At 39.5% G+C, this 58,310-nt stretch overlaps 2 protein-coding genes across 4 annotated transcripts; both read right to left on the bottom strand.

Annotated features, from left to right (window-relative positions):
• Positions 1-562: 562 nt before the first annotated feature.
• On the bottom strand, positions 563-48,845 carry camsap2b (calmodulin regulated spectrin-associated protein family, member 2b). Of its 3 annotated transcripts, XM_038269687.1 has the most exons (23): positions 48,584-48,845; positions 48,229-48,480; positions 37,472-37,731; positions 29,123-29,302; positions 27,705-27,791; positions 24,738-24,770; positions 23,566-23,704; positions 20,022-20,161; positions 18,839-18,929; positions 18,626-18,730; positions 17,698-17,767; positions 17,312-17,593; positions 15,668-16,391; positions 14,984-15,130; positions 14,675-14,894; positions 14,384-14,567; positions 13,619-14,300; positions 8,236-8,372; positions 7,914-8,128; positions 7,722-7,821; positions 4,982-5,097; positions 4,769-4,887; positions 563-2,367 (listed from the first exon to the last, which is right to left on the bottom strand). In XM_038269687.1, the coding sequence occupies exons 2-23, from the start codon at positions 48,365-48,367 to the stop codon at positions 2,071-2,073; spliced, it is 4,467 nt and encodes a 1,488-aa protein (XP_038125615.1). In that variant the 5' UTR covers positions 48,368-48,480; positions 48,584-48,845; the 3' UTR covers positions 563-2,070. The 3 variants fall into 3 exon arrangements, with proteins under 3 accessions (XP_038125615.1, XP_038125624.1, XP_038125630.1); XM_038269696.1 differs by lacking the exon at positions 24,738-24,770 and having other exon boundaries at positions 48,229-48,845; XM_038269702.1 differs by lacking the exons at positions 563-2,367; positions 4,769-4,887; positions 4,982-5,097 and adding an exon at positions 5,126-5,701 and having other exon boundaries at positions 48,229-48,845.
• A 4,804-nt stretch (positions 48,846-53,649) lies between these two features.
• Positions 53,650-56,342, bottom strand: ticam1 (toll-like receptor adaptor molecule 1). Its single transcript, XM_038269711.1, has 2 exons — positions 56,074-56,342; positions 53,650-55,906 (listed from the first exon to the last, which is right to left on the bottom strand). Exon 2 carries the CDS (start codon positions 55,760-55,762, stop codon positions 54,083-54,085), a length of 1,680 nt encoding a protein of 559 aa, XP_038125639.1. The 5' UTR covers positions 55,763-55,906; positions 56,074-56,342; the 3' UTR covers positions 53,650-54,082.
• Positions 56,343-58,310: the final 1,968 nt, after the last annotated feature.

Raw genomic sequence — 58,310 nt, 5'->3', positions numbered from 1 at the left:
TGGAAATTCATTCTCTGCATTTTGACCCATCCCCTTGGGGAGCGATGGGCTGCCATTGTGTGGCGCCCACGGAGCAATCAGGGGTTAAGGGTTTTGCTGAGGGACCCAGAGTTTAGGCTGCGGGGATCGAACCGGGTACTTGCAACCTTAGAGCACAAGCACACTGCTCCAACCACTAGGCCAACACTCTTCTTCTTCATCCAAAACGACAATTCTTCTTAATATAAGTACCGTATTATCCAATATCCAAAATTTGCAAGGAGTTGCAAAAGTAAACTTTGAAGCCTCACAGATTGTTTATCACATCAAGTAAAACAAGTTATTGTATTTTAGATCTGAGATTTCAAACTACTTATTTGAAATATTGGCACCCTCATTTATGGAAACCTAAGGACTGAGAATATTACTTCCAAAGCAGTAATATTAACAAAAAAAGCAGCCTATTTATACTGCAGCTACTTAGCTGCTATTAATTGAAATAAATGTACCACCAGTGATGGTTAGTATCACCATAAAACAAACTATGCATTTCAAAATTACAGTAAAGCTGAGACAGAGACTGTTAAAACTGTTAAGAGCTGGCTTTTTAATAAAACAGAAAAGAACAATTAAAAACAAAAATAAACAAACAGAACAGAAATGCATGAAATATTGATCATATTTTCCTGATTCAAAACAAAATGAATCCAGAACTTGAAAAAAAAAAGCAGAACTTTGCATTCAAACACATATCCTTCCATAACTGTACTGCTTCATTAGTGCACACTTCCGACTAGTAAATATCCTTACAAAAAATACTTCTTATATGTCAAAATATATCTGTACAGAGTCAACACATACTAAAAGGAATGCCTGACGTAAAAATGCAACAGTAAAGTGAAAAGGACCGGCAGTAACAATGCAGAAAGATCTTGGATGAAACATGACAGTAGTGGAGAGAGTCTGAAACAGCTAGTGTGGGTACAGTAAGTTCATCTTTGTATTTACAATTAATCTTAATCCAGACCACAGAGAACACACAACACCTCTATGTGACATTTTTAATCATTTGTTTACTCTGCAGCATGGTCAAAAGTTAGCATTTAAATCACTGCACATCTTGATGACACAGATTTATATCTCATGGTAGTTGTTTCAGTAATGCTGTTGAGAGATGGGACTCATCTGCAGCTGCAGCACAATAAAAGGTCCCAGAGAAACCAGCAAACATCAAAGTGATCAATTACAAAAGCTACTTAAATGCTACCAAGAGCTGACTTGCTTCATTATATACAAACACATGTAACTAATGTATGCGTTGGATTTCAGAGGATTCCAAATAAAGCGTAAGATATCTTCAGAAATATATCAAAATAAAATAAATTAAAAAGTATATTGCAGGTGTTTTCCAGAACCGTTTGATGGGACACATCCTTACGCACTCCTTCAACTAATGCATTCTCCACTTGACGCACTGTTTGGCACTTCACTGTATGTGCACACACTCACACACAAACATACTGAAATATAACCTGTTTATAGGGCTGTCAGTGACATGTAAAAAAGGAAAAAACAAAAAACAATTAAAAACATGCTTTTTTTAGCAGCAGAAGTTGCATCAAATATGCTGCTTCTGATCACAGAGAGTCCACCCTTCATTCGGGTAATCTGATCTCAGATCTGTGTGTACAGAGAACAAAATGACACAAACACCCACAGAGTATCCATGACAGAACAAGCATAAGGCTATATAAGATAAACGAAGGAAATCCAAAGTGCCTCTGAGAGGCGTGACATTCAGTGCTTCTATAGTTAAGCGTGGTAAGGCATCGGCTCACCTGGTATCTTTTCTTTTTTGGCACATGAGAACATTGACACACATGCTGACAAGAAAACACTTGTGCCCAATGGAAGTAGTGTCATAGCCAGCTTTGTATTATCTTTATGTGTTAACATGTATTTTGAAATTCCAGTTGTGACTTTTAGGGAATGGTAATTGGTGTTTGTCTAATAAAAAAAAAAAAAAGAATCGTCCTCTACAAGCTGTTTGATTTGACGGAGTAATTCCAGATGCTGCCCCATCACCTGGCACTACTTTGGATGTTTTTTGGGCGTCCCCTGCTTTTTAGTTTGCCACAGGTGGTTGGGGATGGTGATGGCATCCACACTGGCAGACATGGTCTTAGCTGGGATCTTGCTGAACTGCTTCCTGTCCGAGTTGTACTTGTAAAGAGTCTCGATCATCTTGGTGGTAATGGTTTTAGGGCCAATACCGGCCAGTTTGGTGATCTCTTCGGTTTCAGGGCAATACGTGTAGACAGACCTGAACTGACACCCAGAGTCACGGAATAACACCAGGAAGTTATTGGCTTCAGATTTCTCCATTTCCTGCAAGAGATGTGCAGAAGAAAAAGATTATATCAATGTGGAATATTAAATTTGTGTAGTAACACAAATTCATTTCTGGTTTGGAACAAAACGTTGATAAATTCTACTATAGATAAAGCCATGAGTACAATTTTTAAGATCCCGTTGAGACATTAGTCCTATTCTTTAGATGATAAAAGGCAGTCTTTATTATTGTCTTTATGTGCCTCTGAAGGTTCAGGTCTGAGATCATCACTACACCAGATTTGGAGCCTGATTGGTGGCTTCAAGTTCAAACCACCAAGTGATTAGCAGATACATATCATTAATGTCTTTGATATCATTTAGCTAGAAAAACAAAACAAAACTGCTAAATCTATTGCTGCTCATTTCCTTCCAGAGTAGTAAATCATTTGTATGGAGCCCTTAGTCTTTTCTAAGGGACATAAAAAGCTGTGCGTTACCATGGAAAGCATTTTTCAATGCTTTCTGTAAATAGAACAAAAAGGCAGAAGTGAAGTAAAACAGGAGAGGTGATTCATGTAGTACCCCATAGGAGGTGATTCCACATTTAAGAGAGGGTGTTTCTCAAGCCTGGGAAAGTTTATTCAGCAGTAGGAGGATCTGACTTGATTGTCAAACTTTGAATTTAGGACAGGCAATGTGGTTTTAATTCTCCCTGAAGACTGGATCAGATATTTAACCATGAAGGGTTGCTAAAGGAGCTTGGTTGTACTGTTAGTGCTTTTTGCCTTTCCAAAGACAGAAACCATGTCTGAATCCTACAGGTGCAGTTTCGATTCCACCAGAGCCGTCCCTCGTCCCTGATTCTGTTCATTTAGTTCATTGACAGGGATCTCAAGGTGTAGTTGTAGGGAGGACAGTGTCCAGTTTGAAAAAAAAAAAAAGGGTCTTATCTCAGGTTCTTTTGGGTAAGTCCTTCTGTTGATATCTTTAAGGCATGATCTTGATGTGCATTAGAAGCAGAGCGAGTTTGAAGAAAGTAGGATAAGTCAACACCCCCTAGAGTATGATGGGTGCCTTGCTAGAGTGTTGAGTTGAAAAAAGAGATAAGTGAACAAAGCAAAGCTACTGGATTAACCAGTTTGTGCACCTGCTGACCCTTACTTTTGGTCGTAAGATATGGATAATGACCAAAAGAACCAGTTCCCACACATAAGCTTCCATTTTCAGGCTGCTGGGCTTATAAAGCACCTAGATACTGGATGAGAATCTATGTCATCAAGCAAGTTTTTTTATAGGGATGTTTTTGCTGGGAAATGTAACAGGAAGAAGATTCTATAGAACCCGAATTTGGATGATGGAGTATACAACACTTCTGGTCTGGGAAAGCCTCAGATTCCCCAGAATGTCACCTTGGAGAACGATCTTTGGGGCTACACACATGTGGAGCCAAAGATGGTACCCCTAAATAAATATTTGAGCTTAAAAACTAAACAAAATTAGACCAAGGAACTGTAATAGGTGTCTTAATATGTATGCCATGCCAGAGAGGAGCTTGGCAAGGCTGCTGTCGAAGAAAAGAAAGAAGAGGAGCAGGTTAAAAATAATAAATCCTGAAGTGAGAAAAGAGGCATCTGTGTAGACTGACGGCAAGTTGGTACACACAAATAATGTCAGTTTCCTCTAAACTTGGTGTGGACGGGCCCTCGTATCCAATTAAGAAGACAGGTTTCTTTCCTAGACCTTGTACCTCTCTGAACAATTCTGAGAGAAGCATTAAAAAGGATGGATTACTTAGTGGCCTTGGGTCCAAAGACAAAAAGTATAGAAATAATGACAAATCTTTTTGTAACCAATTTTCCTGCTGTTCTTCAAAACAGGCAATCTGTCTAAAGTATTTCCCTGACTTTTAAGCATAATCAAAACCACTTGAAAGACACAGTGAACGATTTTTCTGAAAAAGCTTTTTGGATGGGAAGGGAAATGTCTTCAAATTTGGAAAACAAAATCAAGTGGCTTGCTTTTTTAACTTTTATGGAATGACTATGACCTGGATGACTGAGAATCTTCCCCAGCAAATTACTACACATGCAAAACACCATACCTGCTCTTCTGCCATAAAATGAAAGAATGCCCAAATTAGGTCTAGTCTATTTTTTTTCCTTTGGGTATTTCTTATTTAATGATCTATTATTTCATAGTATGCAGGAAGAGAAATAGCTGAAACCAAAGCTTACTGCACACATACACCAGTGTTTTCTAATGCACAGTGATGGAAAACTAGCACGTCACAAAGATTTGCATGTGGGACAACCAAAAGATAGGATGTCCCCCCTGGACCTCGAAGTCCAAAAAAGATCGTCCACTATACCTTTAGGTAAGAATAGTCAAAGAAAGTGAAACAAAGTTCATGTAACTTAACCTGTAACCATTATACAACCACAGATACAAAACATACATCAAGTATCTTGTTTTTCTGCCCTTCGTTGACTTTCCCAGCCAGGCAGCAGTGAGCTAGGGCATTTTGGATGATGTGCTTGTTGGATTTTGCACTAGGCTCCTTGTACAGTTTTGGTCCTGCGGAAAGAAGGGATGAGAGTGCAAAAATTAAACATCTGCCGGACAAACAGAGCAGAGAGAATACAAATCCCAAATTTCTCCCCCTTTCTACCTGTGTATTCTGTGTTGGAGGGTGTGGAGGAGGTGGTCGAGTCGTTCTCCCAGTCTTTTTCTCCATTACGACTGCCGGCCGAAGGACAAGACGAAAAGCCCTCTGCGGAGTCTGGCCTGATTGTGGCCACCAAACAGCAAACACAGACGGAAAAACAAATCACACCCAGACACATACAAGATAGTGCCAGACATTGCACACAGAGACATGCACAGAAACAAAGAGATGGGTCAAAGCAAGTTTAGACATTGGGACATAGTTTTCCAAAGTCTGCCTGTTGTGCTGCATCACATCAAAGTCTAACGCTCTGATGAAGCTGAGCTGTGTTCAACCAAGCAAAGCAAAGTGGTTGGCCTCATGGTTACAGAGAGTTATGAAAGGAACAGCAAGCAAACAGCTTAAGCATAAAGCAGAGATTAAATGCAATACAGAGAAAGAAATGGAAACAGCTCTGCAGCCAGCATCTGATGAACCATAATAAAAACACAAAAACTATAACGGTGCAAATACAGTTTCCTAATTAGGAAATTAACCTCCATTTTCTTTTTTATATAAATAACGCAATGAAGCAAAATATAAAATTAAATTGAAGCTCCAGCATATCTTCACAGAACAACACCTAAAGAGGTTTAACTTTATTTCAGTGTTACTAACCTTCCCTTTCTGTCTTTGGGGGAGCTTAAAAAAAACGGGATATGGGCAGAAGCTAGTTTGCTGCCTCTGAAGGATTCATGCACAGCAGACGTAGAAAAAGAGGAGAAGACAGGGAGAAAGCAGAATCAAACTGTAGACAATAGAGCCTTCTGGGTCTGGGTCAAGGAGTACATTAGTATTTTTTACACATTCAAAGAAAGTCAAATCAGGGTGTAACAAAGGGTTTGTTAGTTTTACTTGGTATGCACAAAAACACAAACCAAACCATAGTAGTTTCTAACTTAGTTTTAGCTGATTAGCTTACTATTGGATTAAGGATGTGGATGTGAAAGGAAAAAAAACTAATGTTTAACCTTTAGAAGTGCACAATACTCTTAATATCTTATACAACAGACAGGGGCACCGTATTGGGGGAAAAGTTAGGACGATTCTAAGAGCCCTTGACTGAGGGGGGCCCCAAAAGAAGAAAAGATTTGTCCCACTATATTTTTTAAATATAAAAATAACATAAAATCAGTAAAATAAATAATGTTATTGTTCTCCCAAATTTTTTAGCAGTAAACAGAGAAAAAAAAAGCATGAATTTATTCACAGCCCTCCTCCTGTGAAAATGCAATAAATGGTGTGGAGCTCAGTGCATTACATTAGGTCTCTCTGTCTGCGACCTGCAGTTCGCTCGCACCGGGGCTTAAATGCCATGCTCACGTCATTTGACGTAGTGATAAGGAAAGAAACAAATTTACAAGAAAATATGAAAATAAGCAGCAGTGTGGTAAAAACGTCAGCGGCTGAAAAATGCAGGGCCCCAACGTCTGGGTTGTAAAAAGGAACGGAAAGGAAGGAGAAACAGGAGAGAGGGAGAAGGCATCCATTACTGAGACCTCTTGTTTTTGCCAGAATGTTTTCTTAACTGAATAGCTCAAATTACCGACAGATTATTAAGCTGTTGAGTAAAATAAGATAGCTATCTGCTGGATACAACTACCTAGTCATTAATGGTGCCTGCTGTCTGAAACGGAACTTAATTATAACAGACTGTACTGATGCAAACTGGCATCGGTACAGTCTGTTGGAATTTGCCACTTTTTCCCATTATATATATATATATATATATATATATATATATATATATATATATATATATATATATATATATATATATATATATATATATATATATATATATATATATATATATATATATATATATATATATAAATTGAAAAACATTACTTTTTCTTAAATAATGATAACTATAAAAAGAAATGGCTTCCAGTTGTTTATACTGTATCCTGGACAACTGAGGTGAATTGAGTAGCCTCCTGCAGCCTGTATTAAAACCTGAGTCAATATTAAAACTGTTTAGTTAGATTTTTATATTCAGATAAAATTGGAGTCGAGGGCCCAATATCAATGTCTTTCATGGGGCCCCCAATTCCTGGCGGCCCCCCTGACAACAGATCATCACAAAGGGCTGAATAATAAAGTGTTGGTGGATAAAGTTGCGGGGAAGATAAAGTATAACACATATACAGATAAACAGAACAAGATGAAAGGAAAACCAATTGCCAATTTTTTTATTCTCTGACAAAATATTTTCTCTCTAAGGTTTTTCTTTAGTTTCTAATAACATTGTCAATTTATGTTATCACTGTGAAAACGTGTCACATTTTTTTATTTCAAAATTATTTTTCCCCTTTCAGAGCACTTTGTTCTTTAATTTAATAAAAATATAACTCCTTATTAAATCACCCAGATCCTAATATATGGAGGTGTTAAATGGCCTAGTCAAAGTCAATTACAATTCGTAAAAAAACATATTTTTTAGAAATTCTTTGTAACAAGAATGGACAAATCTGACAGACACTAATTGTTCACAGTTCTTATCTGTATACATTTTGAAAATGTTTCCACCTCACCATATTGAACCCTTTGGTGTCAGTCTATTCCATGAAATGCCATTAAAATACATTACATTTGGTGGTTAAGGTTGACGACATCTAAACTTCTGGCATGGCTCAGGGTCTTCATGTTAATGTTTGTGAGTGATAGATAATGAAATTAAAGCAGTCAGTTGGTTTCTAACCTGTTGTTTTTCCTGTTATCTGGCTGGTCTCTGTCGCTGTCAGCCAGATTGAGGGAAGCTAGCGAAACACTTGAGACAGAGAAGCCCCGAGGACGCACACCTGCAGGAGAGCAGCACACAGAAGCAGCAAAGATCAGCATGAGAAGTTGAGTAAAAGCACGTTTTTATGACAGCACCTTGCGACTCATTCACCTGTGGTTCTGACAGGAGGAGTAGATGACTCCATCACGTCCCTGTGGATGGATTTAGGCCGCTGTTTTTTCTTGAGACTTCCACTACGAGGCTTGATGACTTCATCCATGTCCTCCATCAGTTTGAGCTGCCTCCTCCTTAGATATTCATTCTTGATGTAGTCCCTCCTTGCCTTCTCGTCATCCTTCTTAACTTGCTCCTCCTCTGCTTTCACTCTGCACAAGAACAAGTAAGTACTGAAGGATTGAACACAAAAGTTGAAAAGAAGACCAATCTAGAGCGAGAATTTGTGCGGATGCTGCGGGATGCAGCAAAGACACACCGTTCAGCTTCTTTCTTCTGCTCCTGTTCCAGCTCCTGCTGTTGCTTTTTCTGCTGAGTCTCCTTCTCCCTCCGAAGCCTCTTCTCCAATAGAGCTGCTTTCTTTGCTGCCATGTCCTCTTCTCCTTTCACATCATCCTGGTGAATATTTACAACATAAATAAAACATTTCTGTATATTTTTAATGTTTCTAAAGATTTAACACCCAAAAAAATATATTGAGAACACTTTAGCTTTAGCTAAAAAAAAAAATCCCTTTTTAAGCATCATCAGGTTGTATAAACAACAATCCCAAATGTTAGGGATATTGCTACTCAACACTACGAGATTGCCAATTTCGATCACATTCTTCAAATGTCACCTGCTTATTAAATTTGTGAGAGAGAGCAAGACTTAACACAGGTAACAGGAAGGCTGAACATCTCTGCTCGCGTCAGGGAGGCTAAATAATATTTTCCACTGGCAACAACACTAAGATTCATGTCAATGCTTTAGTGTCTGCATGTTCTGCTCTGAAAGATTTTTTTTTTACATTTTCAAAAGCAAATTTTCCTTTAAAAAGTCCGGAATTCAAGGGTATAACGCAATCCTTTTAGAGGTAATATGGATCCATGTAATGTTAATCTGAACTAAATCCAATGAACTCTCCGAAAACAGCGGTCTGTGTTGCAGATTGTTTTGGTCATAGAATATGATAGAAATGATTGACACCAGCCCTGTTTATAAAAAATCCTTAGTAAACCATTTCAAAGCACAGAAGCACACCATGGTCACTAACCCATCACTGCATTTTCTAATCATCTAGTTGGATGGACTTCACTTTATATCTTCATCTATAAAGCTTTACTCGGCAAACTTCCACTAATTCCACTAATTTCCACCGAATTGGGAAAATCTGCTCCCTCTTGCTCAGCCCCTTGGGGGATGAATGACCCACAGAAAGAGCTGAAGTTAGGAAACCTCAAGTTCATTAATACAATTAAAACTAATGCAAAGAACATTGTGATGGAGACGTGCTACTGTTTTTCTTTAAAATCTCATTGTGTGTTTTTTCTAACATTTTGTACTTATTTTATCATGAAAATGCAAATGTTTATTACCTCCACCATGGTTATGTTTTTAGGTGTGTTTGTGTTATTGTTTGTCCATCTGTCTGTGTACAGGATAACCTGAAACGCTATGAATGGATTTTAATTACATTTTTTGGCAAAGGTGAATCTCAATCCAAAGAAACATAAAATTTTTGGTAAGATCTGGATCACCATCTGGATCCAGGAAGAGCACTCCCAGTGCTTTTCTATGTATGTATGAATCTGTTGTGATTTGGCTGCTACCTTGGTCAGATCTGTCTTGTAAAAGAGATTCTGAATCTCGTTGGACTTCCTGGTTAAATGAATAAAATAAAAAATGGAGCACTGATATCTCTGCTTGTCTGGGATGCCTTTGGATCCAACAAAATGAAGTAGAGAGGCAGATGAGACGATGGACAGATGAATGTTAAACTATCTGTTATTATACCCTAACTTCCACCTAGCTACATCATCATCAGAATGCATATGTTTGGTTTATCATGGCTATCTTGTTTTCCACTGGTTCCATTGTTCTTATTTAAGTCAGTATTCTTTATTATTTCGCTCTTTTATCTGTCCGAATCTCTCTTACAGCACTGAGCCATGTTTATCAAATGAAATTAGTTGTTTCAGCTTGTTAGATTAGGAAGGACTCGCGCGGTGTGTTGACATCCATACGTTGCGTTCAATGGTGTCACGTAATTTAACGGGTTCCAACAGCATGCTAATCAGAACTGAGGAGATTTTAACGCAGGTCGCTTGCCGAGTCATTTGACCCGGGTAGACATACATCACTGAGCTGTTCCCACTGCCACTAAAAGCGGATTGTACCCAGGTTTTAACAGGTTTTTCGGCCAGTTGGAAAGGGGTATTATAAATGTGAAAACTAGACAGGGAGTGGAAGTTGCAAAGCTGCAACGCCAAATTTACATTTCAGTCTTTCTAAAAAAGTGGTAGTTATTTGAAGTATGTGTTTCTTTAAATTTCAGTGGGTTTAACCTTGTAGCTAAAATCAGAAGATAAAACAGCTAAAGACATATGGTTCACAAACACACAAAATTTTGTAGTACAGTAATTAGCAGTGGCGGCCGGCCCATAGGGGGCGCTGGGGCACCGCCCTCCCTGATAAGAAGAGAGAAACGTAAAATATATTTTTAGAAATTTACTCATAAATGTCAGTTTTACTCTCTAGAGTGTTTACATATAAGCAAAACAAATTATATAAACTACATTTCCCTATCTACTGTCATTAATTTGTGGATTTCCACAGACAGACTCCTACCGTCTCTGTTCTGGGGGCGCTGATCAGACTGACCCACATTTGCAGAGAATCTGTCAATCATGTACTATTGCTAGGTGAATTTAATGGCCAATCAGCGTCTCAGAACTTTATGGTCTTGGGTCTCTGAAAATACTGCACTTTAACAGGCTTCTGAACCCAAGCGCAGGTGCAGAAAATTAAAGGGAAGATGGCGAATGTAACGAACGAGATGCAGCTTCCACCAAATTCGGTGAGATCCTTATTTATCTACCCATTTGCCAGAAGAACATCCCTGTTGTAGGATATGAAAATTTCATGTCATGGTTATTGTGACTGTGACGAATCCACATCCTCTAACTTTGCGCGCCACACACACATTCCTGTTATACTGTGTTTGTGAGGACCAATAAGCTCGCGCTGAGCCAAGTAGCTCCATTAACTTAAAACACACAAGCTGTTCCTGGTTACCTGCTGGCATATTGAGGGTGCACACTTAATATTTCAGTGGGGTTAGCCGTGTGTGTGTGTGTCTGTGTGTGTGTACGGGGACTTGTCATCTTCAGTCTGGCTGCGTCTTTGCTGGGTTCAAACCCAGTTTGGTGTAATTGAATAAGTCAATGAATCTGTGTAAAATAATTAAGTTGTAAAAATTATTTGTTTTTGTACATCAATTGTTTGTGGAGGTAATATATGGACAAAACTGATTTATGAGAAGAAATCAGAAATAAGAGAGCCTGAGGGGAGGGGCTTAAACTATTTAATGAGGGCTGTGGGAAGAAAAGCGGCAATTTTTGTTTTCTGTTTCTTTGTTACATTGCTGGTAACTGGAGGGAGGCTGAGGCCCAGAGTATCTTGTACATGTTTAGTTTCTTTTGCACCCTGTTTTGAGTTTTTGAGCACAATAAATCACCAACACCGGTAACCCGACTGAGCCTGGATTCTTGGAGGCCAAAGAACCCCGTCACAGTGACCAAAATCATCACTGTTACTGTTATTATATAGTAAATTAAATCATTACTGTTAAATTGTATGTATTGTCCAATTGTTTATTTGAATTCTTATTCCGGATTAGTTGGAGACATATACTAGGCTATATCAGCCCCACCAAAAATATTTTTCACCAGCCGCCACTGGTAATTAGCTGGAACTTTCTAAGCCGTGTTTCACTCCTTTCTCACATAGCTATCTAGAGAGTGTAGAGGAGCGGTTCTAAATCCTGATCTCTAATGCTCCATCTGTTATAGATGTCTCCTCACTGCCCCACACATGATCATGTGAAGGAACTAACAGGCTTTTGCAGCATCTGGTGGATATACAGGTGCTGGTCATAAAATTAGAATATCATGAAAAAGTAGATTGATTTCAGTAATTCCATTTAAAAAGTGAAACTTGTATATTATATTCATACATTACATACAAACTCATATATTTCAGATGTTTATTTTGTTTAATTTTGATGATTACAAATGACAACAAATGAAAATCTCAAATTCATCATATCAGAAAATTAGAATATTGTGAAAAGGTTCAAAATTGATGGCCCCTGGTGCCACACTCTAATCAGCTAATTAACTCAAACCACCTGCAAAAGCCTTTAAATGGTCTTTCAGTCTAGTTCTATAGGCTACACAATCATGGGGAAGACTGCTGACTTGACAGTTGTCCAAAAGACGACCATCGACACCTTGCACAAGGAGGGCAAGACACAAAAGGTCATCGCTAAAGAGGCTGGCTGTTCACAGAGCTCAGTGTCCAAGCACATTAATAGAGAGGCGAAGGGAAGGAAAAGATGTGGTCGAAAAAAGTGTACAAGCAAGAGAGATAACCGCACCCTGGAGAGGATTGTGAAACAAAACCCATTCAAAAATGTGGGGGAGATTCACAAAGAGTGGACTGCAGCTGGAGTGAGTGCTTCAAGAACCACCACACACAGACGTATGAAAGACATGGGTTTCTGCTGTCGCATTCCTTGTGTCAAGCCACTCTTGAACCACAGACAGCGTCAGAAGCGTCTTGCCTGGGCTAAAGAGAAACAGGACTGGACTGCTGGTGAGTGGTCCAAAGTCATGTTCTCTGATGAAAGTAAATTTTGCATTTCCTTTGGAAATCAAGGTCCCAGAGTCTGGAGGAAAAGAAGAGAGGCACTTCATCCACGTTGCTTGAAGTCCAGTGTAAAGTTTCCACAGTCAGTGATGGTTTGGGGTGCCATGTCATCTGCTGGTGTTGGTCCATTGTGTTTTCTGAGGTCCAGGGTCAACGCAGCCACATACCAGGAAGTTTTAGAGCACTTCATGCTTCCTGCAGCTGACCAACTTTTTGGAGATGCAGATTTCATTTTCCAACAGGACTTGGCACCTGCACACAGTGCCAAAGCTACCAGTACCTGGTTGAAGGACCATGGTATCCCTGTTCTTAATTGGCCAGCAAACTCTCCTGACCTTAACCCCATAGAAAATCTATGGGGTATTGTGAAGAAGAAGATGCAATACACCAGACCCAACAATTCAGAAGAGCTAAAAGCCACTATTAGAGCAACCTGGGCTATCATAACACCTGAGCAGTGCCACAGACTGATCGACTCCATGCCACGCCGCATTGCTGCAGTAATACAGGCCAAAGGAGGCCCAACTAAATACTGAGTGCTGTACATGCTCATACTTTTCATGTTCATACTTTTCAGTTGGCCAACATTTCTATAAATCCTTTGTTTTTATTGGTGTTCAGTAATATTCTAATTTTCTGATATGATGAATTTGAGATTTTCATTTGTTGTCATTTGTAATCATCAAAATTAAACAAAATAAACATCTGAAATATATGAGTTTGTATGTAATGTATGAATATAATATACAAGTTTCACTTTTTAAATGGAATTACTGAAATCAATCTACTTTTTCATGATATTCTAATTTTATGACCAGCACCTGTAATGAGGTTATGCAATCACTTTAATTGAGTGTGCTGCAACAGAGAGCCATCTATAACATACAGGGCAGCAGTATTGAGGAGGGGGTTTGAGAACCAGTGATTTAGAACCCTCAGGACCAGCTCACCTTAAAGAAGAACCCACAGCACATCTTTTGGTCATCTCCAAATATTTCTCCTCCTTGTTCTCCATCCTCTGTGCTCTCCTGACCCTGGATGCCGGCTGGCTTTAGCCGAGACAGCGGCACCTCCACCAGGTCCTTCCTTTCTTGGTGATAATCTTGAGTCTGGCTAACATCTTCAACTTTGATCTCTGAAACCGGCTGCCGCAAAACCTCAGATATCTTTGAGTCTTCCTTAAACTCTGTCCTTTCTTTTATTTGTTTGTTGATCTTTTCTTTGGCTTCTTCATCCTTCCTCTTCTCTACGGTCTCCTCTGTTTGTTTAGGGTCTTCTTTATTGTCTTTGGTGTCTGGGTCGTGTTTTTCCCTGGCCTCTTCATCCCGGCCAAGGTAGGCGAAAGAGCTCTGCTGGGTTTGGCTGGAGTTAAAGCGTCTCAGTCTGGGCAGACTGTCCACCGAGGTGGGAGTGTTGAGCATTCTGCTGATGGGGCTGACCTTCAGATCGTTTGGACGGGGAGTCCGAGGCGTTCTGGCATGAAATGAGGCAGGCCGTCGTTTGATGCCTGCAGGTGAACGGTTGGTTGGACGTGGAGACCCAGAAGAGGACAGAATCGGTGACAAGGATCCTACCGACCCTCGGCCCGATCCTCTGCCTGTCACACTGCTGCTGCGCAGCTCGCGGAGCTGCCTGTGTGAAAGACAAAGACAGATGAAAATAACCGAAGGTTTGAATTTCAGTCAACCCTTTAGTGTATTTGAAGTGAGGAATACCTGTGTGGAGAGGGGGCAGGAGGCGGGATCACCCAGGCCTGTTGCTGCTGGTCTCTCATGGCCATGATCTTCTCCTGCTGCTGGGCCAAACGCTGCATCTCTGTCTGCAGGAAGCCCAGCGACGTGTTCAGCCTTTCGATGGACCGTGTGTATTCTGCAAGGTCAACCTCTCCAGGGGTCAAGCCTTATCAGCACAAACACAAACAAGTAAGATACAGAAACCAGCATCCATCACCATTTACAAAACCAAATCAGCTGAGCAAGCATTAGAGGCATGCTAAGGTTACACACCGCCGCCGTCTTCACAGGGAGATTTCGGAGCTGCTCCGTCAGGCTTGCACCGTTCCACCTGCTCCACGTTACCCTCCTTTAAATTGATTGGCTCAGGTAAGGGTTTTTCTGCCCCTCCTGAGTTCGGGCTGAGCGGGGCTGTCACTCCTTTCCTTTTCACAACATTCAGAAAGGCTGTTCTGCCCATTTTCTGCCGGTGCCGGGTAAAAGCTGCTTCTACCTGGAAAGAATTGTAACAAAACGGCCATTAGATTTGAAAAGATTGAGATAGATTTGAAAAGATATCTCTTATGAAGCAAGGCTGCTGACCTTCTTCTTTTGGGCTTCAATAGCTCTCCTTTTCTCCTCCAGCTTCATTCTAAGCTGAATCATCTCTGAGGCTATGAAGTGGGAGGGGTCTCTGGGTGAAGGCGTAGCTGGCGAAGGTGAAGTGATTGGCAGGGGAGGTGTAGAGAACTAAGGAAAAACATGAGAAAATCTGAATGTCTACCCCATAGAAGCTTTTTTTTATTTGCCTCCTAGAGATTTATTCAACATTTAAATCATACAACTCATAACACTCATCAGACCAAAACAACCACATAAAAAAATAAATAAACTGTTTTCCAATTGTTTAATTAATCAAAAAAACAATAATAGAAATAACTGATTTTATAATATTTAGATGACTTTTGCAAACAATACCAGAGCAAAGTTGTTACCAGACATTTTTATTTAATGAAACTTAAATAAAACTCCTCCGACAACATAAAGTAGGCTGATATATCCCCAAAAGAAACTAATCACTACCCGATCTACGGAAATGAAAAAGAACACATCATTGATATTAAATTACCTTTCTATGTTAGTCACGTTATTTTATTGTGATAAAAGGTTTGATGGATTGAAATATTTAAATCTGACAAAAAACTAGATCCGAAGATATATGCCATTGGGAAAACCATTGTTTTCCGCACTGAAAGTTCTGAAAAATATTTGTGATGAGAGACAAACCTGAGAGGCCGTAGTTCCGGCTGAGCGAATGTAGGGCACATTGAGATCAGAGCTGTCTGGAGTGGTGGTTCCTCCGCTGCTCCTGCCTTCTAACTTCCTGAACTTCAGCTCTGCAAAGCTGGTCATTCGCACCAGACCCCCACCAGAACCACCGGATGAGGAGGCAGGACTGCAAGTATAAGACCTGGTGAGCATGGGTGCAGAACTGGGACATGGGCTGCCCCTGTCACCTCCATGTCCCCCTTCCCCTTCAGAGATGGCTTCCCTTCCTTTCTTGTGTCCTCCTTCCGTGTTCCTCTCATGCTTGCCAGGCAGTGGACACGACCTCGCCATAGCCTCACAGTCCGGGTCAATATCTGAATAGTCTCTCAGAGACGAGGAGTCCTCATCCAAACTCTGGATGTCTTCTGTTCGCACATGGATGCCCGTGTCAACTTCATCCGTCGATGCAGAGTTGGGGTCTCGGTCATTTGCCCGAGCCTTCGCTGAATCCAGGTCCTCCCCAGGAGCATGAGCCCCCGGAGGGTACGAAGGCTCGGCCCCATGCAGAAAGAAGCCATTGTCTCCATCTCCAACACCCAGGCTGGCGTGGGGCCTTTCTGTATCGTGGATGATCTTGAGGGCCTCTTCAATGCTTGGAGGAGTTGATGGGCTGATGTGGTCGGAGTGATTCCCTTGGCAGCTACTGGGGCTGCTGTTGTCTGGTAGGACTCCATTGGGGTACCTAAAGAAAGATCCAGGAAAAATAGAAAATTAAACACAGGAAGAATTAATCTGGAAAAACAGAATTATTAGCGTTAGTGTTTTCTGATGCCTTTAAATCACAAAAAGGATCCCTATTTGTGTCTGAAGAAGGCTCAAATGTTTATCATTGTGCCACAAGAGATTTTGTTAAATCAATAGCTTTAAATCTCATGATAAATCCATGTTTAAGGCTCCTCATAATCTGCGATTGAGGCCTGTATTTAGTTTAACTTATTTTGTCCTGAAAATTACAGGCAAACTTTTCATCTTCTTCACGCGCAACTCTACTGGGAAAACCTGCATCCTGAGATTCACATGCAGGTTATTTTAACACTTGACACCTCACAAAACAGTTTTTCTTTTTTTTTTTTTACCAAATAGCAAAGGACATTGTAAAAGCAAATGAATGACTCAACCTTGGTTTATTCTTTTCTTCAAATGTCCCAAAAAAAAAAAAAAAAAAAAAATAGTGCTTTGAATAACTTTTTAACCAATTAAAAACTAAAACATCAAATCTTTCTACAGAGTGAGAACACCGATGCTAAGTGGTTAAGAGCTACAAGTCAGAGAAGATGCAAAAAGCTGTTTTAAAGGAAACTACACTCTCTTCTGAAACATGTCCACCATCCAAATCTTTATAAATAATTAACGGTTGCTTAGAGTGGGAAGTTTTCAGAAAACATGTTTAAATGTTAATTGCAGCTGTAGACCTTTGAAGGGTCTAATCTGTAGAGGATTGGAAATCTATCATAGAACTTTAATAAGTCTACCTCTAATCATACGGTCACTGTTGTTACCATTCATGGTTTCTGTAGAAAGCACAGGATATTGAGAACATTGGGAGGTAATGCAAATACAGCCTATAAATGTCAGATCTAGAAACCCGTTCCTCATCTGCACCTGCTTTGGTTCTTGATAGAGAAAGTGTTTTTTCGTCCCAAGGGTTTGTGAGAAGCCAAGTCGTCCTCCTCCTCTGGGATCTGTCTGCCCTGTCCGTTAACGTCTGCCGGTGTCAGGGAGAGGTGGCGTTTCATGCCTCCTCGAGATGCATAATGAACTTTGAACCCCAGGCCGTCACTACTTGCTGAGCGGGTCATAGAGTGGGGAGAAGAAGCCTCATTTGGTGGCAATGTTGGTTCTCCATCCAGGGGGATCTCAAAGGAGATTCCCCGAGAGGAGGAGCTGAAGAATTAAGAGATAAGGTTTCAGTACAAGAGGAAGGAGAAAGTTACAAAATGTGGATTCCTGATGATGCGATTATGATAACACCTTCGTAGCATACTCACTGTTTTTCTTTGGGCCACGTCCCACCACAACCATCAACGTAGGACATGGAGGTAGATCTCTTTATTAGGCCTGTTAGACACAAAAGGACTTCCTCAGTTTTACTATTTCTGAGAAATTACAAGATTACATAATGGGCAATGAAAAGCATTTTTGAGAAACAGAACAGGGAATATTCGGAACAGGGAAAATTGCTGTTGGGCTTTAAGTGTACTTATGTTTCAGGCTGTAACTTTTAGAGCTTGATAACTATTTTTTTTCATGCAGGAAGCTGTAAACAACCACTAGAGGGCATCTAGAAATTGAGCATTGATTACCGGTAGGTGAACTTCTATACTCAGACGCTAATGTTTGGTTGCTCTACAAGGGGAAACAATTCTTTAATTTGGCATTACATTCAACAGCAGTTGTTGTGTTGTTCTCACAATAATATAAAAAACAACAAAATTCTTTGCACTTTTGCACATCAGGTCCCATATTATTCCTGCTCCTGTTCAGAGTTTGATAAGGTGCAAACCTCAGCAACACTAAAATTATCAGAAAGAAACTTTATCATTATATTAATTGATTCTCACTTTTAGTTTCACATTTATTCCTTCCTTTTCCTCATATCATTAGTTTGATGTATTAAATCAATAGTGTATCCCACAACCTAGTCATTTAAAAAGAAACTGCTGATTTCTAACTTTAGCAAAACATACATTTATATCAAACTGGCCAGTTTGGCTTAGATTTCTAACACCACTGATGTATTTGCAAAGCAACTTTTCCAATAATATAAGCTGATGTTTGGAGTTTCCTGCTACTTTTCAGACAAATAAGCATTGTGGTGTCTCTGTAAGCATCCTTTCACCTTTCTTTAGTTTAAGAATTAACAGAGAAGAAGAGAAATAAGACTTAACACATATGGCAGATCATAATCATTCCTACCTTCAGTGATGTGGTTCTCTGGACTTGAAGGTCTGTCTGCATAGTTCTGTTTGACAGGACTGGACACAGGAGCCATATCTCTGCAGAATGATACAGGCTCACAGGCTGCATGGCAAAACAGGACAAATCCCTCACATTATAAAACAAATAGCATTGAGGACAAAAAAAAAGAAGATACTTCTACTGTTTTCAAAATGCATGCATGGACATTACCGTTTGGGTCGAAGACTCTGGGCTGAACAAATGAAGGTTTCACAACCTCGAACCACCAGAAAAGCTCAGCCATGAACACCAGATAGTTACTCTGAAAGATCAGACATATCTTATCAGTTGCTCGTCCTCTCTTCTGCATAAAGTCTATAAAAATGAAACCATCTCCAAGCATTTTGAAAATTTTGCTGAAGTATCTTTGCCTAATGCACTGTGTGAGCTCTGTAATGTAAACCCCACATCTTTCATAAAATCTACAAAAACAATCAAACATTTTCATGTTACAGCCTTAAATAGCATTGCATTTTACTAGGATTGGATGTCATAAGACAAATTCTTTTAGGTGCTATCTCAATGTATTCCCATGCAAACATATAAGCAGTGACTAGGTAGCTAACATCAAATCAAACAGATGCATCAGTTCATTAAGCAGCTCTCTAATGTTATTCTGTCTGGGTTAAGTTTCATTATGGCACTGTGAACATAAATACTATCTTCTATTTCAGTGGGTAAAGCCATACAAAAGCACTAGTTAAGATTCTATGGACAGTGAGTTTGTGGTGAACAGGCAGAATGCCAGAGTCTTTAAAAGCCCCACATGACTCCCAGTTGTACCATACAAGCAGGATCCAGTCAATGCACAGACAGTGTAGTGAATGTGAAATGAGTACAGAAGAAGAAATGCAGAGCATTGCGTGTGTGAGGACGAAAAGCAGCTGCTGTGTTGCATCAAAGAAAGTTCCAGTCTGCTCAAACTGTGACTTGAATCTTGAATGTTTGTACTCATGCTGCCTGGCAGCATGGCACAGAGAGGCTCTTAGGAGTTTTCAGAAAATCTGAAAAAATGTGTAGAAGTGAGATCTCAAGATCTATGAACTTCAAATATTTTTTTTTTTTTTGCAGGAAGAAAAGCATTACCAAGAGAGTTGGGTCAGAGCTCTGAATCTGTCCTCTGTCTACACAGTGAGTAGGATGAGGTCAACCAGCCAGACATGCACATTCAGGACTAAACTTTTCCTTACATGACTCACTTATGCCTTTGTGTAATTACCCACCTCAAATTTCCTTCTACTCTCCCAACAAACACACATCTCCTTTCCTCAACTAACTCCTGCGTCATAAAAAGAGAGCTTTCCAGCCTCTTCCAGGCAGATTTATTTGAACATCAGGATTCTGGTTGTCATACCTTTATGGATGCATGGGTGTAGAGCATGTCCTCCAGGGTAAAGTGGCAGCAGTGATTGAGGTTGTTCCTGCAGAACTCCTGCACCAGCTGGAGGTTGTACAGACTGTCCGCCAGAGACATGGTCTCCTTAAGGCAAATGTCTGCTCAACCAGGGGAGGGGTCAGACACATAAACAAAGGGAGGGGGAGCAAATGGGAACAGGAAGACAAAAAGATAAGTTTCAGTTTATGGTAAAACATAAAATGAACAGAACAGAGGAAAACCGACATCCAGATCTAAAATGTCTCATCCCTTAAATATCAATCCTCCGGTGTGACATTATTTTGAACTCCCCTGTACTTATTTTATACACCATCTAGCTGAAGGCAAGAAACCTTAATAAAGCTGAGTTTGCTCTCACATCTGTTTCACACGTTTCCTGCCAAGCTAATCCTACCCAGGCAGTTTTCAGGGAATCAACACAGGAGCCGTTTATCTTTGAAACTGCCTCCTGATAAGAAGCCCTCCAACGGCTCTCTGTAACGTACAACTCATGACCAATCATGTCTCAGCCCGGGGCACTTTTAGAAAAGAGACAGGCTCAGAGGAAACGCCTCTTTGTTTCCTCACCCTCTCCCTTTTTAAAGTCCGTCCTAGGTCACATCTATAGCGCTGAGTCATTCTATAGTCATTATCCCCACTGTGCTCTTCTATTAATATACAATAACAGCAGAAAATAAACAACAAGCAGGTCAAAAACGTTTGTTGACATCTAGCAGAATGGAGAAAACCTCGGAAAAGTACAACGACAGATGATAAATACTCTCTTTGTTTCAAATAGTCAAATGAAATGTATTGTGGTTGTCATAGGAACAGGAAGAAAGTGTCCATTGTGTCCTCTACATATAGAGGCTCTCTAAGGAGTAAAAGCCCATGTTAAAATTGCAATTTAGTGACGCAAAAATCATTTCAAAATATATTTTGTACATGTATGTACAATGTCATATGTAGAAAAACAAGTTAAAGAAAAAAAAGGATTAATAGATAAAAAAATAGGGTGCAATAATCAGGTTGCATAAGTGTGTGGGCCCTTAAACTGCTTTGTTTAAAGAACTATTGTATCATTTATAACCAAAAAATACAATGTCATGAGAATATATATATAAACATGTATTAATTTTCCTGTCTTTTTTGACCCTAGATTGCACTGATTGAAGTTTAGATTGCTGCAGTCAAAACCTCATAAAGAACGAGCAACAATGAACACGCTTTTGCAGGATACCAATTAAAATAAGCAATGATGTTTTATTACTTAACAGAGAATAACTGCATTAATTAATATAAAAAATATATAAATATATTTTGCTGCTCCCATTAAACAACTGGTGTAAAAAAAAAAATAAAACTGGAAAAGGAACAATCCCAGTCATACATTTATTTTAACATAATGTCATATATCATATAAACATCATGTCAAGCTTTTTTTTTTCTTTACAGCTTATCAGATTTACTATAACTGGCAACAGTTTTGAGTTTTGGAATGTGAACAAAAGGTCCTCAAAGTATTTTTTTCCTTATATCCTGTCCTAAAATTTCAGGCATACTCTATCTAAACAGGTTCCCTACCTGTATCACAGCAGACTTGCTCTAGAAAAAGAACATTTTAAGACAAAATCCGAAATGCGATTGACAACATTGCTGTGATGACAATTGTTTGTGTGACTTCTGTTTATTTGGAGTAGTTGTGTATGGACCTGTAGGTGGGTGGATGTGTGGATATGATTAGGAGAGCATTTAAAAGTAAAATTAAGTGTATGTTTTTGGTGTGTTTATGTGTGCAAATTTGTGACCTAGCAGAAAATGCACCATCCCATACATCCACTGACGGAACTGAGATGGTCCAAAGGATGCAGGGCCCCATCCCTCCTAGTGAGCTCGGGATTCCCACCATATGTCGGCTCAGTCCACCTGGCCCACAGCTAGAACAACATCCCCTGGGAGCCACAGGTGTCCCTATGGGGAACCAAACTGAAGAACAAACAGGGGTGGGGACCACCCGAGTGCAACATAAAAGGCCAAATACACTGCCTGGCCAAAAAAAAAGGTCATTCACTCTAATACTTTGTTGGACCGCCTTTAGCTTTGACTACGGCACACTTTCGCTGTGGCATTGTTTCGATAAGCTTCTGCTATGTCAAAAGATTTATTTCCATCCAGTGTTGTATTAATTTTTCACCAAGATCTTGCATAGAGAGTCTGACCGCTGAGCAAAGCCCTCTCTAGCACATCCCAAAGATTCTCAATGGGGTTGAGGTCTGGACTCTGTGTGAAAATAATGTGTCATGCTCCCTGAACCAGTCTTTCACAATTTGAGCCCGATGAATCCTGGCATTGTCATCTTGGAATCAGCCTGTGCCATCAGGGAAGAAAAAGTCAATTGAAGGAATAACCTGGTCATTCGGTATATTCAGGTACTGTAGTCAGTTGACCTAATTCTTTGAGCACATACTGTTGCTGAAACTAGACCTGACCAACTGCAGCAACCCCAGATCATAACAGCGCCCCCACAGGCTTGTACAGTAGGCACCAGGCATGGTGGGTGCATCACTTCACCTGCCTCTCTTCTTACCCTGATTGGCCCATCACTCTGGAACAGGGTAAATCTGGACTCATCAGACCACATGACCTTCTTCCATTGCTCCACAGTCCAATCTTTATGCTCCCTAGCAAATTGAAGCCTTTTTTCCCAGCTAGCCTCACTGTTTAGAGGTTTTCTTACGGCTACACAGCTGTTCAGTCCCAATCCCTTGAGTTCCCTTCGAATTGTGCGTGTGGAAATGCTCTTACTTTCAGTATTAAACATAGCCCTGAGTTCTACTGTTGTTTTTCTTCGATTTGATCTCACCACACATTTAAGTGTTCACCTATCACGATCATTCAGGATTTTTTTCTGGCCACGTTTCTTCCTTGAAGATGATGGCTCCCCACTATCCTTCCAGTTTTTAATAATGCGTTGGACGGTTCTGAACCCAATTTTAGTAGTTTCTGCAATCTCTTTAGATGTTTTCTCTACTTGATGCATGCCAATGATTTGACCCTTCTCAAACAGACTAACATCTTTTCCACGACCACGGGTTGTGTCTTTCTACATGGTTGTTTAGGAAATGAGAAACAAGTCATTGCACCAGTTGGGGTTAAATAACTTGTTGCCAGCTGAAATATAATCGCCCATGCAGTAATTATCCAATAGGAGGCTTGTACCTATTTGCTTAGTTGAATCCAGCTGGCAACTTTTTTTTTGGCCAGGCAGTGTAGTTAAAGGTTACACACTGTGCAATAGCTATTTATTTTCAATATATTTTATTCCAATATTTATTTTTTATATCACTTGAGCTCAACTTGCTATGTTATATAAAATCTGGTAAAAGCTCTAAAAATATAAATTTTAATATCCTACCTTTTAAAAAACCTGTAAGTTCAATAGGGTAATAGTCACAGTACCACCCACTCTTTTCTGTCCTGACATCCTTTGCTTTGTTCAGTGCATGCGGGTCAGGACACCCACCTTCCAGACGGACGGCCTGTGGGCAGTAGAAGTGCAGCAGGGCGGCGAGGGCACAGCCGTCTGTGTTATCCTTTAACAAGTTCTCCACCAGGGGGAGAGACGGAACATTCTTCTGGGCATGCTCCCTTCTGTACCGGGCCTGAAACCATGGCAACGGCAAAGAAATATCAACTTCATGGAGAATCACGGCAGATATGTACATGTTCTCTTTGTATTTTGGTACAAACAACCGCAGACACGCCTACTACTGCATGCACAAATTGATTAAACACACAAATCAAGGTGTTAATCTGGGTATTTTAAAGCATTCAGCTGAAGTAATACAGATTACATTGAACATGCAAATAAAACATACACTTTAGGATTTCCTTTTGCTTCTAGAGCAGACCTCTAAGCAAAACTAGAGTGATTTTTTTCCCCCTATAATTATTTTTTGTTCCCCTGTCTGAAAATAGTTTTTGAAACCATTTTAGCTCCTCTCAACCATTCTCGACACTAAGGCTGTCTAAGATTTGTGCACTGATTCAGTAGCAGACAGTACATGTGATTTAGTTTAATCTCTGTGCAAGCTTATTCTGTGTGCCTTCAGGATCTGTTATATGTTACTTTGCACGTGTAAAAACCACAGGGAAAACAACCACTGCTTGTGCTTTCGCAGGAACCAGCACCCCAAGGAAGCCAATAGAGGGATCCTCTCTTAAGGCTGCATTTTGTAGCAAATCAGAAGTTTCAATCAGCAATACTCTCTGCCTAACAGCCAGCTACAGTATGACTCTGCACTGAGCTGCTGGAAACAAACTGTTGTGCTGCACCTTGTTCCATTGGGATCATATCTCTCTTAGTACTGCACATCCTTTTTTATATGACACAGTCTGAACTGTTTCAGGTTTTAAACACAGGTTGCAAAAAATGTTTTATTTGCTGTTTTAAATTTTATCTAAGGAAGCTCTCCCTTTAAGTTTTAATAACAATTTTTGTATCGTATTCAACTTAATGTGAAACAGGTTGCGAGGGCAGGAGAGAGGTTGTAAAATATTTGAGCAAACAATGATGGAGCTCAGGGCTGCATGCAGGGATAAACAACAGGAGGGAGAACTGTGTAGGTTGGGGTTAAGGAGGTTCAGGACTGATGCTCGGGTTTGGGAGATCTGTTCCAGAATGGATGAACTTACAGGTACTAATCTCCAGTACCATTTGCTAGAAGACTTGATGGTGGATCATGATTGGATAAGAGGAGAAAATGGGATATATATTAGGCCAACAACAGAGGGAAAAAAAAACAATAAAACAGCAGCGGCAGAAAGAGAGTCACCAGCATCATCTCTTTACAAACCCAGAATCGTCAAAATTGTGTTAAGTGTGCAGGAACCCAGCTCTATTCCTCTTTCTATCTTACAAGCTTTCTGGAACTCTGTCGAAGAAAAGAATTCCCACAGCATGATGCTGCCACAACCATGTCTCATCATGGAAACAGTGTTTTCTTGAAAGTTTAGGGAGGCCTCTTTGATCAATGCTCTCCTTTCTCTGCCTGTTAGTTTAGATGGATGCTCTTAGATGGGTTGGTACTTTGCAGGTTTCTCCTATTTCTTCTGTTTTAGATTGAATAACACTCTATCAGATGTTTTAAAGTTGTTAGTATTGTTTTATATATTAGCCTGACAAAAATAAACGTTTTTAATTTCTTAGAAAATGCTTTAGCTCACTTTACTCTTGTTGTGCATAATAAAAATTTAAGCTTGTTTTCTATATCATTAATGTTTTGACAAAAAATGACATGACGCCTAATGATTGTAATCTGGTTTAAGTTAGTAGAGTGTTTTATTAAAACAGATCATTAAGGATTCAAATATTCTGTAATTTTTTTGTTTAAAATGTCATTAATCCTCCAGGCAATGATATATTCTTTGAACAGCTTTATTTTTAATATAAAGATGCATTTAAAAGTCGGCCTAAAATTGGAAGCGGTGGGTTTTCAGCCTGGTCGGCTACAGCTGAAGGGTTCAGAGACTCTTTCACCCCCAGGATGCAAAGACAACAACAGCCTTTGGTGCTAAAGTTGTTCTTTGGGACACTTACTGAGAAAGGCTGCACTGTCGTTGTCTAAACTACAGAGCTGAGGTACTGATCTACATTTTCAGGGTAAAATAGATTATATTTAGTAACACTAACTAATGCTAACCAACAAACTTTCAGAAACAGTTAAAAAATTTGCTTTATTGATTTAAAATGCCCATTCTTTATAACAGCAATCTAATTAGCTATTGTGCACAACAAATTTAGCCTTTGTTGATGTGGACACTTACAGCAGAGCGAACACAGACCTCCTCCATATCCTCACAGAACTGAGGCAGTGCTTCATCATATGACCGTAGTTAAACAGGTTTCACACTTTCCCAGAATAGACGAGACTAACCGAGGAGCATCTTGTGCCGATCTGCTGGAGTGGGGATGTCGCTGATGCATTGATGTGTGTGCTTGTGAAATGATCTCCTCCCGCTGCGTTACAATGAGTGAATAGACTTCTGTTAAGCCTCACAGAACGAGCTGTGTGATGGAGCGTGCAGCATGAAAGCAGCTGACTGATGTCAAGAGTCTTTTTTTTTTTTTCCAGGACTATTTTCTTCTTTTACATCTTTGACAAAGTTAGCCAGGATGAAACAAATCACAAACACATGTACAGTTTAAGGTTTATTCCTCTACTGTAGCTAGACTATCATGTTACTCTGGGCGGAAGGGGGTTTGCCTCCCTTTAGAGGAAGGCATGACTCAGCTCCTTATAAGAGGCAGTCAGAGGGGCTCCTCAATGACAGAGACTCAGCGTTTTACATGTAAACAGTTAAAATGATCAGTTATTTTGAGTTGTGATGACTAGTTTCTGACTGCGTTAACATCATAACATGCCAATTCTGCATGTGTTTGGACGCTTGGACTGAAATAGGCTTCCCCTCTTCCCCCTCCACTGTCTCCAGCTGATCCAACTACACCGGCTCCATCAGATCATTTGTGCGGGCATCTTTTTATGCACGGTCTATTGTGGAAACCAGGATGACAGGTACGTAAAGGTAAAAGTCTGCTCTTCTCCAGTGACATCTGCGTTGGACGTCTGTGAGCGGAGTAGCAGAGATGCGTTTAAGGTCTGGAAATGCCTTGGAAAGTGTAGCTTGAAGCTTCTATGGACGCCATCCCGCTACTTGGCCATGCAAGTAGCTCCACCACTGAAAACCGACTTGATTTAGTAAACAGCGACATTAAACCCACACTACTAAGGAATGTAGTTAAACTAGTAACAACACTGCATTTAACGGCGCTTTGACCCAACACTGTAAAGAAGATGAGAAACACGGGGAAAAAACCCAAACAAATAATAATTACATCCTCTCCATAGAAAACTATCAGAACTAATAAACTGCCTGAATATTTATACTCTGACAGAGATGCTGGTAGAATGCTGAAGCAAACTGATTTCCACACTTCTTACAATCCATTCACCTTGTTGAATCTTTAATTGAAAGAAAGTACAAATCTTTATCCACCAAAGTGCTGTGATTCCCTTTTATTTAAGCCTTTGCTTTCCATTTTCAACCTTCACCGTATTGTTTCCCTGTCATGGCCTATGGTCTGACCGAGCTCTGTGCTGTAGCTTCATGATGAGTGAGCAGAGGAGGATGGCAGCTGACTGCAGCATGTATGTGCCAGCAGATCAACTTGTTGTGTCACAGTGACATTACATAACCCCAGAGCTTGCAGCAATGCGCCTGGCTGTCACTGAGGCCCTTTGGCTACAGCTGCCATGCCTCCTACTCTCCTTCCCCCCCTCTACTCAGATAACCCCTCCTCACTTCTCGTCTGACTGTCACCCTGTGTCTCCTCCACTGCCCTGTGCAATGCTTTGTCTCCTCCAACAGCAATGGAGCAACTCTTGCCAAAGATTTTCTGCAGCTGGTGACTGAGCTCATCTGTTCGTCTGATTTACAGAGCTCTTTACTCGCACTGAATGTGTCGAGGGGAGAGAGACACAGATGTGGCTCAGAATGAGAAACTAAAATCTACAAATATTAACTCACTACTAGAAGGTGATCAAGCTTGTTTCTGAAGATACATAGCGTCTTTGATATTTTAATTTGGAGTAAATCTCTCACCTTATGCGTTGTGGCGTTTGTCTCTTGAAGGGAAGCTTCTCTAAACTTCTGCTCCTCAATGAGGACGTCCCTCAGATGTTCATTCACCTTGAACAAGAGAAAGAAACAAACAGTAAGAGACATTCAGAGAGAGGAAGACACTCTTTCAGACAACCACTGTGGCAGAATCAGGCTGAATCAGGATTCTGTTACAACCAGCTAATAGAAAAACTGATAATGACTTTATAGCAAATACAACAATCAAATGCAAAGATATATAAACTGATGTTTATTAATAATATCTTTTAAATCACAAGGATTAGCCTTTTATGCCAGCATGAAGGCATACACACAGAAAAAAATACATTCCTAACAATGGTCTCCAAGGTTTACACACAGAAAAAAATCCTCATGACTTTAACATTTAATGCATGTGCTGCTTAAAAATAACACACACCCTGATATCAAGGATCACAACACGTTTATTCAATGCAGCCCAAACTTTGCATTACTAAATAGTGATGAAAAGCAAAACAGAACAGCTTTAAATCTCAGCAGGCCCTGACCATGTCAGTTTAAAATTATTTTCCACAATTAGGTGTTGCACCATAGTCTGCTGGGTTTAAAAAGAAACTGGAGAAATAACCAAAGATTTAAGAACTTATATGGGACTAAAACGGCATGTGATCTTGCAATGCATTGTGGGCTGCAGCCATCATTGCCTTGGGGCAACAGCTTTTGTGTACTGCACTGATTTGGATGCTGTGCTTCAGGATCTGGAGACACAGAGTGCTTTGAAAATGGACCATAAAGAGAAAGGCAATGAACTGTACCAAGACAAGCCAAGCCAGATTTAAAAGTTCACCATCTAGAAAAAAACTTATAAGGATCAGTGGAACTGATCCACTCAAGCATAGCTGGATAAAATCTTTTACAACACCAGAAATATACTTTATGTAGGTCGTAAGCAGAAATTACTACTGGGTAAAGTCTGTTTTCACAGGTAGGTTAACAGTCTGGAGACTGGCACCATGATGGAGTCACTGGTAATATAAAACTATTTAGGTAATCAAATTTAGATTTCAGATGTCATAGTATTTTTGGTGTCACCATTAGCAATAGAAAGCAGCTAAATAATCTGTTAAAGATTAATAACAGAGATCCCAAAGACTCAACTATTCCAGTTCTTTATTTGCTTTTTCATTGCATTTTTAGCAAACCAGAGTAGTTCCTAATCTTGGACTCTCTTATGAAACACTCCACATTCCAGCTCCCTGACTGGAAATCAAGACACTGCTGTCATATCAGCTGAACGCAGACAGAAACAAACATCAGTGCATCAAATAAAAGGCAATGCAATGCATGGAATGCATGCAGTCTTAGGAAGCCCCTACCCTAAAGGTTTATATTTGCACACACAAACAGGCTCCTGCTCATACCTTGTTGATCCAGGTTGTGATTGCATCCTCCGTATCGTACGGCAGCCCCTGGACCAGTCCATCGCCGTGAAACCGTTCGGCAGACGAGTACTTGTTGATGCAGGACATCACCCTCTCCACGCTCACCATCTCCACGGTGTAGGCCATCATTAAGGTATCAATGAGCGCCAGATGGGAGGTCTGGACAGAAACACGGAAGCAAAGGTTTGTTAGTGAAAAACATGATTAACACAGATTTTCCTAAATCTAAAATGCTAAAGCTGAAAATTAAAGTTTAAAGAGCCATAGAGTTCACATTCCTATAGAGTCACATATATTATGAGAGTTATTTGAGCATCAAAACTGAGACAAAGGTTGACATTTTACTGGCCTTTCTTATCCCATTCCAGACCGGTTAGAACGACAGACCTCCCCTTCCCTTTCCTGCCACACAACAGCCCTTCAAAGCATTTATCCTACATATGTCAACATGCATGAGTAAGCTGTAAGTGTGACACCTGCATACCGATCCATTAACAGTAAACCACCACAAGGCAGACAAATTAGGTCAAAATGATTCAGTTATTTCTAAAAAAAAATAAAATTAAAACACCAAATAACATCCCTACATTAGGAAAATCAGCTCAGAAAAATCATTTTGCAAAAAAAATGTCTCAACCTTTTCCTTAACATGCAAAACTTTGTTAAAAATCATTTAAGTTAATTAAACAACATCCATATTTGTTGCTTCAGCTTTAATGAACTAACTTTAGTTTCTAAATGCTAATCATAGATTAGACTTTAATGTGTGAATAATTATTTTTAAGAAACATATCTAAAGGGGTCTAGTATTTTTTTCACTTGCCTGTATATAGTTGGACTGCATGAAATACAAAAACAAAGAGTAGCATGATTTTTGGTATTAGCTAAAACTTATTACATAAACTGTTCTGTTTAGACTTCATGCAGTTTCAGGATATTATCAGATACTTCACATTGCATGCATTCTGCACTTGGCTGATGTCTGCTGTGCTGATGGATTGAAATTGCCTCATGGACAGAAAAGGAGAGACAAGCAAAGCAGCTTAGACGGGAACTGGAGATCTGGAAAATTGCAATTTCCTTAAGACCAAATCGAGCTTTCCCTGAAGAATAAAGCATTTCTTAACTCATTTGCATAAAATCCCCCAATCTTCCATACCGTTAAGAAGCTTGCATCGCACACAGGAGAACTGGAAGGAGAAATCCTGAGATTTTCAACGAAAATGACAAGCTATGTGAATGAATTCCTTCTGCTGCTTTAAATTATCTTTTTTTTATGTTTGATTTTTATATTTTTATGTTACATTTTTTTAAGTGAAGTTAATCTTAATTATTAGACATAAAATATTTAGAATCCAACCGACTTAAATTGTGACTGAGGTGATTTTTTTTTGTTTACAGGTTTTTTTTATATATTAAAAGGTGTACAAACTTTTATTGATAGAATATCTGTTCTATAATCAATTAACTTAGTAGTTCACAGTCATTAATGTTATTTTTACTTCATTTTATAAATATAAAATGAGGAATTAGACAATAAAATGTTATCTAAAAAAGATCATATATAGTTATTTGACTTTATATGTATAACTAAATATAGATCGAAGTAATTACATTTATTTTTAGGAAGGGGGGTCAAGCGGATTTATTGAGTTTTCTAATGATCCTGCCAAAAACACAGAACTGCAGCACCCTTCTGTCCGTTCTTGCAGCTTGCATATCATGTGATGTTTTTTTTGTTGTTTTTTTTTACTTTATGGGGTCAGAGTTGAGCTGGATGCTGGTGGCTTCTAAGTATCCACAAAATCCATCTTGAATATAAGGTCCCAATTAACATCAGCTGTACCTTAATCTCTGCCATAATCACTATATAGGACACTATATAATGGTTAGATGAGTGTCCGAAATTTCCCAAAATGCAACTTGAAAAGTAGTTATCATCCATGGTCACTAGACGAGCAGATATATCCCAGAATGCTTTGCGAGGAGAGCTTTGGAGAAACAGTGTTTGAACTATTGACCCAAAGTAAATTTAGGAAAATAGGCTAAAGGCTAATAGATGATGAACCTCTGAGGTGTCAGTCTGTCAACAAAAAATATTTTAGTCCTAAAGGGTAAAATAAAAAGCCTATTGTAAAGATGTTTTTCAGTAAAAACTCACCCATCTCTAAATAAAACACTTTGTGGAAGTGCTTTTCTATATTAAGCTTTCTAAATAGGTGACAGGCCAAAATAAGGGATAAGAAAAAGGACAGACAGACATTAGCTAGAAATATTAACATTCTCTTGCAAAACTGATGCTACATCTGTTGAACGTTTCCACATTTCCTGATTTTACAGCATAAATAAGAATGTTTCTCCCAAAACATTTCCAAAACAGGTCATTTTAGGTAGATAGGTCTGCAGTTGTGCAATCCCCTGTTCATGTTTGAATGACAGATTGTACTGTACTGTGTTAGATGTTAAAAGCTCAATATATTTGTTTTAAAACTTCATTCAGCTTTAAATGTCTCTACAGCAGGAAAAAAGACACCAGTGTTGACTCTAAGGCATAGATTTAAAAGCCATGTGCTGCCTATTATGCCTTGACAAAGACTTTTATGGTGTGTGTGGGGTGGGTGTCTGTCTGTTTGAGTGAAGCAGTGAGTCTAAAAGTCTCACAGTGACAGACACGCCTTTTAAGGCGATTGGAGATGGCAGACCATAGTAACAAAGAGTGGTAAGAAGCTGCTCATGCAAACCATCAGTATTCGTCCACCACCGTTGCATGGCTGCTAGGGTGTGCACATGTGTGTCCTTCATCAAAGGCGTCCATAGGACAGTTAAATACACCTGAACAAACATAATCAAACCAACCAATTGTCCACAAACATAGAAAAGTGTCCATTCAGAGTCACAAACAAGTGGTTTTACAGCACAGCTTCACATCTGTGCATCTGCTCCTTCCCTTCCCATTTTTTTTCCCTTCACCTTCATTCATAGAAATAGAGAAATAGATAGCATTTATTGTCACTGAACAAAATTCAACGAAATTTCCATTGCAGCTCCCGTGCAAAAGGTCAAATATATACAGTACAGACAAGCAAACACACAACAATAATAATAACAACATACACAACTAAATCAACTAAAGGCACTCAGCCATGCCAAAGAAGCAGCAGCAGGTCCAATCATGGCAAAACACAGAAAATGTGACAATGTGCAAGGTGCAGAACAGTAAATGAAGGTGAAGCATTACCCATAATGCACGCCTACTCCTGCAGGCTTTCACTTTCCACACCCCCTCTGCCTCATCACTCATTTCAGCCTTACAGTAGCAAACATGCAGATAACACAGATACTTCATTAAGACATTAGAAATTTTGTAGAAAAGGATCTGATAAACCTTGTGCAGATAGCTGGAGATGGCTGTGCTTCTGGTACAGAGGGTATCATTTGTGCACCAGATGAGCTTTGACTCGGTGTGAGACCCCACCCTCTACTTTGCACCACTTTCTAGTGCACATCACGCCTTCCTCATCCTCCTAGCCAGTTCCACAATCCTCCTCCTTTGTCTTGCTCCTTTTTCCCCTCCTCTCGCTTCCTTCCAGATTGATACATTAAAAGTTGGTCTGTTCCACTCATTTTCTCTCTTTTTTCCTCCCACCAGTTTCATAGCTCTTCTTATGTCCTCCAATGTCTTCACCCTTTTCTCCCGCCTTACTTTCCTGCTTCCTCCTGGATCAGACCCAAATGGCTGCCCTTAAACTCCCCCTCTTCCTCCTTATTCACCCCCCCTCTGACTGAATGCCATACTCCTCCTTCTCCTCCTCCTCCCTGACATGAGTTATTCCTCTGGCACACAGTATTTGGAAAACCATGAGGTCATCATTTTCTCTCCAGATATGCACCGTAACCCGAACAGAAAAGCCCCCACTTCTGCATCACTGAAAGGTTCCTGCTGACTCCACAGAAACACACTTTTTAAATTCTTTAATAAGCAGAGACGAAGAAAGATTAACAAATACCTCTATAAAAAAGATCAATGTGTTTGAGAGGAAAATTAGAAACCGGCAAAATGCATCTAGTTAATGTAGTCACTAAATCTGGAACTATAAACCACACAGGAGGTCTGACTGAACAAATCATTTCCTCCTTCATGCCTCTCTTTGTGGCTTTCTGGATCAATAAGCAATCAAACCTGAACATAAAAATGTCCTAAACATGTTAACGCTAAATTTATTTCAAGTGTAAGCGGTGAAAAAATTGAGAGCAGGAGTGCAGAGCCAATAAAATGCAACAATAAAGGGTATTTAGAAAAGACAGGTGGTATATATATATATATATATATATATATATATATATATATATATATAAAAATATAAATAATTCCCCAATTTTCAGCAAAACACATTATAAATGTCATAAATGTATCATTCTACTCATATATTGTGATTTTCGGCTGCCGGATATGATATCGATCTTTCAATTCCTAGTATCTATTTTAAAAAAAGATAACATTTTAACCCAAAACAACGAAAGAAATTAAGCCACCTCTGCACCGCCACTCTGGTAGATGGCTCCGTGGAGCCGTTTTGCTGTGCGGCGCAGCGCCATATCTGTAGTTAAGGCAGTCACAGTAGAAGACATAGGCCGTTTCTCAATTCACAAAACGCGAGTATTGACTTGTGTTCTCGCCAAGCACATCCTTGACAAGAACACAGGAAAGCTTGGACTTTGGGGAGAATAGGAGCATGTAGATTAAATCTGGGTCAATTGGAATAGAAACACATTTGTGACATCACCACATTCAAAGCTAGTCTGGAACTGCGTTTCACCTCCTGTTATTAATAGTCTCTAGATAATTATAAATTCCAACTTTTTTAATTTTGTGGGGGTATAATGATAACAACAAATCAAACAATTGATTTGCCAAAAAAATAAAAAAAATCAGGTATGCTGAGAGAGGGCTGCGGCAGACGGGCCATTAGCCTTGGCTGCGGTTCGACTCAGTGGTCTGCTGGTTGCCACGGTCCTCTCAACATGGGAAAAAAAATTTTTATTAGTAAACGGGCCATATAGTGAAGCTTAAAAGTATAATATTCTCGCCTCAAATGATCTTAAAATGCTTTATATAACAACGGCAACAGAAAAGGTGAACTTTTAACTTTATACTCTATGTGAGAGCTAACCTTGAAGCTCACCCCTAACAAAAAGTCTGCCAACCTTTTATGATTGCACTGTGACGCTAGAATTTAATTCATGGTTTTCAATATTGCTGTGTTTCTGGATTTTTTTTGCATTTAAAAGTGCGGCCTCATGTCGTCATATGGCTGCCTTCAGCTTAGCCCCGCCCCCTGCTGGCCCAGCAGTATACAAACAAACTGTGAAGCTGTTTCTGCATTGTTGCCAACTCAGCGCCTTTATCTAGTGCCTTTTCAGACCCTGTCTGGTGGCTGTTTATCAAAAAAGTGACAAATTAGCTACTTTTTTCCTCTCCTTGAGGACTTCGATAGCACATGCACTGCTTTGAGCCCCTCCATTCTTAAAAACGCAGGGACTCAGACGCAGCAGCTGCAGCCACTGTCTGCAGTCAGAAAGCAGAGCAACTCTTCTGTTTCCACATTCAACATGAGTCACACATACGCAAACATTCCACTAATCTCCCATGAATTTAAAATCAGAATGTAAATAGAATAGTTGGTTTTTTTTCTCATTAAAGCCGTTGCATTGAAATACAACAGCGCTTGGATGCAGTTGACTTTTTTTTCCAATACTTTTGAGCTCTAATTTTATATGCTTAGCTGTTCAGATGCATGATTAATAAAAACATATTTCTGTGGTGTGACAAACTGAGAACACACATTTATTTCTACTTTACAGGTAAGGTAAGGAAACCTGTGGGAGCAAAGGTAAAAACGCCACAGACTGTGAGGGCAGGGAAGAAGAAGGACTGAGTGCACTGTGCTGCAGACCCCTCTTGGCAAGAGCAGAAACGCCCCGTCTCCATCCATGCGTGCCATCGCCGTGTCGCTGAAATATCAGATTAATTCACCTTGACCTCCCCTAACATCCTCTTTATCAGGTCAGATGATTATATTCGAGCTTAGACACAAATGGCCTCTTAAAGGGTTTAAATAGTCAGAAAGAAATGAATGGGGGTCAGAATACTCCAAACTCATACTAGAGTTTAACCACCCATGAACAACATCACATATAGGACTGATTAGATGCAGTTATTGGTAAATTATCACATTTCATTCCCTAAAAAAATCAGGTATGCTGAGAGAGGGCTGCGGCAGACGGGCCATTAGCCTTGGCTGCGGTTCGACTCAGTGGTCTGCTGGTTGCCACGGTCCTCTCAACATGGGAAAAAATTTTTTTATTAGTAAACGGGCCATATAGTGAAGCTTAAAAGTATAATATTCTCGCCTCAAATGATCTTAAAATGCTTTATATAACAACGGCAACAGAAAAGGTGAACTTTTAACTTTATACTCTATGTGAGAGCTAACCTTGAAGCTCACCCCTAACAAAAAGTCTGCCAACCTTTTATGATTGCACTGTGACGCTAGAATTTAATTCATGGTTTTCAATATTGCTGTGTTTCTGGATTTTTTTTGCATTTAAAAGTGCGGCCTCATGTCGTCATATGGCTGCCTTCAGCTTAGCCCCGCCCCCTGCTGGCCCAGCAGTATACAAACAAACTGTGAAGCTGTTTCTGCATTGTTGCCAACTCAGCGCCTTTATCTAGTGCCTTTTCAGACCCTGTCTGGTGGCTGTTTATCAAAAAAGTGACAAATTAGCTACTTTTTTCCTCTCCTTGAGGACTTCGATAGCACATGCACTGCTTTGAGCCCCTCCATTCTTAAAAACGCAGGGACTCAGACGCAGCAGCTGCAGCCACTGTCTGCAGTCAGAAAGCAGAGCAACTCTTCTGTTTCCACATTCAACATGAGTCACACATACGCAAACATTCCACTAATCTCCCATGAATTTAAAATCAGAATGTAAATAGAATAGTTGGTTTTTTTTCTCATTAAAGCCGTTGCATTGAAATACAACAGCGCTTGGATGCAGTTGACTTTTTTTTCCAATACTTTTGAGCTCTAATTTTATATGCTTAGCTGTTCAGATGCATGATTAATAAAAACATATTTCTGTGGTGTGACAAACTGAGAACACACATTTATTTCTACTTTACAGGTAAGGTAAGGAAACCTGTGGGAGCAAAGGTAAAAACACCACAGACTGTGAGGGCAGGGAAGAAGAAGGACTGAGTGCACTGTGCTGCAGACCCCTCTTGGCAAGAGCAGAAACGCCCCGTCTCCATCCATGCGTGCCATCGCCGTGTCGCTGAAATATCAGATTAATTCACCTTGACCTCCCCTAACATCCTCTTTATCAGGTCAGATGATTATATTCGAGCTTAGACACAAATGGCCTCTTAAAGGGTTTAAATAGTCAGAAAGAAATGAATGGGGGTCAGAATACTCCAAACTCATACTAGAGTTTAACCACCCATGAACAACATCACATATAGGACTGATTAGATGCAGTTATTGGTAAATTATCACATTTCATTCCCTAATGCATTTTATTGTATGGCCTCTAAGTAACATTTAGAGGCTATAAAATGGAGTTTAGTGGCTAAGATGCAAAAACTCCCTGCAGTGAGAACCTCTCAAAATATGATTGTGGTTTGAGCACAGGAAGGTTTGTCCTAAGCTGTCTGATGATGCATGTAATGAAACATGTTTTCACAGAAAATAATCTGCCCGCCATATGAATAATTTTGAGTCTAAATATAAGTATCGTACATGCAATATATTATGCAACAGGCTTACTAAAGAGGTGAACTCACAGTCAAAGGTGCAACAACTATATAGTGATTAAAAACCTAAAGTGACTCAAATCAGCCAATTAGTTGAGGCTGCTAATGAATCTCCTCAGGTACTACAGCTTCCTCCTACAGTCCATACACAAATAATCACCTCGTCTAGTCCTGCCTTTCAGGGCTTCTCTCATTGGTTTGCCAAGTCAACTTCTGGATGAAAAGGATTTGTTTTCTCCTCTGCCCATGGACTGGCTTCTATTAACTATGCTTTCATGATATTTACAGTTTTTACACCTCTGGTCAGCAAACTGAACCGAGTTGTGAATAAATCACTTATATTTTACATGAAATCTCCATGGTTACCAAATCTGAACATTTAAGGCGTGGAAAAGTTTCACGTAGAAGATAAAAATAAAAAAAAGAGATTTCAATTCATCCAAGGAGCAAAGTGAAGTCTTGTTTTGCGATTCTACTTTGCCCCTGAATATATCCATCCCCACTCCTCTACTCACCATGTGTATGGGCGTGCTGGTCAGGTCTCTCTCAGTGACCAGTCTGTCCTGGTCAGTGACATACAGCCCCTTCTGGGCCAGGGCTTGGATGACGGCATTGTGTCCCAGTAAAGGTTTGACAGCATCGCTGCGGAGGATAAGGCTTCCTGCACGGCAGTACAGCTCTGCGGACTGAAGCAGGCAGGCGACCGGAGGCTTCAGGTGTTCCTGACTGTATTGGTCCTTGTAGAAAGGCTCAACCAGCTCCTCTGGAACAGCATCTAAAGAGAGAGAGTTAAACCAGAAAGGAGTTTAAAAAGATAACACTATATTTTGCAGCTTTTATCTCAATCCACTCATCAGTCCAATTAAGGTTTGGAGTATAGGTTTCTTATATGTCTAGAGCAACAATTTTTACCATCTAAGATGACTGCAATTACAAAACAAAAACGACCAATCTGTTTATTAAAGAATCAGTTCAGTATAGCATATTCCAGTCTTTAGATGTTATGCTAAAGATCATTAAACACAGTCTAGATTAATTAACCCCTTAAGCCTGAGAGTCTTAGGAGCAAATTCCGCCTGAAATTACAGATGTGAATTAAAGCAAGTACAGCTTCCAAATTATTAATCGGAAATACAATTGTTTGTATTTGTATGACAGAAAGGCATTGAGGAATACTTTTCAGGTGGAACCGCTATTTTAAATGCCAACGTGTCTGATTTATAGGTTATTAAGAAAATAAAAAATAAAAAATATTTAGCCTCGCCAATTTTTTTCCAAAATAAACACTGCAAAACACCGTGAAACCCCATTTCAAACTCTGGATGAACCCTCAGACTTCACACATCCACATATTGACTATAACTCAAGCACATTTGAACTGAATAAGATGAATTTTAAAGCCCCATTTAAAAGGTGTGTGGATGAAACACCATGTGATTGTGTTTTGACCATTTCTATAAATAGATAAATATTAGCAGGTGTCAGATGGTTCCGGTACCAGGCCCGCCGGGCTCAAAGGGTTAAAAGACAAGCACATTAAAACATAAAAAAAGGGGAACATTAAAATAAAAAACACCAGAAGCCTCATCTTACACATCAACTTCTGTGTCATTAATAGCCGCGTTTTCTTAAAGCTAAGGTTTATTCTTTAGTGCCAGAATTCTTTCAGCTATTCTGACATGAAAGGCAAGTTTAATCATCTGGATTCTAATGAGCTTTTTTCTTTTAGCAGCCCATATGTGCATACACTATAGGGGTGTGCAAAATAATCGTCATGATGATGCATCGTGATTCTAATTTTCGTGATCTACTGCATCGATTCTTGACGCCAAGTATCGATTATTAATTTAAAAAAATGAATAAATAAAATTGCATGAATGGTTGGCGAACATCAGCCAAAAACAAGTGTAATACAACTTCCAGTCCAGGAGATGTCGCTGCAAATGTGTTGACGCACGCTGCCTTGTGTCACAAGCATTTCCAGCCGTGGGATACTGCGCCGAGTCATTCAAAAACAAAACATGGAGGAGAAAATATTGCAATGCATCGCAATAATTCAAGTATCGTGATGCATCGTGAAAGAATCGCATCGTGGCCTGTGAATCGTGATTCGAATCGAATCGTGACTTCTTTGGCAATACCCACCCCTAATACACTAACCAATTCCCTTGGGGTGACTCGTGTAATTGCACATTTTGAACTAGCATCTATTAATAGCAATTTTGATTTCGCTGCAGAATAAACAGCTAAAATTTAAATTATAGCTATTTTGTTTGTTTAAATTGAGACTTGTGTAACAATTGTCGTTATTGTGTGAACATGTGAACGGAAAAAGAAATATTGTCTCTAAGAATCGGCCAAAAAACGTTGGCAACAGATGTTTTAGACTGATGTCAAAACAACTGGTACGACCATCGGCCTTTAAAAACCTGTATTGGTCAGTTTCTAGGTCATCTAACACTGTAATGCTAAGGGTTAATATTAAAGGGAGTAGAGGTGGTAGGCCTCTATCTGTTTGGCGCTGATAGCAATTCTGATTTTAAACCATAGATGTCGCTGCAGATGTTGCCGCTCCTAATTAATGGCAGTAAGGACAGGAAGAACCCCAACTTTTTTCTTTTTTTTTTTGACATTTTTCTCATTCTTTATCTCACATGCTGCACAGGCAACTTTTTTGACAGGGCAGGTGATCTTTCTGCTGCTGGATGGATGTTATCTATGAGATCACAGACAACAGCTGTTAACTACAGTTGACAGAAATTTTATTAGGACTCTTGATGTTTGGACATAGATTAAAGTTAGAAAAAAAAACTGTTTCTGTTTTTAGTAACTACTCCAAAGGCTGTGCCACTCTGGATTGAGAGCCACATGCCCTGTATGAAATAGTTCATCTAGCCTGTCTGAATTGAAAACACAATCACTGATGACCATCTAGTTTGGTTTCCAATTAGAGAAGGAATGGTGAATGGCTATATAAGGTAAAAGTTAACTTTTTAAAGATTTTTTCTTTTCCAAATCTGGAGAATAAATTTGTCCCACGTTAGTAGTCTCCACAGGATTACAAGAACACCCTACAACTCCGTCACTCCTCTATAGTTTTTTTCTTCCTTCGTGACATCAAGTTGTTTTTAACCACAAGCTGTGACTCAGAGCTCAGCGATACTCCTCATAAATAGCCTCCTGTAAGCCTTCCCTTCTTCCCCCATTAGAGCCACTTTCAGACAACGATCCTGTGTAGGAATGTCGACGTGTGAGTGTGCGGTGACACACTTTGCTCCTGTTTGTATCCCTGGTGTGTGGAGGTCATTTCCTCTCTGCCTGTCTCCGAAGAACGCCGTGGAAAACAAAGAGCATGAAAAGATTCCAGCTACAGTGTTTCCCCTTCATAACAAGCCTGGAGCAGAATCATATAGCTTGAATAAACGGCTTCAGAAAACAAAACGGAAAAAGAAAATGTAACGGTCTGTTCAGAAAAACAAGTCTAACATCCATTCAGCTTGTGACCAGCCCTCTGCAGTTTTCCAGAAGCTGTGGTTACAGCAGCCTCCCCATGTAGCCACACTGGGTGATGAAAGGAGATATTTAAAGCAACATGCAGATGTTCCACCTCTTGAATGAGAACTTCTTCATCACAACTGTTTAACTGCTCCAACCTGTAACCATGTCTACGCATTAGAGCAAATTAGCAAAGCTATACTCAGAACCGTGATGATTTGTTGATTAGGGGGAGGTTGTTGTCAGCTGACTCTGTATACTGAAATGTTCAATCAGCTCTAGAAAACAGCAGCTCCTGCTTCACACAACAGCTCATAGAAGAGTTAAGGGAAAATGACTTGAAACACAATCACAACTTTTTTTTTTCTTCTAAAGTTCATCAAAAATCTGCCTCATAGAGCATTTTTTTGTCGGCCATCAAACAGGAAGCAGACAGGAAGTAGCTGCCACGGGAAGTCCAGGCATGGAGAAGACTGCTCCTTTTGGAGACCCCTGGGAACAAGCTAATAGTCTACTGTGCTTATCTCTGCTGGATCCCTGCAGTTTGTTATTTTTTAATGCAAACAATGAGACTAAAAGGTTAGTTGTTGCTAAAACAACCAAGATCCTCATTAGATAAATCCCATTTAAACCCACTATTACTGACAGAGGGTGGAACACAGGGAGAAAGACTAAAATAAATCTCTCTTTTTTTCATAAAAAAAAAACATCAACAAAACCAAAATTAGATTTGACACCAGAGCAAAATTGCATAAACTGCAACATTAAATATGACTGGGATCTTTAACTGCCTAATATTATTAAGAGATTCACACAATCCCCCTGTGCAAACGTAACATGCCTTATGACTGTTATTAAAAGACTGTGAAGTTAAGGCCCTTAAGGCAGAGCTGTATTAAAAACAAGAGTCTGCAGCGGAAATCCCTGCATGGATCCAGCAACATGGTTTTCTGACTGTCACTGACACAAATACAAGCTTAATAACAACAACAACCGATCAATCCAAGCCCTACATTATGCTGTAGCAAAAGAAATAAAGAACAATCCTTAAATTGAACATGCAAAAATTACAATTTCCTAGACATTAGATCATAAATGGTAATGAAAATTACATATCATATGTGAGAAAGGCGTCCTGCACATCTTAAAAGACAGAGATGTTTTGAAAACTCTTTGGAACAAAGAAAAGTTATGCATTTTGGGTTAAAGGTATGTTTTGGAGACAATCTGAACCAAACCTGTTTTTTTACATACTTTGCCCATTTTCCAGATGGGTATTTTCCTGCTTTAAAAGCAACTGAGGCTGCCTAATTAACAAGAACATAAACCAATAAGAGGAAAAATGGAAACTCCAAGAAACAAAAATGGAAACAAAAACCAGGAAATAATGATATTAGATATCTTTTTCAGCCACCTGAAATGCAGCTTATCATCTAAGTGAGGTGGAAGGGGCCAGTTAGAAACTATTTTGCCTCCCTCTCTACTTTTGGGATGGTATGTACCAACAGAAACTCCTAACAGACCGGAAAGAGTAAAGAAGGATGTGGAACTGTGTTGTGTGATTTGAATCACCCACTGCTGATACACATACTTTCATCAACTCGGTTACACACAATGCAAATAACAAACCTGAGAGGTTTATCAACCGGTGTTTGGTCTACAACACTTAAGCAGGCAGCTTTATCCATGGCATACCTTCTACTTATATATACTGATAAGGTAAAAATAACTTAGTTTGTGACTCTAGTCTAGAATTAGCTTTTTCTTTAACCAAATATGGATCAATAATCAAACAAAAGAGACCCTTAACAATAGAACTGTGGCCCTTAGCCATTTTGGATCCATTTCTCTCCTTGTTAACAACCAATTTAAAGCAAAACAACAAACAGCAGCAGCAAATCTTGAGAGGCTAACATTGTTTTTAGGAATCAATAATAAAAAAAAATTCATATCAGACTAGATGGTTTCTCATTTTACGGCTTCTTATTTTTACTAAAATGTGCTAGTAAATCAGTCAACCACATGGCAGCAAGGCATTGCAATTGGGTCTTCAATTAAAAAATACTTAACTGATCCAAAAGGGAAATTAATGCTGAGACTGTTAAAGGAGTTTCTTCAACCAGCTGCATAGATGTTAATGGCAGCAGGAAGGATCTCTTATATACTCTATCCAAACTTGCTTAAGTTTGCATTGAGCAACATAGCAGCAAAAAGAAACAATAAAAGTAAAGATAATATGCAAAAAAATAGTCCAGTGAGAAGCAGTTTGGTTGAGATAAAAAGCCATGATCTCAGAGGTCAGAGGACAATGAGCAGGAAGGCAACAGTAGGTCAAAGAAGTATTGCAACCAGCAGATGAAATAGAGCTCATTTAGCTAATGTTAGGAGGGTATGTTATGTTCAGTCAGTAAATCTGCAGCCACTGCATAATCCTGTAACGCCAACATGGTCCAAAATCTCTGAGGGAGGATTGTGATGAATTGTTGGGTCTTTGCTATAAGGAGTCAAGAAATTTATTGAGCTAATTAGGGGTGACAATCTGGCACTGATAAAGTGGCCATTGGATTTATAATTTAAAAGATATTTTCTACTCATTTTAGTGACATTTGAAGGCGCATCATAAACTCCTAATAAACGGTTTCATGGTTTTGTTGCTGAACTTATTCATGATAATCACAGCAAATGTATTCGAATGTTAAGAGTTTTCCAACTTCAGTCCCAGCTAAATCAATGTTTCATTTGAGTCATGTCCTGAATGGCCAGTCAGTATGAACATAAGCCAGACAACAGGCTGACAGCAGCAACAGGCTCACATTTAAATTACAAGAAACAGATTATATTTGCAGGGAATACTATGCAACGCTTAAATTCACATTCAAGTTACATTTAAATGATAAATGTAGTAGAAATACTTTTATAAAAGACAAACTCAGAAATTTTTTGTTAACCTTCAAGGATTTCACAGTTCAAGTTTTGGATCTACTTCTTTTATTTATTGTTTTACAACAACTGACATAAATTATCATGATAAATAAATTTGCAGCCATCTATCCAATTTCTGTCATGCCTAATCCCAGCTGGGGTCGCGAGTGGTGCTGGTACCGATCTCCAGCTGTCTACAGGTGAGAGGCGGGGTCCACCCTGGACAGGTCTATCACAAGGCAACACAGAGACAAACAACCATTCACACACACACTCATACCTAAGAAGAATTTAGGGAATCCAAATAACCTAACAGTCATGTTTTTGGACTGTGGGAGGAAGCTGGAGTACCTGGAGAGAACCCACACATGCACAGGGAGAACATGCAAACTCCATGCAGAAAGACCTCAGAATCAAACCTGAAACCTTCTTGCTGCAAGGCAGCAGGTGCTACCCACTGCGCCATTGAGCAGCCCTAAATTTTTAACCTCCAGGATCAAGATGGGATTGTTATAACTCCAGAAAACCAGATGCATGTGAAAAATCTACCTCTCTGATTTTCTGAGGTTGTAGGAAAACTGTTGCTTCCAGCCAGGGACAGATTTTACCCGCAGCTCGCCGGGTCTATCTGGGCCAAACAGGACTCTGAGGACTGCTCATGAATTGGGCCACAGTTCTCGGTGGTACTAGGAGCTGAAACTGTGTCATTGGAGGGCCAAGACAAAAAAAACAGGGCAGCAGCAAAATGCTTGCAGCCACAATACACGCTTGGCTCTATGTGATCTGACCCAAAGATTGTTCTCAGGCAGCATCTTTCTGTTCTTTTTGTATTTGATCCTTAGATCAAGATTGTTTTCATCTTACATCCCATGCTTCATCAATATTATTTGTCAGTACATTCGTTAGCAGCAACTCTAGCCAATAATACATCCAAGTTGAAGTGTATGAATCATTACTTCTGAGATTTTGCATGCTAAACTCAAAGAAACACCAATAGGTTTAGCACTGATGTTGTGTTCTACCACATGTTTTTTCACATGTTTGATTCAAATTTTGTATGTTGTATATTCTCCTTTATATTGCTGAAAATCTTTGCCATAATGTGTTAATTTTCTGAGGCCTGTCTCGTTTATGTAAGAGTGTCCATAAGAGTGTTTTTATTTCATTATAAGTGAACCATTCTGTTTCTTTTCTTGGAGATCAATTAATTCGATTAATTAGAGCCGTTAGTGGACAAACAGAATCATGATGGCAACCCCCCCACCCCCTAAAAAATAGATATGTTCGGAAAAAAGTTGTGGAGAGGTTTGATGGGGAATATCATAAGTTTTAAACATCTCCCATAGCAGCATTCATTCCTTCCTCCAAACAATATATGAGTCAGGTAGCAATGCCGCACAATAATGTTGGATGTCCACCTAAACTGACAGACTAGGTAAGGGGTGTACAGCCAGAGAGGCAGCAGAGAGGGTTGTTGTATCCTGCAGGAGCTGCTGAAACTGACAGCTCTAGTGGAAGAATCTGTTGACAGGACATCAGACCTCAACTTAATAAAATCGCTCAGGAAGGGCTGCAAGACAACAGTTCACATTGAAAAAAAGTTATGAAAAGCAAAATTTGTAATTTTCCATATTGCTATTGGGGCAAAATTCTAAATTCTATGCATTAAAATCAGGCAAGCACTCATGGTAGGAGCTTGATGCTGGGCTAGAAGGAAAAAAACAATCAAAAAGCAAAGCTTGGGCACCTTTAGAGAAACACCACTAAGCCACTGGTTTAGTTATGTGGAAAACACAATCGTCAAAATCCAGCTAAACGAAGAGGAAGCTTTTACAAGACACATCAACTTGGTGGACCACAACATCAACAGAAAGGATGCCATTGACAACAAGCAACCTTTTTTGGATTGTTTGGTGAGCATGGAAGGAGAGGAAAGGAGAGGAGGAACCTCGACACTGAAGTGTGTAGGAAATGCACTCACACAGACCAATATCTTCTTTTTGACTTACACCACTAGAACAGAAACTTTCAGTCATTAGAACCTTACAACACCGGGCCGAGCATGTCCCTATTAAAACAGAGGTGAAGCACAAAGAACAGAAACACATCAAAGATGCTCTTTAAATCTGTGGATACCTGAAACTGGATGTTTTTTCAAATCAGCAAGGAAATCTAAAAGACTTGCAGCAGACCATAACAGTAAGAAGATTAAACGCAAAAACATCACCATCCCATATGTTGCTGGAGTCTCTGAAAAATTCAAGAGGATTTTCTCCAAACACAAGATCCCAGTACATTTCAAACCAAAAAAGACCCTTAAACAGACTCTAGTGCATCCTAAAGACTAAACTCCCAAACCTAAGATGAGTGAAGTGGTGTATGCAGTTCAATGCAGTGAGGAATGCTCTGATCTTTACATTGGAGAAACCAAACAAGCTCTCCACAGACGCATGGCCCAACACAGGAGATCTACCTCTTCCAGACAAGACTCTGCTGTCCACCTACTCCTTAAGGACAAATGACATTTGTTTGAGGACCAGAATGTTCACATTTTGGACAAAGATGACAGGTGGTTTTAAAGGGGTGTGAAGGAAGCCATTTATGTTAAGAGAGAAAAACAGACCATAAACAGAGGGGGTAGACTCAGGTTTCAGCTCTCAAAAACTTATAACACAGCAATAGAGTTGATTCCTTCCCACTATCATAATCCTTATGGCCATGCAGGGGGACCAATACCTCTAACCTGGTCAGACAGGCACTAACAATCCCCCAAACGACTCCCCTTTACAGACGCATGGGCCAGTATCGGTTTTGCAGTTTTCTAAGCCAAAACAAGGCTTTGTTTGGGCTACTCTATAAAGCTTGGAACTCAACACTAAACCAGACATTTTGAATTTGAAAAGCTTCCTGGATGGGAAGCGAAATGTTTTCAGACTTGGAAAACAAAGTCTGATGGTTTGTTTTTTTTTCTTTACTTTTTTCAGAATCCAAAAGCATGCTTGTTGCTGCTTAAGACTCAAACCTTCAACCAGAGCTACAGTATGTCACAGTGGCCTAGTCAAAGTCAAGGCATCAGAGGCATAGCCAGAACATTTTTATAAGGGTGGCCAGGCAATAACCAATGTACACTGAAGGGTGGCCGAAAGCGGATCAGCACCAGAACCTTAGGGTCAATCTATACTGATCCAACAGGACAATAAACAACCACAACATCCATATTTTCCAAATAAAGACAGATTATACATTCGTACAGCCTTTCCTAACAAATAGACACATATATTTAAACATCTATCTAGATAAAAAGTAAAGTGGATAACGTTCTTTCAGGTTTGAGTTCTGGGACAAACATCCTTTCATTGCCATTGCTTACCTACTTTTATTAATAATCATTCTGCATAAAATTGATATTTACAAGTACTAATATCTACAAAAAAATGTATTTACTAAGTTTTTAATAGAAGAGTTTTTTATCTATGATTTAACTGAAGACTGACTTGCATTTTCTCTTTACCACATGTAACAAAACCTCTAGTTCTGAAAAGAGTATGAATTATGTACTTTATCATCTTTAATGTTTGTATATTGATGTGTCTAACTAACCACAGTGTTTTGTGGTCAAGTAATTGTTAATCTATGAAAAATTAAAACGTTTTGAATATTGAGAGTATTACTGTAGTATCACTTGCAGAGGTGTCAAGTAACGAAGTACAAATACTTTGTTACTGACCTTAAGTAGACTTTTTATATATCTATAGTTCACCCCATTACTTATTTTTCTTCCTACTTCGGACTTCTACACATTGCATTTTCACACAAGTATCTGTACTTTTTAAACAAACATTACTCTTCACTCTTGGCTTCGGTTTAATGTTTCTAAATATTTAATTCACGTCATGTGTGCCATCCAATGCAGATCATTGGCTCCATCCACATCTAGTGAAAACTAGTGTAATTGGATGAGTCATATAAAGCAAACCCTCACTGGTTAGCTAAAAGAAATCATCAGAAGCAAGCAGGTGTTCTTCAAACTGCAAACACAAATTGTCTATGCCATGCTACAATGTCGAATTCAGAAAAAGATGTGTAAATGTCTGAAATGTCGGACACAGGCGAGAGCGTATCAGGAGACGGAGACCAACAAGACCTCCCTCATCCTTGGCCCTATCTCAAAGAATTTTTTCAAATAGTCTAAAAATTTATCTTTCAATTCATATAGTGGCATCTGCCTGTTTTTTTTTTTTATACTTTTATACTTTAAGTAGTTTTTGGAGTACATACTTTTTCACTTTTACTTGAGTAAAAAGGTAAATTCTATACATCTTTTAAACAGCAGTATCTATACTTCTACTTAAGTAACTAAAGTGTGTACTTTTGACACCACTGATCACTTGTGAGTAATTCTGCTGCCACTGTCAGTTTTATGGGGATAAAAATGGTAGGGGTGGCCAATGATTGGGTAAGGGTGGCCATGGCCCCCTCTGGCCCCCCATCTAGCTCCGCCCCTGCAAGGCATGTGATACCCACAGAAGTTCCAGAGCCAATTTATCAATGATCTTTCCAGTATTAACTATGATTATTATTGGAAGATCAGACAGCTGTTAGGAGAAATATAACCTAGATTAGGTCTTTAAATCACTAACTTTATAAATAATAAACTTGTCTTCAGTTTATTCCAAAAAGCAGCTTGTTGTTGGGCAGAATGTTTGCTTCCAACGTGTTTCTGTCACATAGAGATCCTAATAACATGATGATGTTTACCAAACAGTCTCAGCAGCACGCCGCATTATCACACATGTTGGTTGATTAGTCTTAAACCGTCTTCTCTGCATTAAAGGCTCCGAAAGGCGCCACCTACCCGAGCCGAAAGCCTTGGCCACCAGCCACGTCAGGCTGCAGGAGATCTTGGCCCTGGTGAAGTCGTAGTGATCGAAGCTCTTGATGGCAGGAACGATAAATGTGCGTCTCATCCCTCTGTCCTCTGGCGCATCTCCCATCGTCCGTCTGTGCGTCTGTGTCCCTCAGTCAGCCGGAGGAGCTCCTCCTGAATGCAAATGACATCCTGTCCAGAGGAATCCGATGCAGTAGGGGGGGAAAAGCAACCTTAATGCTGATTGGAAAAGAATAATAATAATAAAAAAAACTTAAAACCTGTCTGTTCTAATCTTGATTGAATCCCTCCTTGATCAGATGAGCCCCCTGCTCAGCTTTACCTCCTTCAATCGTGACAGCAGTTTGGAGGCAGGATTCCTGAAAAAAGAAAAAGATCCTTCTTTTTTTTTAAATCTTCAGCTCTTACGGCATAACGAAAATAGCCCACTTGCGGCACAAGAGCAAAGATAAACATTTTCCACTAAGGTAATAAAATAAAGGAGTAAGTTGAACCGCTGTTCCTCTTTTTTTCCCTTTTCCTAACTGTTTTCATCTCCTTTTTTCCCCCTTCTGCGCTTTTCCTGCCGCACTGATCATTGGATGAGGCGCATTGCGCATGCGCGATCCACCCACCCCAGCCTTTACAATCCTGTCAGGAGTCATCACAATGTAATACAAACTAAGGGTAGGATGGCTGCTGACTCAAACCCACATGTTTCCATAGTGAAATACATGAGAAAAGCCCAAAGACAGAGCTCATGAAATGGAGTAATGCAAAGGAATATAACAGTACTGATAGTTAGATAACCTTTTTATTTTCTTAAATTTGAAGAAACAAAAAAAAAAAAAAAACTGCATTATATTCTGGATCTGTTGGAAAAGTAGGATGATATATGACATATTTTTGTGCTATAAATATAAGCTGAATTTAAACAAGGGAGGGTCAGGAGAGAAATTAAACATATTATCCTGTAAGTTACTCAGTCTCCCTCACTAAATTAGATAATCAAAAATTTCGGCTAGATTAAATATGTACCTATTAATAGCGTTATAGACTTGCAGAGGTATTCCATTTCCACTTTCTCACATTTTTCAGGTCAGTGTCACAAATTTCAATGAGTCTTTTTTAATTATTAAAAGAAAGCTGCACATTTTTGTAAAATAAAATAAAAAAAATAAATTAAAATAAAAAAACACCAATACAAATCTAAGCTGTAGTTCCTGACACTGATCCTATTTACTGCAACACCCCGATAAAATCCAGTTATCTTCATAAGGCATCTATATTGTTAGTTATAAATGAAGCTCGTCTTTGAAGGTTTGGTCTGAGAACCTGAGTGAACAAATAGGATCTTGAAGTCCAAAGAAAACAGCATGCAGGTCAGGAAAAGAGGAGTGGTGGGTTAAAACTGAAGGTTATACAAATATATCCTAAGCTAGAGAAATCTGGTGGAGGACTAATTCATCCATAATCTGCAAACGAAGAAAATACAAACCTACCAAGTCTTCAAAATGAAAGCTGTATAAGGAGAAAAAAAGAGACGGTATACAGGCCTGTATTCTGCTGTCACCAGTACTGTCTGAATAATTGTAAATATTAAAACTCCAGGCTGCTCTGATTGGTCAGTAAGTCACCATAAAATGATGCAGTGTGAAACCACTGCTCAAGTCAATTGGATATGACTCAGAGGAAAAGAGTAGACTGCAAATAATATATATATTTTTTTTATTAGGGCACAAGATGCACAACACTGCTCATCTAAGGTGACTTACAAATAAGCATTATCTAGAAATTTTGATATTAGATAGATACAAATAGAAGATATGTAACAAAAGTATAATGGAAAACACACGTATAGACTAATCCTTTGGCCCAAATTTCCTTTTAAAAATGCAAGGAAGAGTTTATGTCAGTGTAAAACAAAGTAATGTGTTTAAGGAAATTAGTTTTCAGCTTTTTCCACAGTTTCCTAATTGAAATCAGGCTGGGCTTTTCTATCAGATTTTTGGGACGTTGTGCTAAAATGTCTCTTTGTGTAAAAATGTGCTTTGACCCGAACACTTTTTGGAGTCTTTTTCCTGATGAAAGTTAAATCGTGAACCCAGCCTCATATTTTTCAAGGTTAGAATAGTCATTTTTTATTGCAAGATAGGTGTGCATTTACCGCTATCCATACTCCAGTCAGCTGTCCCTGTTGAAGAAAGGCATCCCCCACAGAATGATGCGGCCACCACCATACTTCCTAGTGGAATTCTACCTTACAGTATGTCCATCTAAATCCACTTTTAACTTCTCTATAACTATCTCCATACTTTCTATATGTGTTTTTTGGTCTTCATGTTTTCCAGCAAACATGTGACATTTTCAGGAAGGAATTAAATATGTAAATGTTTTTCTATAAAAAGTCTCATATTCAAACCTCTTCAAGTGGGATTTGAATAGCTTTGCCAGGCTGCAAAGCTAGTATGTGCAGAACAAGTTCAAAAGGAACTAACATTCAACAGCTGATTTACACAAATATTTCCGTTTGCCTAGCAGTTTACATTAGTCACAACTTTATCCGTTTCATGATTATTTTTTTTCAAGATTTAAACTGTGGATTTATTTTATTTTAATTTTTATTTTTTTGGTGTCCTCTTCTACAAATAGAGCTCTGGGAATAGATTTCTCAGAGCTCAATCATAGCCCAACATATTTGCTTTCACAAGCAGAATATTATGGCTGTTGCCGTAAGGTTTTGCTTGGTATTTGTATATGAAACTTTATTAAAAATGATTAAGGGAGTAAAATCATATACAATGGACACAAAGACGAAACGGAAAGAAAGGAGATAATAACTAAGTAGAGAGAGAAAGAGATAGAGACAGGAAAGAGACCATGAAAATAAAACAAAACAGCAAAAATAGGAAATAGGAACACAGAAGATATACAGTAACTCCTTGAAGTCTACTTCCATACCTATATGAGATGAGAGGAACAGAAAACCGAGAGCGTAACAGAACAGAACAACCAAACTAAACATTAAAAAAGATATCCATGTATGTGGAAGGAAAAACTTATGGTAATTACAAAATGTTATTCAGGGTGGTATATATCTGTAGCTGCAGCTTAGTATTTAGTATTAGTGTGTATCCATGAACACCTGGAACTACACTCCTGTGGCATGTATGCATTGGCATGCTCGTGTGTAAAGGGTGTTACAATGCTTCTTCGGGAAGGAAAGTATGCTTAATAGCCGGTGTAGGCGACCCCAGACTCGCTCTACAGGGACCAGAACAGAGAAAGAGGCCATATGAGCCCCAGATATTCAGGGGCACCCCAGGTTACTGGGACACAAGCGAGTCAGGCGTAGGGACAGCCATACCCACCAGAGAAGGGAAGATGAGAGCACTTGGAGCCCAACCCCCAAGGGGTCCAGTTCCTGAGGGGCATGTACCCAGAGGCCATAGTGCCTAGATGCCACAGGGTTTGACAACGAGCCCATGGGTTCTGCCTGTGGCTAGTCACACCCAACGTGAACCCGTATAAGCATCCAGGGGTCAGAGGGCCCGGGAGTGCACCACCACCTCGTGGCGACCCCACAGGTCCAGGAGGCCTAGGCCTGGCCCGGCAGACACAGACACCCCTCATCTGTGGGGGGCATAAGAAGGGGAAAGGTCCTGCTCATACTAGGGGCCTAGGATGTTCAGTAGGTGGGAGGGTAACACTCAACCTGACAAGTAGACAAAAACAAATTCACATTCTTCCAATCACATTCACACAGCCCACCCCATCCATAGGGACATATACGGTACTGTACAAGCACTCAACAGAGGCGTGATATCCCAAGTAAACGCCCGAATTCAGGCCGCCACCTCACCCCACTACATATGGATGTCTAACCCACCTCTGCCTTTAGCCAGCTCTGAGAACACATAAGACTAGGGCACTCGTGCTAAATTACTTGCTTTTTCTGATTCAAACTTCTGTCTCTTATACTGATCTTTATTATTTTTCCAGAAATGGTTCCTATTTATCCTCAGCTGTAGGTTTATATACATTTTTAATTTGTGTTAGGGGTTTAGGTCAGTTCTAATCATTCTGTTCTCACATTACCATCATCTGAACACCATAAGGTTACTACCACCATCCTTTGATTTTAGCAGTGATTTTTTTCTTTCATCTCTTGAGTCCTAAAAGATGTATTTAAAAAACAGTTTTCATATTATGTTCATTTTTTGGGATGTTTTTAAAGGAATGCTGCATACTGTGGAACATTGTCAGTATGAACGGTAACATCAACATGGGTGATTGTATCAGTCATCCTCCCCTTCAGCATAATTAGAAAGCTCATGGGGGAATTCAAAACTGCTGAAACATAGGTATGAGCTTTGCTCCACCACTGGCTCAAAAGGGATTTTGTTGTGCAGGTGTGTCTTACTGATAAAGTTCACTCAATCAGTAACATGGAGTAGTCCTACCCTATATTAAACATGTGTTAAATCCGTTTTCTATGTCAGAAGAAGTTTGAATACTTTTCTTTGTATGTGCAAGTTGGAGACAAAATGAAATTTGCCAACTCTGTTATGCCTCATCAAACCTAATTTCAGCGACGATCATCATCAAAGTATAAAATACCTACTTGTCTTTGGTTCTGTCCTTTTAGTGGATTGAAGGGGATCTGGACATCTGTCAGTTTGTTAGGAAATTAACTCCTTTTCTTCCCTCCAGGCATGTGCAGCAGATCTAATTTTTCGGCATAATTCATGCAAAAATGTTAATAATTTTCTATTTTACATAAAGATTTTGATAATTTGTTTGTAACAGATGAAAACATTGTGTCTCATTTGTAAAACAAGAAAAAAAGATCTGAACATTCCCTCTTGATTAGATTAACCTATGATAAAATCCAACCCTTGATTTCTAGCAGTGCATAAATTTGAGGTTATTACATCGTAAAGTTTCTGCTAATTTTAGCAGACAACTTTCATTACGCCACATGTAAGAACAATGGAAATATTTTCCTCTAAAATATCCACCTATAAATTCATAGAATTGGTTTACTCTATATGCATTAATAAAGTTAAGTAATTATATATTTTATAAACTGCATATAATACTATTTTTTATTACATTTAATTACTTAATGATGCATTTTACAGTTTAAAAGTAGGTTTAACATTTGAATAATGTATTAGATAAATTAATAAAGTTTTAATCTATTTATTTCAGGGAAAGTTCACATTTTTGTATGTTCTAATATATATTGGACCTCCATGTACCTTAGAGATTAAATCACAATGCTTAAACCCCCCATCTTGTGAGCCCCTCATTGATGCCTTGCCACCTCCCCAGGAGTTCCTGACCCCCACTTTGCTATAAAACATGTTTAATCCAGCTCATATAACAAACAACACTTACTCAAGCTTTTGTTTTGCAAACAATATTTTATTCACCCGAAACAGAGGGAAAAGATTATGTCAATGAGAAAAGTATGACAGCAGAGCCCCCTGTTGGCCAAACAGAGTTGGTACAGTTGAATGGGTCAGAGACTGTAAATCCAATCACAGTCACTAGATGGCAGTCTTTCGCTATATTTAATGACGATAAAGATGATGAAGTTCCCCATTTAAGCCAAAATAGCTGCGGTGTAGAACTGCTGTTTTGACTATTTTGATTTAGCTTTTCAAGCTTAGTTTTAAATATAGTAGAAACACAAAGCTCTTCCAACTTTAAGAATTTTAGTGTTGAGAAAAGATCTTCCTTCCTTCCTTCCTTCCTTCCTTCCTTCCTTCCTTCCTTCCTTCCTTCCTTCCTTCCTTCCTTCCTTCCTTCCTTCCTTCCTTCCTTCCTTCCATACTCAGTCTTGATCCTCACTGCCACCTCTGCCCACAGTCATAGTAGAGTCATTCCCAATCATGACATAATTTGCGTTTTCAATGTGAATGTTAGAATGCTGTGGCCACCAAACCTCTTGCTCTCTTTGCACACTGGCTCCAAGAACGAGCCTTTGCTCCATGTGAAGCCTCAGCCTCTCTTTTTCCTGTTTGAGTTTCCTGATTTTCAGCTCTTCAGTCCAGATCTTTCTCTGTCTCTCAATATTTGCTCTATTAAAAACCTTTTGTAGTTTTCTTTCAAAGTTTCTCTTCTCCTCCAGTGGGACCAGGGTCTGCAGAGCGATGGGAATACTCCGTCTGGGCATGCAGTTGTCCATAGGCAGCAGTGGGATGACTGTGTTAAATTTGTGTTCATTGTGTATGGAGTTGATGAGAGCGATGTTGGTCTTCATTTCCAGCATTTGTGAGTTGAAGTTGCGTGTGAGCAGCAGGATGGTGAAAGCAGAGTTGTTGACAGCGTCCTGCACACACCTCAGAGTGCTTTTTCCTGGAACAGCAAACTCATCTGAGAACGTTGCCCCTGTGGTACCGATGGCAGCCTCAAGTTTTTCCTTCATGCTGTCCGCCACATCTGAATCTTCTGGAGCATGCAAGATAACAAATGCATAAAATATTTCCTCCTCCTCCTCTTCCTCTTCTTTAGTTTCTTTGCTTTCACTTGGGCTTTTTAAACCAGAAATATTTGGCAGAATATTTTGTGTAGCCAACTGTGTTGCTTTGGTCCCACTGTTGGCCTTGTATGGGTAAGTTGCACTTTTGGTACTTTGAAATGTATTCATTGATACTTCATCTGTCTTAATTTCATTTTCTCCTCCAAACTGGGATCTTCCAGCTGGTGTGTGCTGAGGCACTGTTGAATGAACATTTTCAGTTTGACTTCCACTAACAGGATGGATGGAAGGGGCTATCAGTTCTTGGTTTCCTGACGTTTCTGTAAATGCTTTGTCCCCTTTAAAAGAATCTGTTGGAGGAAGACTTATCTCAAGATGAGAGGGATATGAAAGCTCAGAGGGACTGTCCACCAGAGGGCTGGGGAGGCACTGAGCCTTTGCAGACTCATCCTCAGACACAGCAAATTTTAATGTTGCATTTTCTTCCCTCAGGTATCTGTTTGGATCGAGCGAAAACTCTGATTTGAGATCAGAGGAGGAACACATCCACTCCGCAAACTGAGGCCTGCATACAGCTTTGGCTTCCTCTCTAAAATTGTTATATCCCAGAGAACTTGTCTTAAAGCATTCATTAGAAAGGGCTCTCTTGTAAGCAAGATTCCTCAGAACTGAGTCACACAACCTTTGGTCAAATAAAACTTTAAAAACTCTTGCCAGCGATGTCAGGGACTCTCCCGTCTTGGCCTGAAATTGGCTACAATGATCTCCAAAATCATCTAATTGGCCTTCGCCCGATTGCCACTTTTCAGCCAGATGGTTAGCAAGGGGGTCATCCTGTAGCGTCCGGAGCTTCTCCAGGGCGCGGCCCGGACTCTGGAGGATGATGAGACACAAAGCGTGTACGAGAGTGTCTTCAGGAGACTCACCCAGCTGGAAAGTCAAGCTGCGCAATCGCTGTGAAGGTGTTTTCACCAGAATGTCAAAGACCTCTCTCAGTCCCGTCCTTTGATTTTCCAGTCCTGTATCATTCATTCTAAAGACTTAGGTGGCAACTGGTTTGCAACAGAGAAAAGAGGTCAACTAAATTACATTTGATTCTCCAATTGTGTTGTTTTCGGATCATCAAAACGCTGGCCTGCTGCAGAAAGGCGTACCGTTTGCTGGGTATTCTTGTTTCTTTAAAGAGAGATGAAAACAGAAGTGAGATGAACTATAAAGGTATTCAAAGAAAAATGGATTCTTGTTTTTTTTTAACTTAAGAGCATGAAAAGAGGTATAACTCCACAAAGCTCATTGTGTAGCTTTCTTGTCATCAAGATGATCAAAGTTCAGTTATTACTCACAGGCATGGTTTCAATGGTGCCATGATAGCAGATCTGCTTTTAGTTCAAACAAGGAAGTCAGTCAGAGAGCGATTTCCTGCTCTGTTCTGCGTTCTGGTTCTCCTAACTAGAAGCTCTTATTACTCAGATGGATCTCCCAGAATATAAGGAGGTTCTTCTCGGGTCTCTGCAGGCTTCTGGAGTCCTGACCATTAGTGAATCTCTACCTGTTGCAGTTTAAGGTCTCTGTCAGTGTAAAGCTAACTCAAACAGCACAATGCTGATGTCACACTGAGTCAGGTACGGTAGTTCAAGAGGGACAAAAATGGAAAAAAAAGTTTGTGTTTACTGGTTAAAGACAGACTGATTCTCTGTCAGCTGTTTTCTTTTTACAAAGATTACACACATATATATAGAGGTACTGCTGTAGCAGAGTGTAAATCTTGAGCCCACTGAGCATAATGGGTGTGCATACAAAAGGAATTTGCTTCCCCCCATCTGCTTCTGTCTTTCTCTTTCTCTCTCTCTGTAAAGAAGTTGAAGTATTTTTATCCAGAGAGGAAACCTCCAACCCTGTATTTACCAGGGGTGGGGTCACACCAGGCGGAGAGCAAGCCAACACAGAGTCCCTGAACCCAGCACAGACAGAGAGCCTCTCAACCTTGAGTGCTTATAGCAGAGCGATATGTTTACAATATACAGGATTAGAGTCACTTTATATGAGGTGTGTGTAGATTTCTTAGCAGCTGGCAGCACACCAAGCCTGCTCAGAACTTAATTTTTCTTATTTAACTGTACATAAACTATTGATCATTTACTGAAACAGGAGCATTTTTTTTAACTTAAATGTCTTTAAATGTTTAGGACAATGAAAGTAGAGATATATACATCTCCATATGCTTCAATGTTTTTTTTTTATCATTTAACAGAATACTCAGTAATAGTATTTTTCATACTAATGACATAGTAATGACATAGTAATAACATATTGTCATATTGTTGATAACTGTCACATTGTGTCTTTGTAAGTCCCTTGGGATAACAGTGACTGCTAAATGCATAAACACAGTGTTTTTTCTGTTAATTATAATGACTATTGATTACATAATAAAAAAGACCCCAAATAAAATATTATACAAAATTAGAATATTATAGAAGAACAATATTGCACATGCACTCAGTACTTAGTCAGGGCTCCTTTTCATGAAGTAAATGTAGCGTGACTTTTCTACATTATGTGTTCCCTCTGCTGCATTTTTGCCTCTGGTGTCTCTCATATTTCTCCGGCATCTTTAGGTCGATCCTATTGACAATAATCAGGAGAACTGATCCACACATGGACTCGGGTTATTTTTGAATACACTGCCAGGTTTCTTAGATCATTTTGACTGTTTTCTGTCATGTCAGTTGTTATGTTCTGTTTCTTAGGTGCTGTTTAGTCTCTATATAATGTAATAAAATCAAGAGATAGAAATGAATGCATAAAAATCCAAAACAGGACAATTTCATACATATATCCTGCTGGCAGCCATCTGACGGCGAAGTCTTTAGGTTTTATCGGCCCAAAATAATTTAAATTATATGAGTGTAAAGTTATCACTCGAAAGATGCTCATTAATTTCCATTGATATTCTTTGACTTTCTTTTAACTGATTGGAGAAAAAAGGTCTTTGCATTTATTTCTAAAATACAGCTGTGAAAAGGAGGATTTTATTGACAAAGCATGTGTGGTTTCCGTGCTACTGCATGCCTTATGATGAAAATGAACATGACGGGAATTACATGTCTGCAAAAAAGTCCTATTCCAAATTTCCTTATTTTTTTTACATGCTTAGAATAGAAGGATAGAAAAACATTGGGTCGTAAAAATTAAAGAGTATTTGATCATATCTTACTTTGTTTTAAGTGCTCTGAATCACAAACTCCAGAACAAAAACTTTCTCACACTCACACACAGGCATGCACAACACAGTCTGACACACCAAATCCCAACACCAACACCGCCTGGAGATGATCCCCAGTCAGTTACGTAACTCGCTGCCAAACGTCCATCTCTATTGAGGACAATTCCTTTAACGAGAGACATGCTCCCCCAGCAGCTGTGTTAGTCAGCCTGGCAGTAAATCTGCTTCCACCTTCAGGCAAAAACATATAGTAAGAGGCTGTGTCAGTTCTGCATATCCTGGCATTAAACATCCTCCATTCCACAGTTTGGAGCAAATATGTTTTGACCCGAGCTTTCTTTTGGGGGAGGGGGT

The sequence above is a fragment of the Cyprinodon tularosa genome, unplaced genomic scaffold (assembly GCF_016077235.1).
Source record: "Cyprinodon tularosa strain WSP-4 unplaced genomic scaffold, ASM1607723v1 ctg12, whole genome shotgun sequence".
Taxonomy (NCBI): Eukaryota; Metazoa; Chordata; class Actinopteri; order Cyprinodontiformes; family Cyprinodontidae; genus Cyprinodon; species Cyprinodon tularosa.
Note: the sequence above shows the minus strand (reverse complement) of the source record. Positions and strands in the feature narration are given on the sequence as shown.

What these genes read in the sequence shown, in the direction of transcription:
- camsap2b (XM_038269687.1), bottom strand. Translation starts at nt 48,367, where the DNA reads ATGGGAGATGCGCCAGAGGACAGAGGGATGAGACGCACATTTATCGTT. An exon ending in CAGAGTCTTCGACCCAAACG is followed by an intron (nt 18,731 to 18,838) that starts GTAATGTCCATG and finishes TTTGCCATGCAG; the next exon opens with CCTGTGAGCCTGTATCATTC. An exon ending in TCCTCCTGTCAGAACCACAG is followed by an intron (nt 7,822 to 7,913) that starts GTGAATGAGTCG and finishes GCTCTCCTGCAG; the next exon opens with GTGTGCGTCCTCGGGGCTTC.
- ticam1 (XM_038269711.1), bottom strand. Translation starts at nt 55,762, where the DNA reads ATGAATGATACAGGACTGGAAAATCAAAGGACGGGACTGAGAGAGGTC.